The 72,089-nt window shown below is 43.3% G+C and overlaps 1 protein-coding gene across 1 annotated transcript; it reads right to left on the bottom strand.

The window, feature by feature from the left end:
* Window positions 1-1,213: 1,213 nt before the first annotated feature.
* PRRX2 (paired related homeobox 2) lies at window positions 1,214-36,122 on the bottom strand. Its single transcript, XM_040405369.1, has 4 exons — window positions 35,593-36,122; window positions 6,384-6,571; window positions 2,985-3,160; window positions 1,214-1,447 (listed from the first exon to the last, which is right to left on the bottom strand). The coding sequence occupies exons 1-4, from the start codon at window positions 35,825-35,827 to the stop codon at window positions 1,297-1,299; spliced, it is 750 nt and encodes a 249-aa protein (XP_040261303.1). The 5' UTR covers window positions 35,828-36,122; the 3' UTR covers window positions 1,214-1,296.
* Between the last annotated feature and the right edge of the window lie 35,967 nt (window positions 36,123-72,089).

The following is a 72,089-nucleotide window of genomic DNA, read 5'->3' on the forward strand; positions in this document are numbered from 1 at the left end:
CGCAACAATTTTTATAATGGTAGTCTATGGTGTCGCACTGCAACATGCGACATGCTGCGACTGCAACACGACAGTCGCAAAAAAAACCATTGAAGATGGATTTTTTTTCGACTTATTATCGCGCAACACATGTCGTCGTGTAGCCCTAGCCTAATACCAGCATTGTGGGTGCAATGGCAGCTGCTAAATGGCCCCTCAATGCCCTCATATGGGCTCAAGATGGAGCTTGCCTTGAAATGCAAATAAGCATGACCCTGATTAGTAATGTCGGGTGTCTTTCAGATGAGAGGAACATGTAGCTTTGCATACAGCACACAATCCTTTTGGCCCCTTAACCGGGACTTTAGGGGCCCATACACTGGATAATATGGCTCCCACTAAGTTTGTTTTAGTAGGATTTCTAATATAAAGAAATCTGTCTATAAAAGAGGAGCTGGTGTAAAAACAAAAAAGTCAGGGGTTTATATAGAGACGATGCTCCATATTACACCCAAAATGGGGTATTCCTCCTGGCATTGGTTCACACCCTATCCTGCTTGGTTGTACCTCCTGTTTCAACCCTTTTAGAGCCAGGGGTTTTTTATTGTCCCCCCATAGCCATTAGCTACCTCTATAGAGGGTAGATTGCCCTTGGGGAATGAGAGAGGGCAAAATGGGGGCATCCACCATACCATGTATACTCATATTTAATGGATACTGATACAAGATGGTAAATTTGAGCTTCCAGACATGATTAGATTTGAAACATGGTAGAAAAATGAAAGATTTAGCCATCATCTCTATTCAAGGCGTGTACATTGTCTGCCCCAAGGTCACTGAAAATGGTATAAAATGATATATTTACAGAGCACGGTATGTATCTACATATATACAGTGCGTACCGAGACACAGAGAAAGCATAGATAACAGAGGACTAATGAGGAAGGTAGAACAAAATGGGTAAAAATTCTGATTACTGATAAGAAAGTCTAAAGTATAAAATATCTACAGTCACAAGAAAAAAATCTAAAAATTCTCAAGAGTCCCGTCCTCGTGGTCAATGTCTGGACCTTAGACGCGGCCTGGCTTGAATGAATCCTGTCATGAAATATATGACACAAGAGCAGGCAGGTGACCATTTTCTGGACTTCGGTCGTATTGTCACATAGAGCACAGCATCTTCTTGCAGTAACGGAAGCTGGAAAATGGAGCCACATCATTTTTCGTTGGTGGCCATGGGCTCATGTCTGGCGTGTCCAGCACACCCTGTGCCTCGTGGCTGGCTTAGTTATAGTTTTGTGTCTGTCTAACTAGGGTTCAGTTGACGGTGGACACCTGGCTGTGGTGCAGACTGAACTCCTTGGCTTTAAGACGTAGGCTGGCGATGCTGTCGGCCATGTTGACACCTTGGTTAGGCAGTGTTGTAGGAACAGAGTTGGTGTTCGGGTTGTAAGGCGGCAAACTAGTGCTGGTGGAATTAAAGGAAACAAGGTTTTTAGTCACATATGCAAATATTGGAAACTTTTTGAAAACTATTATTGTGAATTCATGAAAAAATTCACTATTCAAAATAAAAAGTTAAAGCTTCATGGCAACTGTCTTAAAATCGAAACTATAGAAATTTCATTGTGGAGATGGGTAAACTATGGTATAGATATAAGGGGTGCAGAGGTATCAGTCACAATCGGACACTGGTGCTAGAGGGGGCCCAAAAGCTCCTAGCACATAAGACACCATTGAGTGCTGCATGGTAGGTGGGGGTACTGATATATATGTTGGATTACATTTCACTCATTTTATGCTAAAAGTCATTTTTTTCTATTGATCTTTATTAACAAAAATTCAGCCGTTCTGTCACAAAGGGTTAACTGTTTAGCCGTGTGAATCATACTTTCACTTTGTGCCCGTCATCTAATAAACCTTCACTCTAAATTACTAAAAGGTCACAAACACTTATTTAAGCCACATTCTTATCAGTGAGATAGGAATTAAGCTATAATGAGTATTTAGGAGGTCAGAGAGCTGCCTGACAGAACATAGTAAGACCAAAGATCCTGCTACTAGAGAATCTCAAAGCTGTACAGAGAAAGGGGCTCAACATGTTTAATAAAGATCAATTGAAAAAAATCCTTTTTTTTTTTTAGCTCAAAATGAGTACAATAATTAAAAAATGCCTCCAAAGGTGTACATAGCTTTTAAAGTGATGGTTCTTTGAGACATGTCAAAAAATATCTTAAGTGGAAGATCCCCACTGATTGCAGAACTCTTCTGCTGGGCTTTTAGGCCTAGTTCACACGATCGTTTTTTTTGCGAGTGTACGGGCCGTTTTTTTTGTTCCGTATACGGTCCGTATACGGAACCATTCATTTCAATGGTTCCGCATTAAAAACAGAATGTGTTCCGTAAGCATTTCGTTTCCGTATTTTTGTTTTTCCGTTTCGTTGAAAGATAGAACATGTCCTATTATTGCCCACAAATTACGTTCCGTGGCTCCATTCAAGTCAATGGGTCCGCAAAAAAAAACGGAACACATCTGGAAATGCATCCGTATGTCTGCCGTATCCGTTCCGTTTTTGCTGAACCATCTATTGAAAATGTTATGCCCAGCCCAATTTTTTCTATGTAATTACTGTATACTGTACATGGCATACGGAAAAACGGAACAGAAAAACGGAAAGGAAACGGAAACACAACGGAACTTAAAAACGGAACAACGGATCCGTGAAAAACCGACCGCAAAAAACTATAAAAGCCATACGTTCGTGTGAACTAGGCCTTAGTTCAGAGATCTTTAATTGAGCAATTGGTGGGCAATCTCCAGTGATGTCCTATTCCAACATGGCAGAAGATGTACAGAAGGCAAGACCTAATTTTAAGTTACTGGCCTTCTAAAAGGGAGTTTTCTTTGCCACAAGTACCTCCCGCCACCCAATTTTGAGGACATGTTTTCATATTGTTACCCAGCAACGTTAATTCTAATTCACAAAATGTAGGGGTTATGTTACCTGTAGCTGTTTGAGTTCCAAGACAGGAAGTCTGGTGCCATGCTGGTTGGTCGGGGGCTGATCTGCTGCTCCACAATGGGGTCTTGACTGTATGATTTTAGGAGAGAGGAAGACCGGCTGGCCAGCATAGCCCGTTCGTTCCTACGAAACTTGGCTCGTCTATTCTGAAACCAGACCTGTGAATACAGATGGAAAACCTTATTGCAATAACCGTTCGGCAATCCACATCAAAGTGGACCTATCACACATCGGGTAGACAATATACTGTATGTTGTACAATGGATTTCGTGGAAGGTCATAGGTAGTGCCTCCATGTCATATTAGACATTGTCTAGGCTAAAACGACCCGGCAGATTTAAAGTACATGAACCCCATTTTCATGAAGCATTTAAAATCATCACTTATCCATATGACGGATGAAAAATATCTGATCAGTAGGATCCAATGGTGATCCAGTGTCCCCTGTTTGAATGGAGCTATGATCAGGTATGCCACTGCTGCTCCATGCAAAGCCAGTAACAGTGCGAAGCGATCCCTATATAACGCTAGCCTAACAGCTAGTACGGTAGAGAGGAGTGGGATGTATATAAATAATATAGTGGCAAGTGGGGACCTATATAGCAGATATATATCACTATGAGCAGTACGCTCAGTATATGTACCACCAGTGGAGAAACCAAGCAACCACTAGGATATGATAATCTCAGAAGGTTGAACCCAAACTAGATGGAAACCTATATGTAGAGGAACGCTGAAATGTATGTGGCCCACCAGTCTGGTAACCAAACAAGCACTAAGGGTCAGTTCACGTGGCTGATTTTCAAAATATCAGTGTGAAAAATCTGTGCAGATTTTTATGCCCCAAAATAACGCATTTTTAACGCTTTTTTTGTAAGTGTTTTTCAGGCAGATTTTGTTACTTAAATTCTATAGTACTTTCCCCATGCGCAAAAAACGTGTGTATGTGCACATCTCCAATGGTGCCATTTTTTCTGCTAATCATTACTTTGAATGGAAAAATCGGCGCTGATGCTGCCCTAAGATAGGACATACTGTTTCTTTTTTATACACTTAATTTTTTTACACGTGGAAGTGCGGCATCCCATTGAAATGAGGGCTGTTTTGAGGATTTTTTTCCCCGCAGATTTAGAACTGATTTTGAGGCAGAAACGCTTCAAAATCACAGTGAAAAAACTCTGTGTGAACTGGCCCTAATGACAATAGTGTCACATAATTAGACCCAAGCCCGACGCGTTTCCTTTTATTAGTTTATGGGGTTCATCAATGGCAACTAAAGTAACAGGGCTGTGTAGATAGAAAAAACATATAGTCGATTAAGGCCTCATGCACATGACCTTTGTTGTGTTCCGTTCCGCAAAACGGGGTTCCGTTGTTCCGTGATCCGTTTCCATTTTTGTTTCCGTGTGTCTTCCTTTATTTTTGGAGGACCACCAGACATGAAGGAAAGTAAAAAAAAAAGTCTAAGTCAAGTTTGCCATGCAAATTATAGGAAAAAAACGGACGCGGAAGACAATCTTTTGTGCCTCCGCGTTTTTTCACGGTCCCATCGACTTGAATGGGTCCGCGAACCGTTTTGTGTGAAAAAAATAGGACATGTTATATTTTTTGGACGGACTGGAACCACGGATCACGGACGCGGATGACAAACGGTGCATTAGCCGAGTTTTCAATGGACCCATTGAAAGTCAATGGGTCCGCAGAAAATCACGGAAAACGGAACAACGGACACGGAATAAAACAACGGTTGTGTGCATGAGGCCTTGCACAGATGTATGTAGACTTTCATCTACCCCCACATGGTCTGTACAACAAGTGCACACTAGTCCTGATGTAGAGGGCAGAATATACTGTGTTACCCACGGTGACAACCATAGTATATGCGGTACATTGTGCAACAACATAGAGCGCAGGATAAATACTCTTATATTGCCAATAAATGCTCTGTAAAATGATACTCATGAGAAAGATACAATCATTCCCAATTAGGCACAGAGTGCAAGTGCACGACCAGACACAAGAAGCAGGATACTGAGCAGATATTACAGTCAGATCTCAGAGTGAAGAATCAGACGTATGCGCTGGTCATAATCACTGTATGCACTGATGAGCGGCAGGGGCTATATTCGAACTCGCGATATTTCACTAATATTTTGTAGAATATTCGTCATGTATTCGCGAATTTCGAGAATTCGAGATTATTTTATTGAATGCGATAAATCGGCAATGTAAAAATCGCATAATGCGAATTCGTAACGCGATATACAGGCGTGGGTCACTTTGGCTACATTTTTTCAAGCTGGTATAAGTTTCCTGAGACTGGAGAAAATGGTCGGCACGGCAGAACATTAGAATAGCTTTATACGCAGATAGAGTCAAGTGCTCCAATATATTCGCGATTGCGCTAATCGGCAGTGATTAGAATATTTTTTCGCACTACGTGCAACTTGACATTTTACAGATTACTGATTGGTGCACTAAGTATTGTTGTGAACTTGACATTGCTTCCTTCTCATTGGAAGCAGAGAGGAATCATGTGTTCAGTTGGAAAAAAAAATGCAGAATATTCGATATAACGAATATAGAGCACTATATTCTAAATATTCGCGAATTCTCGAAGTGGCGATATTCGCGATACAAAATTTGCTATTCGAATATTCGTGCTCAACACTAGTAGCCAGACATGTAGTGATAGTGAACATAGCAGAAATGTGCCAGCAACAATTTGCATGGGTAAGGAAAAATGGAGTGTGGACAATGTCACAGATACTTAGGTAGGTCCGATGCTGGTGATGCCGGTATAGTTGTGGCCGAGAGGGGACTCCCTCCTTCGTGGCAGCTAAGTATCGTGATATCATTGGGATACTCTCCATGGCTTATGCTTTGAGGGACCTATTTTATCATTTAGCAATTTGGATATTCCTCTATGGTGTTCATTGTCTTAAAAAGGTTATATTTTAGGGAGGGTCTCTTTTTATTTTCGGCGAACTTTTATTAATGCTGTAAGTAATATGTCCAGTTTGAGGACTGTCGAACCTCAATGTCTATTTTCTGCAACCAACACCTTAATAACGTGAAGCATGAAGCTGAGGGTCAAATCAATGCAGTAGTCATTCCCTTTTCCTGACTAACAAGAGGTCTCTTAATATTTTTTGGAGACTTTATACTAGGTAATTAATACCCTAATAAACTAAGCTGGTGGGTGCTGTTGTACCCACTGAATAGACCTTCAAATTTTCAGTCGGCAGTGGGCATGCTCAACCGTTCAACCATTCAAATGGGGTCCCAGAAATCGGACCCCCGTCAATAGGACACTTAAACACCTATTCTGTAGATGCAAACCCTTGTAGATAGTCATATCCATTATAAACAAGTACTGACCTGTACCCTGGCTTCACTCAGGTTAACCCGTCTGGCCAAATCTTCTCGGACAAAGGCGTCAGGGTAGTGAGTTCTCTCGAACACTCTCTCCAGGGCTTGCAACTGGCTGCTATTGAAAGTTGTCCTGTTCCTCCTCTGCTTCTTCTTAATCCGAGCACTCTTCGCACATCCCGAGAGGGAGCTTTCACCTGAAATACAAAGTAGTCTATGGTAACATTTTCCAGGAGTGTTTTCCTTTTTTTTTTCTACCAGAAAACGCATTTGTTTTCCATGTCCGTTCTGTTTTTTTTTTTTGCCGCCCGTATGCAGAACCATTCACTTCAATAAATCCGCAAAAAAAAAAACATGGAAATGACTCAGTGTGCATTCTGTTTCCGGATATCCGCATGGCCGTTTTGCAAAAAAGAGGGAACATGTCCTATTCTTGTCCGTTTTGCGGACAAGGATAGGCATTGTTACAATGGATCCGCAAAAAAAAAAAAAAACAGATGCAATACGGATGTCACACGAAAGTCATCCATGTTTTTTGCGGATCCGTGTTTTGTGGACTGCAAAACACATACGGTCGTGTGCATGAGCCCTTAATGAAATGGAAATTATTTGAACAAACAGGGTTTTTTTTTAATCCTTAAAAAAAAAAAAAAAGAAAAGTGTCAGAAATTAAAGGTAAAATAAAAAATAAAACAAATCTATCCGATTTGTTAAAATATACCTTATATACTATAATATAATTCAGTTTATATAATAATTTGCAATTATGATTATTTATTCTGCATTATTTATTTTTATATAATTATTATTATATAATATTATATTGTTACATAGTTACATAGTTAATACGGTTGAAAAAAGACATAAGTTATATATTTTATATATTTTTCATTCCCTTAAATCCAAATAAGCAGCTATAAATTAAAGCTAATCTAAAAAAAATCTATAAACAAATCTATAAAAATCTACAACTGACTTGTTAAACTAAACTATATGATGTATACTATAATATAATTCTATTTATGTAATAATGGTTTAGTAATCATTATTTATTCCATATGATTTTCATATAATTATTATTGTTTGCGTTATTTATTCTTTTATAGTTCTTAAAGAATTTTTTATCCCTTTTTTAGTTTTTTTTTTTGTTGCAAATTATATGCGAAATAATAATAATAAGATAAATATCAGTTTTAACCCGGCCTTACACTTCAATGAATACTACATAAGCCCTATACAACTTCCCGAAATTATTTCATTTCCGCCAGCAGAGGGCAGCAGTTTTGGCTCGGTACATGTCACATTCTTATGTAACGGACATTAATTTTCTTTGTTTCACATACACGAAAAAGAATTAGCATGAAACTTGAGCTGGAGCCCGAGTACATTAATTTCCTGTAATATGGTTTAGCTCGACGTACAAAGCAAAAAATAAAAAATAAAGTGCCCTCGGATGACATTCTTCTTACGCGATTGTTATAATTCCTTTGTTATTTCCATACATTTTTTTTTTTTTCTTCTATAATTAGTTGCGCTGAGCATGTATACAAATCATCAGATGTTCAGTACATCGTGTACCGCATCCCACTACTCAGTAGGCAGTTGACATGCTTCCACAGTATTGGCATAAAAGAGCGATGTACATACAGTACATACACCACCCTGCATATTCTATGACTATGTATGTACCATCAATACACAGATGACTCTTATTCGACAGAGGACATCTTGCAACCATTATATATAAATTACACTGCTAAAAAAACTGATGTCTCAGATTACCGGAGGTCAGACTACCGCTGATCATGTATTAAATAATGGGAATAGCCCTTTAAGAAAGACTTTACAACTTTGAACTTCATACAGAATAGGTCTATGTTCACACTATGTTTGTTTGTAAGCTCGCCGCATGCACATACATATATTTTTTTGGGCTATGAGTCGATAGTCTTAATTTCAGGAGCTAGGGGAGTTCCTGACAACAATTCCGTTGTCTGTTTCCAATCCCAACCCGAAAAAAATGTAAATTCAGCTCTGGGATATAATATAGCCTGTAACTCAGAATCAGATGTATAAAAACAGTTGGTATTTTTCTCAATGTCGATCGGTCCTCAGGCTGGCAAAACCACAGTGTAGGAGGGTTATCAATACTAGTGCAAGGTACAATTCCACCATTCATATATGAGAAACCTTTGCAAAAAATTGAGCAAAAAGTTGCCCCTATAGCGTTAATGCAATCAATACATGAAAACATAAAACTGACGCATTTTGTTAAAAACCTCCCTCCCGGTTACCTCTCTATTACTTATATTACACAAAACCTTGTTACAACGTTCAGCAAATAGAATTGGAATTCGATGCCCACAACATAAACCATGACATAATGTCTCCAGGTTTCCCCCCCCCCCCCTCCTGGGATCATGGTCTACATCCCAAGACTCCCTGAGCATCATGTTATCTCTCAGTTCCTGAAGGTTTGTGCAAAGCAGTGTCAGTTGTCTGAACTTAACATATGATACATATTATTCACAGTCAGGATACGGAGAGAGGAATGACATGTCAACCAGAGCTCCAGCAGAAAAGAGGCTCAATTTGGGGCTACCATTCCCAAAAGCAAAACACATGCTGTTACGGAAGGCATCTACATGGACATCAACTCTTGCAGTTCTATGAGAACATTGTCACATGCAAATACCAAACCATCAAGGTGATCCATCCAGAAGATATTAACATTTGGAAAATCAGGACCATTGGTCACAATAAGGGACATGTTTCATAGTGGCCTCAAGGAGGCACCATTGTTAGATTGAGAACTTTGAACCTGTTTAGTCCATTTCAAACTAAGTACCAAATAGTTATGACTGTGGATGAAAACGTATATACTACATAATCATGTCTGAAAGTAAATTTTTCTAAAAATCTGATTAATAATGCTCTAAGAAATATGTCGGGTTTGAGTACAGTCAAGCCCCACTGTCCGTTTTCTGCCATCAGGTCTTGAACACTTTGATAATATGAAGCAGACCGGGTACTAGGGATGTGGTGCCTAGCATCAGTCAATCTCTTTGCCTTGATGAACTGGCATGAAGCTAAGAATACCAGACACAACCTCTGAGAAGGGTGGTGCTGTTTTCAGAAAACCAGCCCCCACGCACCCCCCAAAATGGACCTTTTGTATTTATTCTTCTACAATTCCTTTAAAGTGGCAAGTAGACTGTTAATAGGACAGTGTAAATCAATCTCTCTGCAAAACCTGTCTTATTAGAAAGCCCACCAACAGAGTTCGGGGGGAGGGGGGGGGGCAGTCTGATGATAGGGATATGTAGGTGTTGGTAAACTTCTCGCTGTGTATGGCTTTATGTAGCCATATTACATCCATCGCATACATTACATTCCATATTAAAAGTTGGAAGGATCCATCCTCTGGGAAACAACGTTGCCTTCACTAAATGCTTCCAGCTTCGAGTCCAACGAGTGTTATATTGAATTCCATAGTCTGCACCGATGGAGTTATAATGTAAGTGTTATGAGCTGCAGAGAAGGTTTTCCTTCCTCGCTGCTTTATGAGGCTGAGCAGGGGTGAGTTAAGACTCCCTGATCTTGGCCAGCATTCATAATGCCCCCTCCTACTGAAAAACTAATAACTCTCTAATGCTCCACTCAGAATGTCTGACATTAGATTTTTATTTTAATACACAATAAGTTCTTTACCCCAAGAATATTAATATAAATAGCTAACCTAATACTCTAGGTATTTTGCAATAAATAGTAAGAACATCTCCCAAAGTTCATTCTTCAGGAGGCCAAGTTCCTCACCCAAAGCTCCTTTTAAGTCTGGTCAAAGCTGCACTAGTAGTTCTGTAGGAACAATGGGGCTCCCTAAAAGCAGATGTAGCTAATATAGACCCCTGCTAGCCCAGATAGCCCGCCACTTTATGGCAGATGTATCTACAATAGTCCTCCACTTGGCAGATGTAGGTAACAAAGAACTAAACTTCATAAAACAGTACTCCACTCTAGTAACATAGTAACATAGTACACTCTGGGGCAGATATAGCTACTATAGTACTCCACTTCATACCAGATCTATCTAAGATAGTGTTCCCTTCAAGTCAGATGTAGCATAGTCCTCCACAAGTCAGATGTAGTTAACAAAGTAGTCAATTTTAATGCAGATCTATTTATGATACTCCTTCACTTTAAGTCAGATGTAGCTAAGATAGTCCTCCACTTCAAGTCAGATATAGCAAGATAGTCCTCCACTTCAAGTCAGATGTAGCTAATATAGTCCTGCACTTGAAGTCAGATATAGCTAAGAAAGTCCTCCACTTCAAGTCAGATATAGCACAGTCCTCAACTTCAAGTCAGATATAGCTAGATAGCCCTCCATTTCAAGTCAGATGTAGCTAAGATAGTCCTGCACTTGAAGTCAGATATAGCTAAGAAAGTTCTCCACTTCAAGTCAGATATAGCTAAGAAAGTTCTCCACTTCAAGTCAGATATAGCTAAGAAAGTTCTCCACTTCAAGTCAGATATAGCTAAGTTAGTCCTTCACTTCAAGTCACATGTAGCTAAGATAGTCCTCCATGTCAAGTAACATGTAGCTAAGATAGTCCTCCATGTCAAGTCACATGTAGCTAAGATAGTCTTCCATGTCAAGTCACATGTAGCTAAGATAGTCCTCCATGTCAAGTCACATGTAGCTAAGATAGTCCTCCATGTCAAGTAACATGTAGCTAAGATAGTCCTCCATGTCAAGTAACATGTAGCTAAGATAGTCCTCCATGTCAAGTCACATGTAGCTAAGATAGTCCTCCATGTCAAGTAACATCTAGCTAAAATAGTCCTTCACTTCGAGGCAGATGTAGCTAATACAATCCTCCACTTAAAGTAATGTGTATCGATGATAGTCCTCTACTTCAAGGCAGATGTACCTAAGATAGTCCCTTATTTCAAGGCAGATGTAACTTATGTGGTCCTCCTCTTTAGGTCAAAGCTATATCTTGTGGACTGAATGAGACCTTAACATCCAGGCATGAATCTCTTATTAATAAGCAGACCAACCAGCAAAGGTGAGGTAGATTTAGTAGGGTCTGATCCATAACGTAGAAGTTTGCTAGTGTTAGGACCACTATAGCTTCAGCACTCTGCAATAGGGCACGACCGCTAGTCCACGGCACATTAATGGAAACCCGTTTTTTTAAAAAAATGTAATCCCCAACGTCTTATTGCATGAAGGCTTGGACTTATCACTGGAACTAGACTGACTGGTTAGGCCATGAGGCACTACCAGAGTGCCTGGCAGCTGAAGAACCCAATGCAGATGATGGATCCCACCGGCAACCACGAGTGGATAAGCAGCAGAAGAAAAGTGAGAATTTCAGGATGCAAACCTGGATTTTAAAAGTGCAGAAGCCACAGTCCAGTATGACATGGTAGCTAAGTAGATCGGGAACCTATCTGCCAAAGATACACCAAGGATGGAAGGTGACAAATGGAAACAAGCAAACCTGCAGTATTGTGGATCAATACTGGAAGAGAAATACATTTCACATCTGCACTTGCAGTATCATATATTGGCCACTGGGTGGCGATACAGAAAATTCAAGCCAATGTATAGCACAGCGCAACTTTACCAACTCTGGCAAATTTAACCAAAATGGAAAATCCAGTGAACACAGAATGAACCCGATTATAAATCCATACATTTGTTCCTAGTATGATGTAACGCCATAATTACAAGAAGTGTGAAATAACCTTAGGCTATTTTAACCATGACAGCTGCTCTTTATGGCCGGATAATTGGACCTTGCACCAAATAAAGTTTTTTTTTGCTTTATGAAACAAACATAATACATATTTTTTTTCTTCCCTTTTTACGTGTGTGGTCTTTACTCGACTTGGTGTTTTTTTTTGTTTTTTTTTAAAGGAACAGCCATGGGGTTAAGGTTGAGGGCGCTGAAAGGATTTCCGTACCTGTACAATACTACGGGGACGTTCTGCGTGAGAGATTTTTGGTGTATAAAACGGTAATGCCTTGAAAGTGTAGCTATTCGACTCGGCTATGTTAACACTTCGACTCTATAAATAATGGCTAATCCTTAGGAATTATCGCTTCAGTACAACACCCCAGTGAGACGGCTTGTGGAATAACTGTGACACCGAACCCCAGAGCAGGGGCTGAGGGCAATACAACATGGCGGAAAAGGGTTACACGTACTATTTATAGCTTTTTAAGGCAAGCTTTTGTTGTCATGAGGGTGCGGGTCCTATGAGAGGAAAAGAAAACTATAAATCTTCCCCCAAATCTAAAAATAAACAGAGGCCGGGCCCGCGCTATGGGAGTGTATTTCACTGTTTATTATTCTCTTGAAGGCGATGAGGGTATAATGCGTCCTTTCGCAGGCATTCCCCCCTTCTTTAACCCGTCACCAGATCCGCCATTTAATTAATTAACAGCTCCAGTGGAAAATAAACTGGAAATCCGATAGCGGACGATGACAGGTGAGGAAAAATAAGCTAATTCTAATGGGTCTCTCCGAGGATTTTACAAATTAACACAGCGTGGCGCTCGCATGAAGCGGCCCGGTGACCACCTCGCGTAGGAGACATGGAGGAGGATGATGTAACGACCTGCATGCTGTAAAAATACGGGCAGCAATAACTAATCATAAACCATGACCAAAATGCAGGATAATGACTGGTAGAGGTCTACTTAGACCTATGGGGTCTGACACATTGGGCCCCATGGAGCAGAACTGAGTGACAGAAGAACAGGCCTTGCTGTAAATGGCAACCAATCAAAGCGCAGTGTCAGAGCGGAAAACTGAACTCTGATTGGTTGATGTGGGTAACAAGGCCTGTTCGTTTGTCAGTTTTTAAGAATGAGGCCTTAGGCCTCCTGCACGCGACCGTTCTTTTCCCCCGTTTACTGGCCGTTTTTTTGCGTTCAGTATACGGTCCGTATATGGAACCATTCATTTCAATGGTTCCGCAAAAAAAACCTGAATGTACTCCGTATGCATTCAGTTTCCGTATTTCCGTTTTTCTGTTCCGTTTAAAGATAGAACATGTCAAATCACGTTCCGTGGCTCCATTCAAGTCAATGGGTCTGCAAAAAAACGGAACACATACGGAAATGCATCCGTATGTCTTCCGTTTCCGTTCCGTTTTTTGTGGAGCCATCTATTGAAAATGTTATGCCCAACCCAATTTTATCTATGTAATTACTGTATACTGTATATGGCATACGGAAAAACGGAATAGAAAAACGGAACAGAAAAACGGAAACAAAAAACGGAACAACGGATCCGTGAAAACTAGACATTTATGAATGAATCGCCAGCAGTCTGCAATAATCTGGGCGCTGCCAGTTGGAGGTGTGCCACTGTCCGTGACACTGGCAACGCTGATTGGATTAGACATCTAGTAGGAATAATGGAGGAATGGCACAACATAGAGTCATAAGAATAGATGCTAAAGAATTGTTATTACATGGGGGATGCAAGTAGTTACTAAGGCTACTTTCACACTAGCGGTTTTTGCGGATCCGTGATGGATCTGCAAAAAAAACTTCCGTTACAATAATACAACCGCATGCATCCGTCATGAACGGATCCGGCTGTATTATGTCTTCTATAGCCAAGACGGATCCGTCATGAACTCCACTGAAAGTCAATAGGGGACGGATCCGTTTTCTATTGTGTCAGAGAAAACGGATCCGTCCCCATTGACTTACATTGTGTGTCAGGACGGATCCGTTTGGTTTCACTTTGTCAGGCGGACAGCAAAACGCTGCAGGCAGCCTCCAGAGCGGAATGGAGACTGATCGGAGGCAAACTGAGGCGTTCTGAGCGGATCCTTTTCCGTTCAGAATGCCTTAAGGGCAAAACTGATCGGTTTTGGACCGCTTGTGAGAGCCCTGAACGGATCTCAGAAACGGAAAGGCAAAACGCCAGTGTGAAAGTAGCCTAAAACAGACATGTCAGGAGAGGCGACAGAAGACATTTGAAGACGTGCAAAAGTGTAGCGACTTATAAAACGTTTCCTATTATTGTAACCCTCAAGACTTTTTAAGTCCTGCACCTCTTTTATGGAAATTTTCCAAAGCCCTTTAGAAATAAGGACTACTCTAGGACAGGCATGCTCAACCTGCGGCCCTCCAGCTGTTGTAAAACTACAACTCCCACAATGCCCTGCTGTAGGCTGATAGCTGTAGGCCAGGGATGGCCAACCTGCGGCTCTCCAGCTGTTGCAAAACTACAACTCCCAGCATGCCCAGTCTGCCTACAGCTATCAGTCTACAGCAGGGCCTGGTGGGAGTTGTAGTTTTACAACAGCTGGAGAGCCACAGGTTGGCCAGCCCTGCTGTAGGCTGTTCGGGCATGCTAGGAGTTGTAGTTTTGCAACAGCTGGAGGGCCGCAGGTTGAGCATGACTGCTCTGGGATATACTACTAGTAATGTCATTGTCCACTATCTCTAGAACGGACACCGCAAAGTGAAGTAGAACGCACCGTGCATGAGCGGCCTCCCTCCATCCATTTCTATGGGAGTGCCGAAAAACAGCCAAGTAGTGTGCTCAGGTATTTTCAGAAGTTCCATTGAAATGAATGGGGAGCACACCGCGCAAGTGCAGCCACGGCGCCAGAGCTTGGCTATTTTCAGTAGTCCCATAGAAATGAAAGAAGGGCGGCTGTGCATGTGCAGCCCGCTCTCCTCCAATTTTTGGACTCCGTTCTAGAGATAGGTGCGGGTCCCAGCATCTATCAGACATTGGGGGCATATTCTAGTGATATGCCCCCAATGTATGAGATGGGCCGAACCCTTTAATAGAGGGGGGTCCTCTGTTCAGGAGCCTCAGAGTAGAGAGCGGTTACTCCTTGCCCTGGAGGACCTGTCCTGCTCTGCATTACACAGACATCCTATTGATGTGAATAAGCACTGTGTAATGCTTAATTTGCCCTGTGGTGGCGCTGCAGGGAAGCAGAACACTTACTGCCAGGTTTCCTAACAGATTAGAGCTGATGACTGGGGATCCATGAAAACGTTACAATCAACTTATTGTCAAAGGACTCTCCCATCAAGCCATCATGGAGGAATTGTCCAAAGTGGACCACCCCTTTAAGGTGTGTGTTATATTATACATAGCCTCCCCCGTTTGCTTTGGTGGCAAAATGACTATAACATTTCCTACTATGGCTGGTATCTGCCCCTGGCAAACCATAGCATATGGGTTAATATGTTCTGTATTTGTAGAGCTAAAGGTTGGGGAGACAGTTGACGCCACTATGTCGCCCCATGGTCCACATATACCTGGGGACCTGAAAACAGCGCCACACCTATCCAAAGGTTGTGCGTGGTATTTTAGCTTAGCTCTGTTGAAGTGACTGCGGCTAAACTGCAGTACCCGACCCCACCTGTGGTCAGGGGTGGTGCTGTTCTTGGAGGAAAATAGCCATGCTATAATTTACAAGAAACAGCTCCTCATCTGTTTACGGCTGGTATTGCAGCTCATCCCCAATCATGTGACACCGCGATGGCAGATCAGATGACTGACCTCACGGCTAAACTGTTAGGTCACATGTCTGACAGTGGGCGGAGCTAAGCCACTGACTACAGTACAGTATATGCAACGGTGAGAGTTTTGGATGTGATTTGCGCTAAAGACATAATATAGCTAAATCAGCACAAAAAGTAGGAAAACTAGAGAATTTACAAAGATTCATAAATGTTTATGTAGATGGGAATGGTGAAGTCTTGCATGTGGAATTACACTTTAATTTTAAAGGGGGCGTCCGACATTTGAAAAATTGTCTTTTTTTTTTTTTTTAGAAAGAGGACCACTTTTGGTCATGCTATTGCAGTGCATCTCCTTCCAAGTCAACGTGGCCGAGCTGCAATACCAGAAACAGACCATGGACACAAGTGTGGCGCTGGAAAACCCCAGACCCGATCCGGTGAAATATAAGATGTGGGGGAGACCCTTTTAAGTCCAGCTATATATCATTTAAGCTGCTCTGCCTGTAAAGTATTTTTATTTGACAGGATGAAGTGCTATCCTCGCATCAGGAGATGGATGACGTCGCTTTTATTTATAATCTTAATCAGAATCATTTGTCATGATGGGTAATATTCCTGACCTTTTCCTACTGCATGGAAATACATTCGTCAAAAGTTTTATGAACCGTCACTACAGAAATGTGATTGTCTCAGGATTACAAAAAACGTGGCAGGCTCCTTCCAAAAACAGCACCACCCCTGCCTGTAGGTTGCATGTGGTATTGCAGCTAAGACCCATTTACTTCAATGGAGATGAGATGCAATATCACACACCACCTTTGGACATGGATGGTGCTGTTTCTGTTTCTGGAAGAAAGCAGCCATGCTTTTATAATCCTGAACAACCCCTTTAACTAGGGCATTACTTTCCCTACCATTGTTCTCCCTACAACAGGATACAGTTGCTGTTTATGGAGCTTATATCTTACCCACGAATGCCTTCAGGACATCATGACTGCCTTCTACTCTTTCCATTGACAGATTGCAGGCGCCGGTTTACTCTGGCGATGGAGCCAAGAAGAACAGCCATGGGCAATATGATTTCTGCTATTCAAATTACTACCACTTGTAAAATAAGAGATTCGCCTGATACCCGTAGGTATATATAAAAGGCAATCTCTGTGAATACAGTTCCCTAACAGACAATAGAGAGGCTTCTGTTAAAGGGGTTGTCCACTTTTTGATAGAAAGGTCCCTCCAAGATAAGAAAGCATTCAATTGTGTGGTTTCTGTTAAAGGGGTTGTCCAGTTTTTGATAGAAAGGTCCCTCCAAGGACCCGCAGCTACACGTATATTCCTCAACTATAAACTTCTAAAAGAGATCTCAGCAGAAAGTGTTTGTTTCCCCTGCAGCGCCACCACAGGGCAAGTGAAGCATTACATGGCTCTCACTGAAATCAATATAAAGCACAGACAGGCTGGGTCCTCCACAGTGAGAGACACACTCTATGGGGGGGAATTCATCATTGCCCCCACGCCAGTTTTCTGGCATAAAAAAGTTGCAAACACAGTATTGGTGACGGTTTTAAATGCCGCTAGTGTTTTTCCTCTGCACTTAGGAGCGTGGCAACAATGGGGAGGGGCGGGGCCAGCCCTCCCCTATATTTATATTCCTTTAAGGCCTCTTTCACACGACCGTATGGCTTTTTCAGTGTTTTGCGGTCCGTTTTTCATGGATCCGTTGTTCCGTTTTGTGTTTCCGTTTCTGTTCCGTTTTTCCGTACGGCATATAAAGTATACAGTAATTACATTGAAAAAATTGGGCTGGGCATAAAATTTTCAATAGATGGTGTCGCAAAAACCGAACAGATACGGATACGGAAGACATACGGATGCATTTCTGTATGTGTTCTGTTCTTTTGCGGACCTATTGACTTGAATGGAGCCACGGAACGTGATTTGCGGGCAATAATAGGACATGTTCTATCTTTCAACGGAACGGAAATACAGAAACGAAATGCATACGGAGTACATTCTGTTTTTTTTGCGGAACCATTAAAATGAATGGTTCCGTATATGGAACTCGAAAAACGGCCCGTAAGCGAAAAAAATAATAAACGGTCGTGTGAAAGAGGCCTAAGCCAGTTTTTTCAGGCCTAAAAGGAGACCTAAATCTAAACCTAACTGGCGTAGATTTCAGTTTAGGTGTACGGACTGCCGGAGGTTACGCCTAATTTATGACGAGGTGTGCAGCCTCTGGCAGCGCATGGGGATATCATTTCCTCTCCTACGTGTTCACTCTCCGCTCTAACAGATGAGCAAATTCTGAATGGGGGACCCCTTTACTAACTCAAAATTCTCAAATTTAGAATTTAGGAAATTTTCCAGAAGGCAAGCAGATATCTTCCGCCTCTTCCTTGTTTGGACACTGGTGCACTGTAACAAACTGCAGCTGTGAGAAAGCAAGACTACGCTAGGATAATGTCTGACTGTAAAGTAGAGATCTTGAAAATGATGAGGAATTAAACCTCGCATTAGTAATTAGGTACCTGCCTGGAATACATAATGGAGATAAGCCCCCCCCCCCATGTGAGCGTTTTATACCGTGGCCCGGTTTCTGGCATGGAAGGGGTTAGCCACGGACTTGCAGACTAGTGAATCAGAAAGGAAGGGGATGTGGGTTAGTGATCATGTTGCACAAAAATGTTCTCATGGATTTTTCACCTCCTTAGCCGTGAGGGGAATGGAGCCGCTGACAGGAATGACTGCCCTCCCCGCTAAAACCTTTGCTGCCACCGCAGCTGCTCTTAGGGAAACACAGCTTTTATTATACCTGGACCACAACTGATGCCTGTAATGCACTTGATGATAATTGCTTTTGCTGGAACTAGTCTCCAATTAGTAAAAGCAACATTTACAGTACAAAAAGTGGGCAGCTATGAATGGCGGCAGCGGTGGCAGCCGCTGGGGCTCTACAACACTAGGCGGCTTATGCATGCACAGTCATGACAGGGGGACGACGACACTATTTTTAACCTGAACCCTTATCGAAAAAAACAAAAGGGGTTTTGGTGGAGTGCATTATACATGCTGAGGGCAGGTCATCAAGACTGACTGCTTTCTACGAAGCCCACCATCCACACGCCACGCCGCCCCCCTTTCGCTGACAGCTATTTCCCACAATTCCATCATAGCTTATGTATGCGTGGTCAAGTGTGCGTGTTTATTCCAACGGGGAGGAGAAGGCCCATAGGGCGCAAAGGGTTTGAAGTCAACATGCACAATCCTTCTTTCCCCTCGGTCAAGGGGCAACATACTCATTAGGTAGTGGGCTGGTCCCACCAAAATTGGTATGTTCTAACCAGGGCTGGTTTTAGACAAAATGTGGCCCTGGGCAAAATCAAAACAGGGGGCCCACATCTTGTAATAATGTGCTAAAATCACAGTCCGACACCCCCGCCGATCAGCTGATTGAAGAGACGGCGCATGCTGTTCACTGCTGCTGCCCCATAGACATACAGCAACAGAGCAGCAAGAGAGAAGGGAAATGGCGCGTGCGCACAGCCGTCTCCTCAAACAGCTGATCGTCGGGAGTGTCGGGTGTCAGACCCCCGCCGATCTAATATTGATGACCCGGTCATCAATATGAAAAAATCTGGAGAACCTCTTGAAGTTACCCCCAATACTGTGCCTGTTGTGCTCCCCCCATGTCCACAAACACTATACTATACACCCAGACTGCCCTCATTAGTAATGGTGCCCCCAATAGTGTTAATACTCCCCAAGATAGCCCTCCATATTGCGTCAAATAATAATAACGCTCCTACAGTACTCTAGTAGTAATAATATAACCATAATGCTCCCAGTGGCTCTAATGTCCCCCCACTAGTTCCAATATATAATGCTTCCCCCTATAGTGCCAATATATATATATGTAATGTTCCACCGTAGTGCCAGTATGTATATAATGCTCCTCCATTCCTTCCCAGTAGTGCCAAGTATATATAATGATCTCCTTCCCCCAATCCCTGGTGCCCCCAGCAGTGTGGACATTTTGTACAACAACCCTCCCGTCCCCCCGCCGCTGTCTGCGATGCAGACCACAGTTTTATCTGTGGCTTGTGTTGCTGCATCCTGATGTATGCAGTCCCAATGACATCACCACTCCTGCTCCGGGTCTCACGTGATGACATCATCATGTGAGACCCAGAGCAGGAGGTTGCGTTGATGTCATTACGGCTTCTTGCTCTGTTCTAATACCTCACAGGCTTGAGGCCTAGCGGCCTGAGGCTTGTGAATTTGGACCTCCATGAGTGCGCGCCCCTTTATGGGTAGCGAAGTGGCACCCTAGGCGGATGACTACCCTCCCCTATCCATCATCCCGGCCCTAATTCAGAGCACATTACTGCAGGAGGTATAACAGGAGAGGACTATAACTCCCAGCATGTCTATTATTTAATATCAGAGCACATTACAGGGGGACGTTTAAGAGGATGGGACTACAACTCCCAGCATGTCCAAGCCGTTATTATGTAATATCAGAGTACATTACAAGAGGAGGTATAAGAGAAGACTACAACTCCCAGCATGTCCAAGTAGTTATTATGTTATATCAGAGTCCATTATAAGAGGAGGTATACAACTCCCAGCATATCTATGGTGTTGTAATGTACCCTGATATTATCTAATAATGGCCTGGTATACTGAGAGTTGTAGTCCTCTCCTCTTATACCTCCTCTTGTAATGTACTCTGATATTACATAACAGGAGGTATAAGAGGAGAGGACTACAACTCCCAGCATTTCCCTGACACTTACATTGAATCCATACTTCTGCACATGCATCACTGGTCTTCTTCATTACTTTACTGCACTGCTGAGCGCTGCCTCCTGTTCTGATCATATGATGGTGAGGTCATCGCAGGTCCTTCATCCACTCTTCTCTGCTGAGCTCCGCCTCCTGCACCTGACATTATGGCAGGTCCTGTCAGCACTGTGGTAATGATTTCTCCTATATGTGAGGGAGGAGACCGTACACTGCATTGTAAAGTGCAGCTGTTCAGCTGTCCGCCAGTTTGCTTCCTCAGACGTTCAGCTGAACAGCAGCACTGAAGCAGGGGGCCCTTTAGACAATGGGGGCCCTGGGCAATTGCCCAGTTTGCCCCCCATAAACACCAGCCCTGGTTCTAGCTATGGTTCCCTAATATAACCAACTTAAATGGGTTGTTTCATCTCAAACATTGGTTGCATATTGCTAGGATATGCCACCAATGCAAGATAGATGCGATCCCACTTCTGGGTCCAGCTCCTTTCTCTAGAACAGGCCCCCTTAGGCCTCTTTCACACAGGCGTGTGCGCCCCGTTGCCGTATTGCGGACCGCATTTGCGGATCCGCAATACACGGGTGCCGTTCCGTGGGCATTCCGCATCACGGATGTGGACCCATTCACTTGAATGGGTCCGCAAATCCGGAGATGCGGAATGGAAGCAAAGAACGGAACCCTACGGAAGCACTACAGAGTGCTTCCGTGGGGTTTCGTCCCGTACTTCCGTTCCGCAAAAAGATAGAACATGTCCTATCTTTTTGCGGAACGTACGGATCGCGGACCCATTCAAGGTAATGGGTCCGCGATCCGATGTGGCTGCCCCACAGACTGTGCTCATGCCTTGCAGCCCGCATTTTGCGGGCCGCATCACGACCACGGGGAAAAGAGGCCTTACAGTGAAGGAGAGCCCACCAAGCAAGTGCGGCCACCCTCCATTCCCCACAATTGAAGTTACGAAAATAGCCCAACACTGACTTGGCTATTCTGGCAGTCCCATGATGTTGCATAGAGAGGTGGGCACGCATGCGCATGCTCATTTACTTTTGGAGCTCCCATAGAAGTGAATTGAGAGCAGTGTGCATGTATGGCCACCTCTCCGTTCACCACTATGGGACTGCCGGAAATAGCCGAGCCGGCGTTCGGCTATTTTTGGAACTCCCATAATGGTGAATCGGCCCATCAGAGGAAAGGATTCTGAGGGCCTACCCTTAAGGGCCCTGTTTTACTAGGGGTCCATTATTGTATAGCTTGGGCCTGCTGGAGGATTCTCTTGTACTCTGGTGGGCCAGTCCGACCCTTCTTCACATTGGGGGTCCCGTTGTGAATATAGGAGGGGACCTGCACCTATCTGACATTGGTGGCATATCCTATCAATGTGTCACCAATGTATGAGATGAGGCAACCCCTTTAATTTAGTAATATTAGGGAACCATAAGCCGAATGCACCAATTTCGGCAGGAGCAACCCACAACATAATGAGTATGTTGTCCTTTGACCATCCTCTAGAGGTGGAGGGCACAAATGGATTGGGCATGTTGACTTCAAACCCTTTGTGCCCATGGGCCTTCTCCCCATTGAAATAAACACGCACGCTTGACCATGCATGCATAGCTATGATGAAATTGTGGGAAATAGCTGCCAACAAGATGAGACAAACCCTTCCTATTACCCAGTAAATGCCCCCCTAAATGCCCCTTTTCAACCAAAGTCAACTTTATTTATGTGAAAAATAAAATTTAAAAATTAACCAGTTCTGTATCTATTGTGCGGGGGGGAGGCAGAGTTTACAGGTTGGAGGCTGAACCCACTGATTTCAGCAGGACCAGCCAACCATCTCATGTAGATGGAGGCCTCCTGTCAACTCACAACGGCAAAAGTTGGAGAAGAGGAGAGCTAGGCAGGTTGGATCTTAACATTGCCGATCCTTTATCCTCGTGGGAAATAAGCTACCACCACAGGTAAAGGTGAACCTAACTGCTCCATCAGGCTGCAGTCTGTAATTTTGCCCAAAGTAGGCAGCGATAATGGTGGGGTAAAGCTGGACATACATTATAGATAGCGGTCGGCCGAGCTACATGCTTCTGACCCCTCCATGCACATGCAGACTTGGCATGTATTCTCAATAGGGAGTGTGGAATAATCCGAGGACAGACTCCTCCAATGATGGCTTTTCTGCCTTGAGAACAAAAGGATTGGGGATGCCCCACTTCAAAATGTCTGATCCTTCTTTGCCGTGACATCTGCCATCGGGGGACCCCATATACATTAGATGGCCACTGCTCTCACATACCTGAACCTTTGTCCTCTGCCATCCACAAAAGTATTAAAGGGTTCAGTCGACATTCATCAAAGGTTATAATCGGTAAAAGGGTCAATTGCCAATTGATCCTGGGTTAAATTTACATCACCGAACATGATATGGCATCATTTAGGAATTGTCTAGCATTTATTAGAGCAGTGCATAGCACTATTATATTGGCACTGTATGGCAGTGGTCTACGTTATTTGACACTATTATGTAGGCACAATGTAGCAGTACCATGTGGGAACTGTATGTTATTATTGGGCACTATACGGTAACACTATTGCGCCAGCCTTTATTATGCCATTATTCATTTCCATTGCCTCCTTTCATCTTGGAGAAAATGATTATATTACTTTCTTTAGAGATAAGTGAGGATTGGATACATCGAAATTCCACATTGCAGAAGGAAAGCAGACCGACTGTTATCTACCCCGATAGATAATGGAGAAGGTAAAAGTGTGGTCACTGCTGCTACGGCGTTAGTGCACTGCTGATCACTGGGGAGGTGTAATACAGTGCCGACCAGATTTACTAATGTGTCTGTCTAAAAAGTGGTGCAGATTGGTGCAATTTCGGAGCACTTTGGCAGAACTAGGTTTTCTCCAATTTTTAGGACTTGCAGTTCTGGTGTAAAATTCGGTCTCAAAGTTTATCATCATTTATTATCAGCATTTATCATCCGGCCTGAGACCCTGTGATAAATCTGGTGCAGGTCTAGACGGCCTGTTTAAGGCCCCATGCACACGACCGTATGTATTTTGCAGTCTGCAGAATACGGAACTGCCAAAGACGTGTCCGTGTGATGTTCAGTGGGCCCCTGGACCGAATAGGACAAGTTCGATCTTTTGCAGAATGGACTTCCACGTGCTTTCGGCATTTATATGTCCATTCCACAAAAGGAGAACATGTCCTATACATGGCAGCAAAATATGGACCACGGATCCTTTGAAGACAATGGGTCCACAAAAACAAAAACGCATCTGCCTTTTCTCTGCTGTAGGCCTCTTGCACACGAACGCGTGCGCACCTTTGGCCGTGCTGCGGCCCGCAAATTGTGGGTCACAATGCACGAACACCAATCGTGGGGCAGCCGCAGCGGATCGCTGACAAATTCACTTTAATGGGTCCGCGATCCGCCCGTTCCGTAAAAAGATAGGACATGTTCTATCTTTTTGCTGAACGGAAATACGGGACGAAACCCCCCCCCCCCCCCAGAAGCACTGCGTAGTGCTTCCGTGGGTTTCTGTTCCGTGCTTCCATTCTGCACCATTCCGCATCTCCAGATTCACGGACCCATTGAAGTGAACGGAACGACGCCCGTGTATTGCGGATCCGCAAATGCAGTCCACAATACGGCCACGGGGCGCACACGTTCGTGTGCAGGAAGCCTAAAGGGGTATTCCAGATTTTCATGGTTCACAGGATAGGGGAAAACTATTAGATTTGTGCAGGTTCTACTGCTGGGACCCCCACCGATCTCAAGAATAGGTACCCTGTACCCCTCCGAGTCCCCCTGAAATAAACGAAGTGGCAGGCCGAGGATGCACAGCGCTGCATCATTCATCTCTATAGGCCTCCTGCACACGGCCGGTTTTTTCCCCCGTTTTTTTGTGTTTCGTATACGGTCCGTATACGGAACCATTAATTTCAATGGTTCCGCAAAAAAACGGAATGTACTCCGTATGCATTCCGTTTCCGTATTTCCGTTTCGTTTTAACATAGAACATGTCCTATTATTGCCCACAAATCACGGTCCGGGGCTCCATTCAAGTCAATGGGTCCGCAAAAAAAATGGAACACATACGGAAATGAATCCGTATGTCTTCCGTTTCCGTTCCGTTTTTTGCTGAACCATCTATTGAAAATGTTATGCCCAGCCCAATTTTATCTATGTAATTACTGTATACTGTATATGCCATACGGAAAAACGGAACGGAAAAACGGAACAGAAACGGAAACACAATGGAAACAAAAAACGGAACAACGGATCCGTGAAAAACGGACCGCAAAACACTGAAAAAGCCATACGGTCGTGTGCAATAGGCCTTATGGAGAGAGCTGAGTACAACACGTTTTAGGACTCCCACACAGTTGAATGGAGCACCAGTGCGCATGCCCGATCTGCCGCTCCGTTAATTTAGTGAGGATCCGAAGGGGTACGTGGTACCCGTTCTTGTGAGTCTGTCCTGTGGATGGGGCATAACTTTTAGGGCCCATTTACACGTCCGCAAATGGCTCCCCATCCGTTCCGCAATATCGGGAACGGGTGCGGACCCATTCATTCTCTATGAGGCCGGAAGAGATGCAGAGAGCACACTATGTGCTCTCCGCATTTCCGGAGTGCGGCCACGAACTTCCGGGCCGCGGCTCCGCAAAAAAAAAATAGAACATGTCCCATTCTTGTCCGCAATTGCGGACAAGAATAGGCAGTTCTATGGGGGGTGCCAGCCGGGTGTATTGCGGATCCGCAATACACTACATACGTGTGAATGAGCAACATGTGTATTCTAGATGTCATCTGCTTACCACATACTGAGGGATACATAGAGAAGAGGGGGGCGCATAACAAACATCCAAATGGAGCTTCCTCCACTACACCTGGGAACACTCCGGCACTCCAGCTGCTGGGAAACTAAAACTCCCAGGATGCACCATTGACTTCTGTGGGAGTTTAACATATGTGCATGCTGGGAGTTGTAGTTTTACAACAGCTGGAGTGCCGGAGGTTGCTGAGCCATGCGCTACACCCTCTGTCTCACCATAGGAGGGCAGAGACTGTCAAGATTCACATGTGGGGCAATCCGAACCTGCCCCCACATGGTCCTGATGGGTTGCCGCTATGGTCCTGAGCACCATTTAGTCAGTCTGGGCCTGTGGCTTTTAGGCGTCGCTGAAGTTTGTGGTAAAACTATTTTTCCCAGCAATGGAAATTATGTTAAGTTATTCTTGAGAACCTTTTTTTTTTTTTTTTAAATCCCCCCCCTACCCCTCCCCAAACCATGCGGTTATCCTTTAATACCACACGCCGGCGAGCTGGACCCTCTCTAAAGCTTTCCTGAGTCTCATTCAGTGATGATCATAACATTCGCTGACCTCGTATCACCGTGTCTCTCATCCCATTACCAAAAACAATCCAATGTGGTTACAATTAATGTCTTGGTGCCGCCTCGAATCCTGTGTTTTTTCTCTCTTGGATCTCGGCCTTTACCTCTTTATCATAGGTCCTGGCTCTTGTCTTCCTGTCAAACATCCGTCTCAGCCATTGAGGGAGACTTAGCAAAAGGGAAAAGGGGAGTGATTGTCCATAGCAGCCAATCAGATTCCAGCTCTCATTTTTAAAAGACTTTTGATAATGAAAGAAGCAATCTGATTGGTTGCTATGGACAACAACTTTACTTCTTCCTTGCACCACTCTTGATAAATGTTCCAGCGAGTCGCCCCTTGCATTCAGATTTCTCCCATAAAAAAATATTCTACATTTTTTAAACCAGCACCTGGATCTGAATACTTTTGCAATTGCATGTAATTAAAAATGTAGCCTATCTACCGAGTTATTCTATAAAATGTATCTGTATAGCGCCACCTGCTGTATGTTTTTTTCTTAATTTTTCTGTCCACTTCACTGTGGTGGTCGCACATGACTGCCATTATTCATAGCTACCTTTAGGCCTCTTTCACACGGGCGCGTGCGCACCGTGGCCGTGCTGCGGGCCGCAATGCACGAGCACAGTCCGTGGGGCAGCTGCAGCGGGTCGCGGACCCATTCACTTGAATGGGTCCGCGATCAGGCCGTTCCGCAAAAAGATAGGACATGTTCTCTCTTTTTGCGGAACGGAAGTACGATACGAAACCTCACGGAAGCACTCCGTAATGCTTCCGTAGGGTTCCGTTCCGTGCTTCCGTTCCGCATCTCCGGATTTGCGGACCCATTGAAGTGAATGGGTCCGCATCCGTGATGCGTAATGCCCACGGAACGGCACCCGTGCATTGCGGATCCGCAAATGCGGTCTGCAATACGGCAACGGGGCGCACGCGCCTGTGTGAAAGAGGCCTTAGACGCTGTGACAGTCACAGGGAGAGAGCTGCAGCAGGAAGAACACTCCCCCTGAGCTGCGATGGGGACATATCTGCAGCAGAAAGGACATGCCCCAGATCTACCAGATTGAAATAAATCTAGCAGAACAGTTGGGGCAATGAATGGGGAGATCTCTGGATCCATCTGAGGTCGAGGGCTGGTTCTAGCTTTGTTAGAAGGAGATTGTCATGTACTATATGATTTCTAATTTACATTAATCATGGAATAACCCCTTTAAAAACGGATTATACTTAGTTTTATCTGTTTCATGGAAAGCTGGGTGACAACTTATATAAGTGTCATTACAGGCAGAGGATGCAGAGGTAGCAGTCTTACCTGGCCTGTAGTACCTAAGAGCAACTGGGGCGTCACCAAGCCACTTAGTGATGGTCAGAGTTTTTGGATACCGGGTAGAGCGGTGTTCTCTGGGTGATGGAAAGATTAGCTATCCCCCTGCGTAAAGGCCATTTTAGATGGCACCGATATTATAAATGGCATATGGTTGCTGGGGTGGGGTGAGGGGTGGTAGCCCAGAATATTAAGTTACACCACCACTCAGCTTTTCTAAGCCCGACATTATTGAGGAAGGAGCGTATACGTTCCTCCCCAGGCTGGATTGCCATTCAGGATTCTAGAAAAGTTTGTCAACAACAAAGTTTTCACCCAACTTTTCCAGAAAAGGATACAGTTAATGGAAGAGGATGGAAAAAAGACGGCTTTTTATTGGAGTTTTTATTAGTTTGGGGATGTTTTTTTAATCTTTTTTCCCACTTTCTGTATTTCTTTCCCCTCCCCCCCCCTTGTTTCCTTTCAGATCCCCTTTTTGACTGCTTGATGCCACTTCCCTGGTTGCGTCTCCCCGCTCTGATTCCTGCCTGCAGGCACACTATATACAGGCCCCTCCTGTCCTGCTCTCCTGCCCATGTGGCTGTACTTTCCTTGCGTGTGAGCGGCACCTCCCAACATCTGGTTTAATGTCAGATGCTGGCGCCTTTACTCAGCCACAGGCTCCATCACAGACAAAGGCTGTAAGAGCTTCTCTCTTCCCAGCCTAGACTGAAAGAGAAATTGCTGTAATATCCCAGAAATGAAGAAAAAATAAAAATAAAAATCCCAGATTTCACAAAAACACACAACAGGATGCGTGGTGGTGATGATGATGATGATGATGATACAATGGTAAAGTATGGCCCCTTGGCTCAGACTTAAACCGCACAGATGCAGCGTTTGCCATCTCACCCTGGGAGGTAGGCATGATACCTGGCAGACTGTGTGTTGGCATTCTGCCCCTCAATTTATTTATGGCTATTAAAATGGTCATTACAATGTCGTTTTCCGTGTTTGGAAGTAGCGCCAGCCAGAACAGTGTGGAAAATTTCAATTTCCACTATTGGCGTCTTGCAAAAAATTGCTGCATTTAATTGTTCCCACTTGGAACCAGATGTATCGGAGTGGGCTCTGGTAGGAGACAGGTTAATGCGCCATGCTGGGTTTTCTTTTCCTCCTTAGCATTTGATCTTTTAAAATTAACACCCAACACCCCCCCCCCCTTCCACCTTCCCCGCCTTATGTCCTCTGGCATCTGTCAAAAAGAAGGTGACTAACTCCAAATCAGACCCTGTTGGCCGGAAGGAGATGTCAAACCGCGCTCAGACAAAGCACAGTGGGGCAGATTATCCATAAAGTCATAGGGGCAAATTTTGGAGCCATGTCTTATGGTAATTGCCCCTAGTAGACTGGCGCAAACTCCGAGCCGACCTGTCCTAAATGGCAGAAACGTTCTTTCCTTAGATATTAACTGGTGTAAAGGAAAATGGGCTTAGGCTACTTTCACACTGGCGTTTTGGCTTTCCGTTTGTGAGATCCGTCATGGGCTCTCACAAGTGGTCAAAAACGGATCAGTTTTGCCCTAATGCATTCTGAAAGGATAAGGATCCGCTCAGAATGCCTCAGTTTGCCTCCGTTCCGTCTCCATTCTGTTGCTTGCAGCGTTTTGGTGTCCGTCTGACAAAACTGAGCCATTGACTTTCAATGGTGTTCAAGACGGATCCGTCTTGGCTATGTTAAAGAAAATACAAACAGATCCGTTCTGAACGGATGCAGACGTTTGTAATATCTGAACGGATTCGTCTGTGCAGATCCATGACAGATCCGCACCAAACGCCAGTGTGAAAGTATCCTTAGTTGCCCATAGCAACCAATCAGATTCCACCTTTCATCTTTTTAGAGCTCTTTTGAGAAAATGTTTTAAGAAATGGCAAATCTCAAATTTTCGTTAAAAAAATTTAACATTCATTGAAAATGTTTTTCTTTTATTTCAGCCAGTGGAACCATTGCCAAATGTCCCACATATTAGCCTTACCTTTTTCGTTGTTTTGATTTTTTAAACATTTTGTTAAATCCAAAAACTATTTGGGTTTGGCCAGTGCTAAACGGCCCAAATATTAGCCTTACCTTTCCAACTGTTAGATTTTTTTATAAAATTGTCTTAAATCCAAAAAGTCTGGCGAACCATAGCCAAACATCCCAAATATTAGCCTTACTTTTTTTGTTGTTTTAATTTTTATAAAAATTTTCTTAAATCCCAAAAGTCTTCGGATTTGACCAATGCCAAAAGTCCCAAATATTAGCCTTACTTTTTAAGCTGTTTTTATTATTTTTATTTTTTATTTTTGAATCCAAAAAGTCTGTGGATCTCCCCACTGCCAAACGATTGCCAAACATCCCAAATATTAGTCTTACTTTTTTTTTGAAAATGTTTTTAAATCCCAAAAGTCTTCATTTTCTGTGAATTAGATTTATTTTCCTGCCATCCAATCCTACCTTCCTGAATTTCCCTTTATTGATTGGTCGTAGACAATCTTGGAGGATGTCTTACATTTTGCAGATATTTAAAATAAAGGTAACAAAAGGATAGAATGTTTAGGATAAAAGCAAATGAAATTAAATAAACAAATAAATAAAAAGCAAAAAATGTAAAACGTAGATTTTATAGTAAATTTCTGGCAGATTTTCAAAGGCCCCTTATATTGGCTTTATGAATGATTCATTACTGTTTTCGCACTACCACTGTACTGGTCCTTTACATATTAGAAGACAGTGATGATGATGTCAGTAAAGCGCTGTGGAATATGTCAGCTCTATATAAGTGAGTAAAATAAAAAATGAATCATTGTGTAGTCTTTATGGATAATTTTATGCTTCCCTTTATCTCTCCATCTCTCGCCCCCCTCTTTGCAGCAGCCATGTGCCTGTATTGGGCAGGGTGGAGATACAAAAACAACACTAGCGGCCGCCAGGAATAATACCGGGTAAAATAGAGAAAGAAAAAAAAAAGGAGGTAATATAAGTCCAAAAGACAGTTACAAAGCGCAGGCTCGGAGCCGTTTGTACTCCATGCTGTCCTGTAGGATGAATAAAACCTATGTATGGAAGGAGGACCATGGGCCAGGAAACAAAGTAGCCTTAATTAGGCCTAAATAACGTGTCATTTTTGCCCCCCCCCTCCCGACACCTCTTTGATGTGCCCGCCTGCAGACCTGTAGGTCACTGGTTCCTTGTAACGTATTATATAAACAGGGAAATAGTGGAAACCTAATCTCTTTTATGATAACATAGCTTGTGATGTGTTTTATAAACAGGGACATCAATTATATCCACTATTTCCCTGTTTATGCGCCGCTCTGCAATTACCCAGCTACCTCGGCTGAGGTCCGCCGTCAAACAAGATGTCAGATCTCTGCATGGGATCAAATGCAAGCTGGCAGGTATTTGCTAGGATGGTCGTGATTACACACCAAAATTTTTGGTATTAAGTTACTTATATTTTTTTGGCGTGGAGTACAAAAAAAAAATGGGCTTTTTCACGACTATTTGGCCACTAGGGGCTGCGTCAACGTTGCTTGCTTATGCCAAATAACATGCTCCTCTTCTATGTTTATTTAGCTGATTAAAATGAGGTGGGTATTGATACTACAGAGGCACTCTGTGTACTACCTGTGTGTGCCGCCATATGGCGCACAATATGATGGAGATAATTCCCCCCCAGCAGTATTCCACATTTAATATATATATGAATAGAAATGGATTAATCTGGAAGAAAATGACCAATGCATGCCCACGTATGAAATTGGAGGCATACAGTATGGCCCCACAGACTTCTACGGGTACCATATTACGGCACATATACAAAGCTTTAATGACTATTGGCATGAGCCCTAATGGGGCGTGCAGCAACATTGGGGTACAGCTATTAGAGATGAGCGAATCGCTCAAAATTAGTTTATGCCCCGATTCGACCAAATCGCCCAAGCAGTATGATTCTGGTCCAAATAAAATCTACCCGAATCAAAAGTGCTCCGATTGCCTGGAAAAATCTTTCTCTGTGTCTGTCTCTCCTCTGCTTGATTTCCCTGAAATGAATCACACAAATTTTAGAAAAAATTTCGAATTGTAGAATTTTTCGATTTGCACCTCTGTAGCCGCCATCTTGAAAATGTTCATGCCAACTCATGACATGCACCAGTTTCTATGAACTAGTCATCACAACTGCGCCAGTTTACAGCTTCATCTACATAGGCTTGGACATGGTAGACATCTCACCCTATAACCCGGAGAATTTCTATCCATTTTTTACTCATTGATTAGGGTGTTGATACTTAAATTTGGCAAAAAAGCAATTGAACGAATAATAATATTAAATGAAAAAAGACAAAAAAAACTGGGCGCAAATTTGGACCCGCATTTCCTCTAATGAACATTTGGTCAAAAATATTGTTATTTTTTTTTTAGGGCCCTTTAATGAAGATGCTGTATTGTGGGAAGCCATGGCAGTAGCTCTGCGGAGGACGGATAGTTTAATTACTTCTCACTACTCATCTTTTTCTGTTGCCACTTTCTAACCATTAATGGTTGGTAATTGGAAAAAGGGACGTCCTGTAATAGGACACATACAAGTCACACGTCTTGTAATGGAATCGGTATGTATACACATATGTGCTTGGATAAACCGATTGCAACTTCAGTTAAGAAAGGGCAAGCTCGACCCAGTCCGGGGGATTTGGGGGATTTTTTTTTTCAAATTCATGGGAAAATACAGAAATAGATTAGAAGTCGTGCGGAGAAGATCTGTCATTGATTGGATGCAGATTTGTGATGTCAAGAGTGGAAGGAGATCTGGAGACTGCATTCACTGCTTTCTTTTTTAAAAAAAAAGATGAAATAATGTAAAACGCGCTCTCTGAGGACCGGGAATTAGACACAGAGTGCTCCGATCAATTATGTTGTAGGTTTACCTGCACGCCTTGGGAAAACCACAGATAATATGCTGAGAAATCACAGGGAGCGTGCCAACTGACAGACCTATAAGATTAGCCTCTTTGGCTCTGCTACATCTTACAAATCTGTTTTCATTCTTTCTTTCGTTATTTTTCTTTCATTCATCTCATGTCTATCATATATCTGTTTCTCATATCTATGTATCTTTTTTGTTACTCATTTCCATACATCATTTATTTGTTGATCTCTTTCTAACTACAATGTCTGTCTATATCTATCTATCTATCTATCTATCTATCTATCTATCTATCTATCTATCTATCTATCTATCTATCTATCTATCTATTATCTATCTCATATCTATCTATCATCTATCTCATATCTATCTATCTATTATCTATCTATTATCTATCTATCTATCTATCTATCTATCTATCTATCTATCTATCTATCTATTATCTATCTCATATCTATCTATCATCTATCTCATATCTATCTATCTATTATCTATCTATTATCTATCTATCTATCTATCTCATATCTATCTATCTACCTATCTATCTATCTATCTATCTATCTATCTATCTATCTATCTCATATCTATCTATCTGTCTATCTATCTATCTATCTCATTTCTTTCTTTCTTAATTTATTTTTGTCTCTATCAATCAATATCAATTAGCTATGTGGCTACATATTATCTATTTAATCTATCTTATATCTATTATCTATCTATCTTTCTATCTATCTATCTATCTATCTATCTATCTATCTATCTATCTATCTATCTATCTCATATCTCTCTATCTAATATCTATCTATCTATCTATCTATCTATCTATCTATCTATCTATCTATCTATCTATCTATCTATCTATCTATCCATCTATCCATCTATCTATCTGTCTAGATTCTAATCTATCCATTCTTAAGGACCATACTAATATGCTTTACTAAAAATAAGTGAAAGAACATATTCTTAAATTTTCTTGAATGTTGGAACGTTTCCTCGGTCAATCTTTTGCTCTTCTCCATTACATATATTACTTATACAGATCACAGGGTCCACATTTCTATGTGGTGCTTCATTCTGGTAATAAGTCTCTTTCATAAAGCTGCAGTACAGCTTGTCATTGACTGACCTGATTTTGATATCTTCAACGTGTTATCTTACCTCACTGGGTAAACAATGCAGCCTCAAACAGTTGACTGACAAAGTCAGCTCTGCTACATCTGTAGGTTCATAAGCAGCTTTGTTATCTCTCACTAGGAGGGAGCATGTAGTATAAACAAATGCAGTTTATGGGGTACTTAGCAAAAATCAACACACTTAAGGGGAAATTAGACTTAGAAAAGGGATTACGCTGGTAAATGGAAGCCTTGTGCAAAAAAAGAAAGATTGCAAATTCTGAAAATGTTCGAAAATGTTCGTAATAACAGATGCAATCAGATTCATTATAATACTTAATATTACCATCTGTAACTCAATAAATCAAATTTCAAATTTGAAATTACACTGTTATATGACCTTCTCATTGGAGGGGCAATGGACATGAATATATCGGAATAAAAAATATATATATTTTATATATATATATATATATAAAAAAACAAAAACAAATATTACACTATTCTTACCCAGCAAATCCATCACCCACAAAGCCATTAGGCCTCAACGTCTTGAAGCCCGTCACTAATTTATTTGTACAAAAATCACGGGTTGGGAGCAATGGAAATGAGGAAATACGCTATGAAAACACAAAACATTTCCATGTACGCGGAGGATCCATTTATATAATTGAAAATTGCCCCCCAGGGTCTACGAGCATAAGGATCGGGGGGTGGTGGTATGGAGATTGAATTTTAACGATTAGGTTTTTCCCAAATTCGCAGGGAAATAAAAATGTGAAATTTCACTTTTGATTGTAGATTATATTTTTATTTATTTATTTACAAATTATTGTAAGATTTTTGTTTTTCTTATTATATTTTATTTTATTAACATTATTTTAAGTGTCAATTTTAAAATGTTTTATAACTGTCTAAATCTTTGAAAATCTAAGCTTTTCTTTATTTATTTTTTTGATTCAGCGCTATTGTAGAGCCTTGGATAGGTTGTCATCCCAGCCAATGGTGGCCTTGGGGACTAGAAGGAATTTCTAGAATGTCACAGTTTTTGAAAGCCAATGTGTGGCCTTTCCCATGTCAAATGTGAAAATTCTAAAAAAAAAAAGGAATTTTTTTTTCTTACTTTTTTTTTTTTGTAAATTTTTTGTGGAGCAAATGTCCTGCCAAGAGACAGATTATTTTTTTTTTTTCTGAACGTGTAACTTACTGTAGGGGAACAGGATACAACAATTTAACAGCAGATTAAAGCCCTGGGCTAACCTGCGGACCGGCCTGTTCGCCTTCTAGGCCAAATTCCCTAGAAACTGCCCTACCTGCGTTAAAGATGATTTCTACTACTATAGTCAGTACATTGACTATATACAGGACAAATATACAGCTCTGCTATGTCATGTGATACCCCACCATAAATGTATGCTACCTTAGCTGTCCTGATGTGAATTTGGCCCTTTTGTGTCAGGAGATTAAGGGCCCATGTGGTGCAGGAGCCAATGTAGGAATATTTTCTGGGCAGTGCTGCTGAATATATTGGCACTATGAAAATTTGACTCAATAGCTCAACATTTAGTCTTTGCCCAAGGAAGGGTTTTACAGGATGTATGTGCCAACGACTATATGGTATTGGAACATGAACATACAGATGTAGCAGAGCTGAAGCAGTCATATGTTTTGTGAACCTTGACAATACTCTAGGATTAGCTATATAAAGCCACAGCGAAAACTGTGCGAATCACAAACTCTTCCCTGTGGCACTGACAAACTCAGCACTGCTACACCTATACCTATTCTACAGTGCTGTACATGGATGCTGCCATTAGAGTCAGTGCTGTCAGTGGCCTCTGTCTCATTGTCGCACGCAGACCACTTGACCTCATCTGATGCCTCCTGATAAAGAGTGCCACACGACCAAGTCAGCTCTGCTGCCTTCGACAGCTTTTCCGCCTTATCTCCAACGCAACGAGGCAGAAAATATTTTTTAATTTGAACAATTATCCGGACATCAGATTCACACACCCCCTCAAGAACGTCTGACCCCTCCCCACAACTAGGAAGCATCTCATGGGTGCAGCCCAGATGTCCCATCATTTTGCCGGTACGGTGAAGACTTACCTTCCTGTACCGTCACTTCGCTATCGCTGCTGCCCCCTGTCATGGGGTCCTTGTCCTCCTCCTCGTTTGGTGGCCGCAGATCTCGGGAGCCTTGCATCCCTGCGGCCGCCGCTTCCTCCAGGTCCAAGAGGTGGCTGACACTAAAGTTCTTCCTGCTGTGAGGAAGCTCCGGAGTTTCCAAAATCCGCATTGTGTTGGGGGGTCCTGACTTATCCAGGCCAAGGTCCCTGTCCATACCACTTACACTGCTCCCTTCACCTCCCTTTGCCCCTTTCCCGATCCTAAAAAAATTAAAACTTTTTGAACAAAAATTTCTTCAAAAACTTCTTAACTATTGTCTTCTCCTTCCCCCTGGATCTTTACTCTGGTCTCTCCAATTCTGCTGTTTATCTCTGGCCTCCTCTGACTTGACTTCCCCCCACTCTCTGACTTCTTCTGCTGTCTCCTAATCTTGCTTCCTTCCCTCTCTTCTCCCCTTCGCTCTCCCTGTCTTCTCTCCCCCTCTAGGGCAGGGACCAACTCTCACTCACATGCACTTTCAGCCAAGTGACCAAAAAACGCCTTTTGCTGACGTCTAGAAGAAAACAGAACTTTTTTTTTTCTTTTCTCTCTCTCTCTCTAGTTCTTGGATAAATCTTTCCACACGCCCCCTCCTCCTCTGTCAGCGTTGACCCTTGACCCCCCTTCCCTTTTTTCCCCCTTGTAAAAAAAAAAAAGGAAAATTAGATGGTCAGAGTATTTTTCTTTCAGCTCTTCAAGATGTGTCCTAGTGCTTCAAAACGTGAGGTTAAGTGCTTCTATCAACAAGTGGCCATAGGAAGAGGGGATTTTCTCAGAGCTTATGGGGCGACTGCCGGAGGTTGGGGCGAATCCGTAAAAAATTCCCATAATGAAATCAATGACCTTCTAAAAGGATCATGGCACCCGAAGGAACGCTCAAACAAGGGTTAAATACATGCTATTTCTATTAGGCGTGCTCGGATACATAAATAATCTTCTTTTATGAGTTTGGCTCCATTCCTTAAGTATCAACATGTCATATTTAAAGGAACCCCCCCGCCCCCCCCGTGCATTGCATGATCTAAACATGTATGTGATCTGAAGATTGTCCCAAAAGTATATCCTAAAAAAAGCACTCTGCAGGGTCGCCAAGGCTGTGGCTCTCCAGTTATTGCGAAACTACAACTCCCGTCGTGCGTGGCGGTCAAGGCATGCTGTGATTTGTAGTTGCACAACAGCTGGAGAGCCACAGCCTGGAGACGACCACGTGCAGCATATGATGACATGATGTTATCCGGGCTGATGTCCTCTTGTGTTGTTGCCAGAGGCGAACCTATGCTTGAATATTGGGAATATCGCCTGTTACAATTCCATAGTGGGATATTAGGAAATTGGCAGATATGCGATTGTAATCAGACAGGAGGATGCCTATGTAGCCTATATTACAATTCCATAAGAATATATTATAAAATGGCAGAAATGTGATTGCAATCAGATAGGAGGACACCTGGAATAATGGGCAATAGCCTATATAACGATTCCATAACATGATATTATTACATGAGATGGGAGACCTCTGACAAAATGGACTCCACGTTTAAAAGAGACGGGGCGGGCAGTTGGTGAAGCGATTGTCTTTAGCAAGCAAGTTGGCGGGTTGGTATGGAAAACCATTCCCTTCCCTTCCTCCTAGTGTGACCAAAGATGGCAGCATCGTGAAAGTAAGGAAAGAAAATGGGGGTTGCAACTTGATTTCTTGCAACGGTCGGGTTGCGGTCACAGCGCGACCCTATTCATTTTCATTGTGTTGCGATGCTGCAGCGCCGTCTTTGGCCATACAACATGCATCATGGCCGCAGCCGCTGTGTAGCCCCAGCCTTAGGGTCCTTTCACAGGTCCGCATGTGTTTTGCGGATCCGGCAATGTGCGTTCCGCATTTTGCGACACACTCTCATAGAAAATGCCTTTTTTTTGTCCGCAATTGCGGACAAGAATAGGACATGTTCTATTTTTTTCCGGAACGGAAGTGCGGATCTGCAAATGCGGACAGCACATTCCGACCCCATTGTAAATGAATACGTCCGCACCTGTTCCGCAAAATCGCAGGAACGGATGCGGACCCATTTTGCGGACGTGTGAATGGAGCCTTATAGTCCTGAGTCTTAGCATCCTCCTGGCTATATCATCACTTCTTGCCCTCACCAGATTGGCAAAGGACACATTCACTGAAGGCGCGAGGGACATCAGGGTTGTCACCCGTCTTCTGATGTGCCAGTTTCTAGGCAACAACTTTTTTTATTTTTTATTGTAAGTTCACCATAGACACAAAGATAATTGATGTCATTCCTGACCACAATATCAGATTAACTTTATATGCATGCTTACGGAATTGTCATTTATTTATAAAAAAAATAATAATTATTATTTCAAAAAAGTTCATTAAAAGAAGTAGTTCTATGAAACTGCCTAAAACACTCCATAGCAACCAATCACAGCACAGCTTTCATTTCATATTCTGCTCTTGAAAAATGAGAGCTGCGCTGTGATTGGTTGCTATGGACAACAAAGATAGTTTTAGGCAGTTTTCATAAATTTTCCCCGAACGGTGTGTGTAGTCATCTTGACCCTGAGAGGAAATCTTAAAGGGGTTGTGTCATGATTAAAAGGTATCCCCGTATCCACAGGATGGTGGATGTGCCATGAGGGCTGTGCCTCTATTCATTCTCTATGGGACTGATGGGGGTCACACAAAGAAATGATTGGAGCGGCAGGGTGCATGCTCGACCAGTCGCCCCATCAGGGAGGGGGAACAGGACCCTCATTGTCAGGATCAGTGGGTGATCCAGCGGTCAAAACCCCACCGCTGAGTGCATGCTCGACCAGTAGCTCATCAGGGTGGTGGTATGAGACCCCCGTTGTCAGAATCGGTGGGTGTTCCAGTGGTTGGCCCCCCCGATGAATATAGGGGATAACTTTTTATCATGGCACAGGCCCTTTAACCTCTCCACTTTAGGACCCCTCTCTACGTAGAAGAACCTGTACAGTTTTTACAGGGAAATGGATAAGGATTTCCAGGATTGGTGGGTGTTCCAGCGGTAAGACCCCCACCTTAGGGTGCATGTTGGACCAGTTGCTCCATTATGATGAGGAAATGGATCAGGATTGTCAGGATCGGCGGGTGTTCCAGCGCTCAGATCCACACTGCTGGGTGCATGCTCGACCAGTTACTCCAACAGGACCCCCATTCTCCGGATTGATGGGTGTTCCAGTAGTCAGACCTGACCGTTGGGTGCATGCTTGACCAGTTACTCCATCAGAGTGGGGGGACCGGATTGTTAGGATCAGTGGGTGTTCCAGCGATCATCGCCCCCCACTGCTGAGCACATCACCGACCAGTTGCTCATCAGGGTGGTGGTATAAGACCCCCGTTGTCAGAATCGGTGGGTGTTCCAGTGGTTGGCCCCCCCACCGATCTTCACCCGATGAATATAGGGGATAACTTTTTATCATGGCACAGGCCCTTTAACCTCTCCACTTTAGGACCCCTCTCTACGTAGAAGGACCTGTACATATTATTTTTTTTTTTCAATGGCCTTTATTTATAAAGAAATGAACAACCCCCTTTAATTCACTGACAACATGAATGTCTTTGATGTATCTGTAATGGAAAACAGGGCCGGCCGCGTCGTTGGATTACATCATGCGAAAAAGCTTACTGCATGAACTTCACTGATTGCTATAATATTCGTCTTTACATGTATGAGCATATCTGAGGAGGCCGGTTGGGAAGGGGAAGGGGGGGTACAAAAAAAATCATGAGGTGAGGGGTCTGCAGCTCTGGCACAAGCCTTGTGCAACAGACAGGGGCTTCAGAGGCACAATCAGATCCTAGCCGCCTAAGTGACTCCTCCACTGAGCTCCAGGTCAGGACCCTTGGGAAAACAGATCTCCTCTTAATGAGGTAATTAGGCCCCTCTCTGCAGTTACAAACGCCACGGTATGCATCCAGTGTGGAGACTTCTTAATGAAAACCAGCCCTGCACATGGGCAAGGAAACAGGAGCCTTCAATCTCTTGTCAGACTCTGGAGGTGAAGGGACACATGAGTTTGGTTTAGGGATCAGCTTGAATAAGTCAGATTATGATGATTTTGATAGTCTAACGGTACACATGTAATTAGACGAGCGGTTCCTAATTTTACTTTACCGCTGGTTAATTTCGGTAGACAGAACCTTACGCAAGATGTTGAGTTTTTCTTGTTTTTGTTTTAAAAAAATTCTGATCATAGGAGGATAGGTAGACAAAAACAAGACATAAAAATAAATTAAAAAAAAAGGATATTTTCCAAAGGAGGAAAATAGAGGTTTGGTTACACGGGTCCGATCGGTCTGCCCAGCGAGAGTTGCGATATAACGCATGGCAATATTTTAGGTTTTATTTATATATTTTGAATTATTATTTTCTGGGAACTTAAAGGGGTTATCCCATGAATAATGGGAAAAAAATGAAAACCATACATAATCTAGCACACGGCAACCTCTTTCTAACAAAGCTGGAACCAGTCCCGTACCTGACATGGATCCGGAGATCTCCCCATTCGTTGCGCCAATGTTTCAGCTAAATTTATTTCAAGCTGGCAGCTCAGGGGGCCGTGTCCTTTCAGCTGCAGCCGGTGATAGACGGAGGATGGAACTGAGCGCGTGCTTCCATCTCCGTGAGGTGGACAGAGAAATTAGCAAAAGAACTAACAGCAGGTGGCGCTATACAGATTACATTTTATTGAATAGCTCAGTGGCTATGCTATTTTTTAATGTTTTTAATGACATGCAATTACAAAAATATTCAGATCCAGGTGCTGGTGCGGCAAATGTAGAATATTTTTCGTGGGACAACCCCTTTAATATGTAATTCCATAGTAAGATAAGGGGAGGTTCTAGATGTTCTATACTTATAAAGGGACATTTTTATCACATTTTAACAGCCTATATGTAAATATATTTTGCAATTTATTGTTTGTTTTTTAAAAGTTTTTTTTATATATAATATTTTGAAGTCACTCCATGTATTCTACTTCCTGCCCTGTCTGGAAGTAGAATACACTACTGATCTACTATTATATTAGCAGATAACATATTTCCCTCACAGCAGCAGTAAACTAAACTGTGGGTTTCCTTATCTACATAGGAGTTTCATCTCTCTGTGCTCTACAGAAGGACTTTTTTTGTATTTAATTTTTAAATGTCATAGTACTGACGAAATGGAAATAAAAACAAGCCAAGAATTCTTTATTTTTTAATGTTGCGTTTGAAAAACAAACAAAAAACTTTTCTGACAAAAGTGTCCCCTTAAAGGGAACCTGTCACCTCTTAAATGCATGTAAACCCACCAGCAGTACCTCAGGGTAGCCCGCAGTGTGATACTAATCATACTTTTCATGCTGCATAAGGTCAGATAACGATCTTTTATCCACCGTCCGTGCTAATTTGCATGTCAGCTTGAAGTCAAGGGGGCAGCGGCCTCCTTGCTTCAAGTCAAGGTAACCACGCCCCCTCTTGCCTTTGAGTGACATCCCGCAATTTGGCTTCGCTTTCCGAAATTTCGCGCATGCGCGGTGCCCTCTATTTTACTGCTCGATCCCATCCCGGTAAGGTACTGCTGGCGGGTTTACATGCATTTAGGAGGTGACAGGTTCCCTTTTAAGCCAGACTGCTTATGTTTCAAATAAGACTTAGGCCTAGTTCACACGAACGTATGGCTTTTTCAGTGTTTTGCGGTCCGTTTTTCACGGATCCGTTGTTCTGTTTTTTGTTTTCGTTGTGTTTCCGTTTCTGTTCCGTTTTTCCGTTCCGTTTTTCCGTATGGCATATACAGTATACAGTAATTACATAGAAAAAATTGGGCTAGGCATAAAATTTTCAATAGATGGTTCAGCAAAAACTGAACGGATACGGAAGACATACGGATGCATTTCCGTATGTGTTCCGTTTTTTTGGCGGACCCATTGACTTGAATAGAGCCACGGAACGTGATTTGCGGGCAATAATAGGACATGTTCTGTCTTTCAACGGAACGGAAAAACGGAAATACGGAAACGGAATGCATACAGAGTACATTCCATTTTTTTTGCGGAACCATTGAAATGAATGGTTCCGTATACGGACACAAAAAAACGGCCCGTACACTCGCAAAAAAAACGTTCGTGTAAACTAGGCCTTGAAGGGGTTGTCCGGGATTGAGGACTTTGTTCCATTAGTACAAGACAGACATACATATAACACACATCCATGTCCTACCTTTTCCACATGTTTCTGAAGCCCCGTTTTCTTATAGGAAATTCTTCGCATGAAGTGAAGTTTTCTTAGACTCGGTGACGTACCGGGTCCATTGCAGGAGCGCTGAAGGCTCTTCTTCCGGCTGCTCAGGAAGCCCGTTGACGTCACCGGCACTGATGGGCGGGCAATAGTGCTGCTCTAGCCAGTAAAACGGATCATATATAAACAGATACACGCCAATTTTTGTGGTATATCTGTCGCAAATTTGGTCACAAAGGGGATTTGCGGACTTATCGGCAACTTCTTTCCAATCCACGCCATGTATGCCGATCCTAAAAAAGGGTGTGTGGCGTGGCCGGCCCGTCTCATTTATAATTTTCTACGCCAGGCGTAGAAAATGATCTAAATCTACTCCAGCAAGGGAGCTGGCATAGATTTAGCGCCAGTGCAGGGGTATCAAGACCGGTGTCTAAAATGACGGTCTTAATAAATGCCCCCATGACTCTCTATGACGCACATAGGGGAAGATTTATCAGAACTGGTGCAAAGAAAAACTGGCATTTGGAAAATGAAAGGTGGAATCTGATCGATTGCTAGGAGAAACTAAGGCAGTTTTCCTTTCCACCAGTTTTGATAAATCTCCCCTATAATTCATGACTATAGAGCAGGCAGTAAATGCCATTACTTCTATTAAAAAGTGGCACATGGAACTTTATGCAAGGTGCCCATTGACTCATCCCTTGTCCTTGCCCTATACCCATGCACTTGCCACCCCCTTAATGACTGTAGATCACCATAGGGTTTTGCAGACAACTCTAGGAGACTCCTCACCTCTCCAAATTTGCCTTGAAGGATAGAGTTTGAGTGGAGACCATCTACCAACACCAGTGTAATGTGTATAGGTAGCTTCAAAGTGGGTTACTATTGGCGCTTTACCTCATTGAGGCATCTTTACAGGAGGACACTTGAATGCAGTGGTGCAGGCGGCGTAACTATAGGGGTCGCAGCGGTTGTGGTTGCCAGTGGTGCTGTACTTTTCCCTTTATAAGATGCAGTGCATCTTATAAAGGGAAAACTAGCGAGCGCTTCCATAATGGAAGCGCTCACTAGTCTGCAGGAGGAGGGGGAGAGATGCGCAGTGAGCGCTGTCCAGTACTTACCCCCCCGCTCCTGCTCGCTTTTCTCAGGGTCCGCGCTGCTGTTTGCTGGCTGCAGCGTCAGGACATACAGAGCGCACTCTGACCTGATGCTGCAGGAGGTCAGGTGACTGCAGCGCGGGCCCTGAGAAGAGAAGACAGCCAGGACAAGGAGAGTGGCGGCAGGAGAGGTAAGTGACTTTATTATTTTATAGTCTGATCTGAGGTCTGATATGGAGGTCTAATGGGGGGTCTGGAGAGGTCTCACTGGGGGTCTGGAGAGGTCTATGGGGGATCTGGAAGCCTGACTGGGGTGGTCTGGGAGGTCTGACTGGGGGTCTGAAGTGGTCTAATGGGGGGGTCTGGAGGTCTGACTGGGGGGTCTGGAGGTCTGACTGAGGGGTCTGGAGAGGTCTGACTAGGGGTCTGGAGAGGTCTGACTGGGGGTCTAGAGGTCTAATGGGGGTCTGATTGGGGGTCTGAATGTCTGATTGAGGGTCTGGAGGTCTAATGGGGGTCAGATATGGGGGTCTGGAGGTCTAGAGGGGGTCTGGAGGTCTGATATGGGGGTCTAGAGGTCTAATGGGGGTCTGGAGGTCTAATGGGGGTCTTATATGGGGGTCTTGAGGTCTAATAGGGGTCTTATCTGAGGTCTGATATTGGGTCGGGGTTTTACATGGAGGTCTAATGGGGGTCTGATCTGAGGTCTAAAAACTGGGGTCTGACATAGAGGTCTAAAGGGGGTTTGGTCTGAGATGGGGGGATCTCATTTACGGTTTTATATGGGGGTCTGATCTGAAAGGAAGGGGAGATTTTTTTGTACTAACGCACAATATAAAGGGGTGTTTTTGCACTGAAGCACTATCTGTGTGGTACTGTCACGGGTGTATGTGAGCAACAATAGTAATACACAGTACAGAGCTACTGACTGGACCCAGAACTAGGGAGGATAAAGGGTGACCCCTGTCCGACCCTCAACGCTCTCCCTATTCTGCTAAAGCACATGCCCGGATCCAAATGGCGGAACGAGGCATGCCCACGTGCCTAAGACTAATGACCCCTGTAACCCCTACAATAGTGGAAGGGGCACGGCCACCAGTGCCCTACTCAGTATATGGAGGGAACCGTGGCCACCTCAGATCCAGTCAGAAAATAAACAGGAACACAACAATGTCTGCACACTTAGCTGAAGATGTTGCAGCCGCAGAGAAGACGGATCCAAGGACAGGCTGGCAATATCCGGAGTGCTAGCTGCAGTAGAACACAGGTCCAGTGAACTGATAGCTACAAGTGAAGACACTAAAGCCAGAGCTACAACTGAAGTGAGAACTATAATCCACATCCTATCATAGGAGGAGGGGTGATATAAAGAGAGGGAAATCAAACACATGAAGGACAGCTGTGGTGAAAGAAACCAAAAGTAAACAGAGTAGTGAGAACTCCTCCCAGCTCTAGTAGTGACATCATCACAGGGGTGGAGAAACAGAGCTGTGAGAACGTCCCAAAGCTCTGGTAGTGACAGTACCCCCCCTCTACGGGTGGTCTCCGGACACCCAGGACCCACCTTCTCAGGATGAGCCCTATGAAATGCCCTGATGATGCGAGTGGCTTTAATTTCCGACACCGGAACCCACCTCCTCTCCTCAGGACCATAACCCTTCCAATGAACGAGGTACTGAAGAGAACCGCGGACCATGCGAGAGTCCACAATTCTGGAAACCTCAAACTCCAGATTGCCATCAACCAAAATCGGAGGAGGAGGCAAAGAGGAGGGCACCGTGGGCTGGACATATGGTTTTAAGAGAGATCTGTGAAATACATTATGTATCTTCCAAACCCGTGGAAGATCAAGACGGAAGGCAACAGGATTGATGACTGACAAGATTTTATAAGGCCCAATAAACTTGGGACCCAATTTCCAGGAGGGAACCTTCACTTAATGTTTCTAGTAGACAACCACACCAGATCACCCACATTCAGGTCCGGACCAGGCACACGTCTCTTATCAGCCACACGCTTATACCTCTCACTCATCTTTTTAAGATTACTCTGAATCTTTTGCCAAATGGTAGACAAAGACGAGGAAAATCTCTCCTCCTCAGGTAAACCAGAAAGAGCCCCTCCCGAGAATGTCCCAAACTGCGGATGGAACCCATATGCACCAAAGAATGGTGACTTATCAGAAGATTCCTGACGACGGTTGTTCAGAGCAAACTCAGCAAGAGGGAGAAATGAACACCAATCCTCCTGGTTCTCTGCCACAAAACAGCGCAAATATGTCTCCAGATTCTGATTGAGGCGCTCAGTCTGACCATTCGACTGCGGATGAAAAGCAGAAGAGAAGGACAGCCGAACCCCCAGGCGAGAACAGAAAGCCTTCCAGAACCTGGACACAAACTGCGTGCCTCTATCGGAAACAATATCAGAGGGAATGCCGTGCAATTTAACAATATGGTCGACAAAAGCTTGCGCCAACGTTTTAGCATTGGGTAAACCAGGGAAAGGTACGAAATGAGCCATCTTGCTAAAACGGTCCACCACCACCAGGATCACCGACTTCCCCGAGGAACGAGGAAGATCCGTGATAAAGTCCATGGACAGGTGTGTCCAAGGACGGGAAGGAATGGGTAACGGGAGAAGGGAACCTGAAGGCCGTGAACGAGGGACCTTAGCGCGAGCGCACGTCTCACAAGCAGCCACAAAACCCTCCACCGACTTACGAAGAGCCGGCCACCAAAATCTCCGAGCAATGAGATCCACCGTGGCTCTACTCCCGGGGTGACCAGCAAGAACCGTATCATGATGCTCCTTAAAGAGTTTGTGACGTAGCTCAGGAGGCACGAACAACTTCCCAGAAGGACAACGGGCAGGTGTCTCAGTCTGGGCAGCCTGGACCTCGGCCTCCAAATATATAGAGCAGAAACAACTACCCCCCTCCGCCAAAATGGGACCCGGGTCCTCGGAGTTTCCTCCTCCCGGAAAACAGCGAGAGAGAGCATCAGCCTTCACATTTTTTATCCCAGGTCGGAATGTAACAACAAAATTGAATCTGGAGAAGAACAGAGACCATCTGGCCTGTCTCGGATTCATACGCCTGGCCGACTCCAAGTATGCCAGATTCTTATGGTCGGTAAAAACGGTGATAGGGTGCCTGGCCCCCTCCAACCAATGGCGCCATTCCTCGAAAGCCAACTTGATGGCCAACAACTCCCTATCTCCCACATCATAGTTTCTCTCTGCCGGGGAGAGTTTTTTAGAGAAAAAGGCACAGGGTCGCCACTTGGCAGGGGAGGGCCCTGGGACAAAACCGCACCCACACCCACCTCGGAAGCATCCACCTCAACAATAAAAGGTAAGGAAACATCGGGATGCACCAAGACGGGAGCAGACGCAAAATTCTCTTTAATCTTAGAAAAGGCTGCAGGCGCCTCCTCCGACCAAGAGGAAAAATCCGCCCCCTTTTTTGTCATGTCAGTGAGGGGTTTGACAACAGAGGAATAATTCAAAATGAACTTTCTGTAATAGTTCGCAAAACCCAGAAAGCGCATCAATGCCTTCTGATTCTCAGGAAGCTCCCACTCAAGTACAGCACGGACCTTCTCGGGATCCATGCGAAAACCAGAAGCAGAGAGGAGAAAACCCAGAAATTGAATCTCCGATACCATAAAAAGACATTTCTCCAGCTTGGCGTACAATTTATTTTCCCGCAGAATCTGCAGAACCTGAAAAAGATGATCCTGATGGGTCTGAACATCAGGGGAAAAAATCAAAATATCATCAAGATACACCAATACAAATTTCCCCATTAAATGATAGAAAATACTATTAACAAAATGCTGAAAGACGGCCGGAGCCTTCATCAGGCCGAAAGGCATAACGAGATTCTCGAAATGCCCGTCAGGGGTATTAAAGGCCGTTTTCCATTCATCCCCCTCTCTGACCCTGACCAGGTTGTACGCGCCTCTCAAATCCAATTTGGAAAACACCTTGGCCCCAACAATTTGATTGAAGAGGTCCGGGATCAGAGGAAGGGGATAGGGATCGCGAATCGTGATACGGTTCAGCTCCCTAAAATCTAGGCAAGGTCTCAGAGAGCCATCTTTCTTTTTAACAAAAAAAAACCCCGCGGCCACAGGTGACTTTGAGGGACGAATATGCCCCTTTTCGAGACTCTCGGAGATGTAAGTTCGCATAGCGATTCTTTCCGGTTGTGAGAGATTGTAGAGGCGTGCTTTTGGCAGCTTGGCGCCGGGAATGAGGTTAATGGGACAGTCAAACTCCCGGTGAGGAGGTAGCTCCTGAACACCGCTCTCGGAAAACACGTCCGAGAAATCAGAGAGAAATGATGTCACCGTTTTAGTATACACCTCTGCAAAAGTCGCTGTGAGACAATTCTCTCTACAAAAATCACTCCACTCATTTATTTGCCTTCCTTGCCAATCAATAGTGGGGTTATGTCTAGTGAGCCAGGGTAACCCCAAAACTAGAGGAGACGGCAATCCGTTAAGGACAAAACAAGATATATCCTCCACATGAGTGTCACCTACAGCTAGCCGGATATTGTGAACAATGCCCTTCAGAGATCTCTGTGAGAGTGGAGCAGAGTCAATAGCAAAAACAGGTATATCTTTATCTAATGTGCAAACCTGAAAACCATGCATGGCTACAAATTGAGTGTCAATAAGATTGACGGCCGCTCCACTATCGACAAAAATCTCACAAGAAATGACTTTGCTCTCTAGCGCCACCCTGGCAGACAGGAGAAAACGGGAACTGCAGGTCAGAGGAAAAGCATCAAATCCTACATCAACTTTGCCCAAAGTAGCAGATGAAGCAGAACTTGATGATTTACCTTTTGAGATTTTTCTCTTATTATCGCTCTTAGTACGGTTCAAGAATCTCCTAGACGGACAAACATTTGCCAAATGACCTATGCCCCCACAACAAAAACAGACCATACTCTGAGGACTAAATCCTCTTTTATCAGGGGCAAGTCGAGCTAGCTGCATGGGCTCCTCCTCAGAGGGGAGCGAGACAGGATGAGGCCCCTGCACACTGAATGAGTCCGCACCACTGCCCCTAGACTGACAATGGCTGGACAGAGAGGTCTCGTTTCTTTCTCTTAGACGCCTGTCAAGGCGTACCGCCAATGACATGGCAGACTCTAAGGACGTTGGTCTCTCATGGAAAGCAAACGCATCTTTTAATCTCTCCGAGAGACCATGACAGAACTGACTCCGGAGTGCAGCATCATTCCAACCCGAATAAGCTGCCCATCTTCAAAATTCAGAACAATAAAGCTCCGCAGACCGTTTGTTCTGGCATAAAACACGTAGGTTAGATTCGGCCAGAGCAACACGATCCGGGTCATCATAAATCTGCCCCAGGGCCACAAAAAATCCCTCCACGGATCGAAGGGAGGGATCCCCTGATGACAGCGAAAAAGCCCAAGTCTGAGCATTACCCCTGAGCAGGTAGATGACAATCCTCACCCTCTGCTCTTGATTACCAGAAGAGTGAGGACACAAGCAAAAATGGAGTTTGCATGCCTCTCTGAAACGAACAAAATTCTCACTGCCCCCGGAGAACGTCTCCGGAAGTGAGACCTTGGGCTCGCAACAGACTCCATGAGCCGGAGCAGGGCCCAATGCTTGAAGCTGGGTCATAGATTGACGGAGATCCGCCACTTCCAAAGAAAGACCCTGCATGCGGTCAACCAGGTCAGAAAGCGGATCCATGTCAAAAAAGGACGGTTTTGGTGGATTATAATGTCACGGGTGTATGTGAGCAACAATAGTAATACACAGTACAGAGCTACTGACTGGACCCAGAACTAGGGAGGATAAAGGGTGACCCCTGTCCGACCCTCAACGCTCTCCCTATTCTGCTAAAGCACATGCCCGGATCCAAATGGCGGAACGAGGCATGCCCACGTGCCTAAGACTAATGACCCCTGTAACCCCTACAATAGTGGAAGGGGCACGGCCACCAGTGCCCTACTCAGTATATGGAGGGAACCGTGGCCACCTCAGATCCAGTCAGAAAATAAACAGGAACACAACAATGTCTGCACACTTAGCTGAAGATGTTGCAGCCGCAGAGAAGACGGATCCAAGGACAGGCTGGCAATATCCGGAGTGCTAGCTGCAGTAGAACACAGGTCCAGTGAACTGATAGCTACAAGTGAAGACACTAAAGCCAGAGCTACAACTGAAGTGAGAACTATAATCCACATCCTATCATAGGAGGAGGGGTGATATAAAGAGAGGGAAATCAAACACATGAAGGACAGCTGTGGTGAAAGAAACCAAAAGTAAACAGAGTAGTGAGAACTCCTCCCAGCTCTAGTAGTGACATCATCACAGGGGTGGAGAAACAGAGCTGTGAGAACGTCCCAAAGCTCTGGTAGTGACAGGTACCAGTATTTTAAGGGGGACTGTTCTGCAGGAAAGTATTGGGGAGCACAGTGGGCACAGTATTGGGGGTGGCAGGATGGGGTGTTGAGAAGGTGGGAGGATGATGGAAAAGTACAGGGTGGGCCATTTATATGGATACACCTCAATAAAATGGGAATGGTTGGTGATATTAACTTCCTGTTTGTGGCACATTAGTATATGTGAGGGGGGAAACTTTTCAAGATGGGTGGTGACCATGGAGGCCATTTTGAAGTCTGCCATTTTGAATCCAACTTTTGTTTTTTCAATAGGAAAAGGGTCATGTGACACATCAAACTTATTGGGAATTTCACAAGAAAAACAATGGTGTGCTTGGTTTTAACGTAACTTTATTCTTTCATGAGTTATTTACAAGTTTCTGACCTTATATAAAATGTGTTCAATGTGCTGCCCATTGTGTTGGATTGTCAATGCAACCCTCTTCTCCCACTCTTCACACACTGATAGCAACACCGCAGGAGAAATGCTAGCACAGGCTTCCAGTATCCGTAGTTTCAGGTGCTGCACATCTCGTATCTTCACAGCATAGACAATTGCCTTCAGATGACCCCAAAGATAAAAGTCTAAGGGGGTCAGATCGGGAGACCTTGGGGGCCATTCAACTGGCCCACGACGACCAATCCACTTTCCAGGAAACTGTTCATCTAGGAATGCTCGGACCTGACACCCATAATGTGGTGGTGCACCATCTTGCTGGAAAAACTCAGGGAACGTGCCAGCTTCAGTGCATAAAGAGGGAAACACATCATCATGTAGCAATTTCGCATATCCAGTGGCCTTGAGGTTTCCATTGATGAAGAATGGCCCCACTATCTTTGTACCCCATATACCACACCATACAGTCTTGGAGGGATCTATCCAATGTGGGTTAGTGTCAGACCAATAGCGGTGGTTTTGTTTGTTAACTTCACCATTCACATAAAAGTTTGCCTCATCACTGAACAAAATCTTCTGCGTAAACTGAGGGTCCTGTTCCAATTTTAGTTTTGCCCATTCTGCAAATTCAGTGCGCCGATCTGGGTCATCCTCGTTGAGATGCTGCAGTAGCTGGAGTTTGTAAGGGTGCCATTTGTGAGTAGCTAATATCCGCCGAAGGGATGTTCGACTAATGCCACTCTCCAGTGACATGCGGCGAGTGCTACGCTGTGGGCTTTTGCTGAATGAAGCTAGGACAGCCACTGATGTTTCTTCATTAGAGACAGATTTCATGCGTCCACATTTTTTTTTTTTTTGTATGAGCGCTGCCTATTCTGCTGTGTTTACCTGCTCATCACTGCAAATGCTACGGCAAGCAGGTGAACAGAGCAGAGAAAGCAGCTCTCATATCAGCGCTGCCCTCTCTTCAAACAGCTGATCGTCGGGGGTGCCGGAGGACCCCGGCTGATCTGATATTGATGACCTAGGGGATAGGTCATCAGTAGTAAAAAGAGGACAACCCCTTTAACAGTAGGACTTAGGGGCATTTCAATATTTGCCTTGGGCAGCAGAAAAGCTAGGTGCACCAGCGCTGAGTGAAGGGGGGGGGGGGGGGGCAAGCTGGTGCACCTAGCTTTTCTGCTGCCCAAGCTCAAATCTGAGCCCTATATCTGGAGAAGGAGATATAGGTAAGACAACAGTGGCATCAACAAAGGGCAGTGGTGACTGGGACCTGCTCCTATCTTACGAACGGGCCAGAGCAATCCATCCATACATCCTAATTCACCACCTAGTACTGGCTTGGCCATTTTCAGAAGTCCCAATTGTGAATGGAGGATTGGTCAGCCGTGTGCAGCTTGCTCCCATTCACCGCTATGGGACTCTCAAAAATAGGCTAGCTTGCATGCTCAGCTCTTTTCAGAAATCCCATATCAGTGAATGGTGAGGAAATTTGGCATGTTCTGTTCACAGCAGGACCTCATTTTTTAGATAGGAGTAGGTTGACAGAATAAGGAGCTTGGGTAGGGTGGCAGACAGAGATGAGGATGTAGGGGTTGTAGGAAGGTGCAGCACTGTGGAGAGCTGGTGAGTCTGGCAAGTGTAAATTGTTTTCTGTAGTGGATGGGCAACCAGTGAGTGGTGGTGGTGGAGGGCTGGCACTGGTGTAGCCATTGGACAGAAAGATGACTGCTTCTTTCAGAAGTAGAATTAGAGGGCAGAGTGTTGTGACAAAAAGTGGCATCATATATAGGATGTTGGCACTGGACATCAAACATAATAATGTAGGTAATGGGGCATGTATAGCTTTTGTACCACAATACTGCAAACACTGCCAACCTTGCGTTAATGTTTTTCCTTTTTTCATGAACTGAATAGTGCAGCATATTTAACCATTTTTTGGTTTTCTCATATTTAGCTACTTTTTTTTCTAGATTCCATTGAAATATAAATGGAGAGTCCTCAGTTCTTGATACCTTTAAGGCAAGGATTAGCAACCTCCGGCACTCCAGCTGTTCTGAAACTACAACTCCCAGAATCTTCCTTACAAGAACAGCCAAGAAAGTTTGCATGATGGGAGTGGTTGTTTCACAGCAGCTGGAGTGCCGAAGGTTGCTGATCCCTGCTTTAAGGGGTTGTCTCATTTCAGCAAATGGCATTTATCATGTAGAGAAAGTGAATACAAGGCACTTACGAATGTATTGTGATTCTCCATATTGCCTCCTTTGCTGGCTGGATTCATTTTTCCATCACATTTTCCATTGCTTGTATTCAGGGATTACGGCCTGACTGAAACAGAAGATTAACCAGCACATCATGGATCGATTACAGCTTTGTAGCTTTATTCTGGACATACAACTTCTTACTCCATAAAAATATGACTTGCTTGTTTTGATTTATATGATCTTCATAACAGCATGCAATAATGAAGATAGCATAGATCGAAACGCGTAAGCTGTATTTCATGTCAGTCAGTTATGTGTTTTTTTTTTATTTGATGTTTTACAAAACTGCAAAAGAACAAGAAAAATTATAAAAGTATATGTATATATAATAAATCATAAACATATATTCTATACATATACTCTATTTTTTTTTATTATTATACTCACTTATGCGCTGACATATTCCAAAGTGCTTTACAGATATTAGCATCACTCTGTCCCCAATGGGGCTCACAATCTAGGACCCAGGACCCCAGTGCTAACCACTAAGCCACCATGCTGCCCATATGTAATAAACCTATATATAATAAATCATAAACATATATTTATATTCTAAATATAATCACTCATAAACATATATGTATAGTCTAAATATATTATAAAAAAAATGATATATATATAAAAAAAATCATAGGTAACATTTGTTCCCCCCCCAAAAAAAAAAAAAAAAAAAAAGTTGAAACATGCATTTTGGCCATCAGTTCTGACCAATTCTTATAACAAAAAATTGCACTGTTAAAAATTTGAACCTGGACCAATTTGTCCATCTGTATTATTTATTCTTTCATATAACAGAAGAGTCATGCACTGTATGCCGCCATGCATGTGGAAAAAATCTGAGGTTCCGTCTCACAGACGAAAAAAGACAGGACGTATTTGGTATCAAAGAACATAATGTATTTTGTGGGTAATGGGAAGTTACACAGAGTAAATGAGAGAGAAATATTTGTTTTCTGTGTGAGAACCAATTGTTCTTTGCCATAAGAAACTTTTTGGAACGTTCTCTAGAGGTCTCGGTAAGTTTCGGCCAAGAGAAGACTCACCCATTCAGGAATGCCAGGGGTCCCTGTGGATTTACTTGGGTTAGCGACCATCTTTTCATGCACGTCAAGAGAGGTGGGAGTGTCGGCTCAGTAACACATACATGACTCATACGTGTCTCACACATAATTGGCAGGGATTGCACATGAGTAGTCATCATCTCACTGTGTAGATTAAAGGAGCACTAACCCTTATAAAAGTACAAATAATTGCCTTCATAATTCCCACATAGGTTTGTGTCTTCGAAGGTTCTCATAACAGGATAGATGGTGTAGTGATCAAGGAGGACAGAAACTTTCATTTCGGTAATCCTAGATGAAATGGTTGACAACAAAGAGCAATAGACTATACTAACCTGAAAAGTAAATATAGATATTCGAGACTCGAGGTTTCATGCCCCACCCTTTAAGGGTATGAACATTTTCTGACATTGAGACACATTAGATGTTGGTTGGGGTCCAAAACCCAGAGTTATAGATAGACTTTACTGCATCCTTCAGTAGGTGCTGGAAAAGGAGATGCAAAGTGTGAAAGTACTATAGGAGGAGCTGTAAAGTCTCAAGGTGCTAGAGGAGGAGATGTAAAGTATGAAGGTGCTAGAGGAGGAGATGTAAAGTGTTAAGGTGCTAGAGGAGGAGCTGTAAGGTATGAAGGTACTAGAGGAGGAGATGTAAGGTGTGAAGGTGCTACTAGAGGAGGAGATTTAAAGTTTGAAGGTACTAGAGTAGGAGATGTAAGATGTGAAGGTGCTAGAGGCGGAGATGTACAGCGTAAAGGTGTTAGAGGAGGAGATGTAAGGTATGAAAGTGCCAGAGGAGATGTAAGGTATGAAGGTGCCAGAGGAGATGTAAGGTGTGAAGGTGCTACTAGAGGAGGAGATGTACAGCATGAAGGTGCAAGAGGAGGATATGTAAAGTGTGGAGGTGCAAGAGGAGGATATATATGGTGTGAAGGTGCTAGAGGAAGAGACGTAAAGTATGAAGGTGCTAGAGGAAGAGATTTAAAGTGTGAAGGTGCCAGAGGAGGAGATGTACATTGTAGAGGTGATAGAGACACTTGAGACACATTAGATGTTCCAAAACCCAGAGTTATAGATAGACTTTACTGCATCCTTCCGTAGGTGCTGGAGAAGGAGATGCAAAGTGTGAAAGTACTAGAGGAGGAGCTGTAAAGTCTCAAAGTGTTAGAGGAGGAGATGTAAAGTATGAAGGTGCTAGAGGAGGAGATGTAAAGTGTTAAGGTGCTAAAGGAGCAGCTGTAAGGTATGAAGGTACTAGAGGAGGAGATGTAAGGTGTGAAGGTGGTAGAGGAGGAGATGTAAAGTTGCTAGAGGAGGAGCTGTAAGGTATGAAGGTACTAGAGGAGGAGATGTAAGGTGTGAAGGTGCTACTAGAGGAGGAGATTTAAAGTTTGAAGGTACTAGAGGAGGAGATGTAAGATGTGAAGGTGCTAGAGGAGGAGATGTACAGCGTGAAGGTGCTAGAGGAGGAGATGTAAGGTATGAAAGAGCCAGAGGAGATGTAAGGTATGAAGGTGCCAGAAGAGATGTAAGGTGTGAAGATGTTACTAGAAGAGGAGATGTAAAGCACGAATGTGCAAGTGGAGGACATGTAAAGTGTGGAGGTGCAAGAGGAGGGGATGTAAGGTATGAGGGTGCTAGAGGAATATATATATGGTGTGAAGGTGCTAGAGGAAGAGACGTAAAGTATGAAGGTGCTAGAGGAAGAGATTTAAAGTGTGAAGGTGCCAGAGGAGGATATGTATATTGTAGAGGTGATAGAGGAGGAGATGTAAAGTGTGAAGGTGCTAAAGGAGGAGATGTGAAGGTGCTAGAGGAGGAGATGTGAAGGTGCTAGAGGAGGAGATGAAAGGCGTGAAGGTGCTAGAGGAGGATATGTAAGGCATGAGGGTGCTAGAGGAGGAGATGTAAGGTGTAAAGGTGCTAGAAGTTGAGATGTAAGCATAAATTTGCTTCAGGAGGAGATGTAAGGTGTGATCGAGCTACTAGAGGAGGAGATTTAAAGTGTGAAGGTGTTAGAGGAGGAGATCTAAGGTGTAAAGGTGCTAGAGGCGGAGATGTAAAGGTGCTAGAGGAGGAGATGTAAGGTATGAAGGTGCTAGAGGATATGTAAAGCATGAAAGGGCAAGAGGAGGAGATGTAAAGTGTGGAGGTGTTAGAGGGGGAGATGTAAGGTGTGAAGGTGCTAGAGGAGAAGATGTAAAGTGTGAAGATGCTAGAGGAGATGTAAGGTGTGAAGGTGCTACTAGAGGAGGAGATGTAAAGCATGAAGGTACTAGAGGAGGAGATGTAAAGTGTGGAGGTGTTAGACGAGGAGATGTAAAGTGTGAAGGTGTGGCTAACTGATAAAAAGGGATGCCCTTCCTACCTTCATAATTGCTTCATCCTTGTTATAAGGCAGCAGGCATGGAGGCAGGGGTGTAACTACCATAGCGACAGACCTTGCAACTGCTATGGGGCCCAGGGCAAGAGGGGGCCCAGTCTTAGTTGGTTTTATCTAATCTTCTACTGGAGGTGAAAATTAAGTATTGGAAAAGGGTCAATGAAAAGTGTTTAGGTAGAAACCCTTCTGTCCTGTGTGTGGGGCCTGGTTTGATCCTTGCTATGGGGCCCTTACTTCTCTGTGTATGCCACTGCATGGAGGAGACCTTGAGGGTACTGGCAGATGGTGCTATGGGGCCTATTTTTATGGGCAGATTATCAGGACAATTGTCAGGAATGTGCCATTAATCATTGGACAAACAAGCAAAAGGTGGGTGATCCATCGTTTATTGGCAGCAAATTGCCCTGTGTAAATAGGGATGACAAATAATAAATCTATATGGAGATGAATGATCACAGTAGTGATTATTCATCCCCATACAGGAAGGACGATTACTGCAATGAATGGGGGGAAAAAACGGTCTGTTCTCGATCATTGCCCTGAGTATTGGCCCAAGTCAATGGCCCTAAAGCCTGACCTACATGCAGGTCTTAGGAAAAGCCTTAGCTTTAGCAGGTTTTAAAGGGGATTCCGTGATTTTGTTGTTCATTGCCTATTCTCAGGATAGGCTATTAATATCAGATTCCCCGATTAGATGGCATCAGAACTCAATGGGAGCAGTGCTGCAGTTACCTGCTCTGTCTACTACACAATAGTTGGAACTATGTATCTCCTGAAGAATAGCTGATCAGTGGGGCTGTGGAGTCTCAGACCCCAGTGATCTGACATTGATTTCCATCCTGGAGATAGGCCATCCATATCAAAATCCTGGACAAACCCTTTAAGGAGACTCTGCACAATATATCCGGCATAGAGTCATCTACCTCTGAATTCTGCAAAAAAGTTAGAACATGTCCTATACTTGGCTACAAAATGCTGTCAATGGGTCTGCAAAAAATACGGATGCAACACGGACGGTATGTGTTGCAGTTTGCAGTCTGAAAAATAGATATGGCCATGTGCATGAGGGATTAAAGATCCAAAGGTGCAAATATCCTATAAACATTCAATTCTGTTCCAAGGAAACCTGGGCTCAACCAATATGGCTCTCCCATCACCGTTTTCACTGTGCTGTCATAGACTCCCTAGTGGCAGCTGTAATAACAACCATGATGGCTGTCACCAAACTGTTCCAGAAAGAGATAAAACTAGGACTAGAGGGATTTTTTGCTGTTTTTTTTTAAAGGGAAATGTTCTGTAATAAACTCTATTTTTAAGGAAAGAGCACTGCCTCCCGCTTAGATGGACTCCATCATGACGGCAGTGGGTTCACCCTATAAAAGCATGGGGGCAGTATTATTACAAGGCTGAGACTACTGGCTGCAGTCATGGGTTGGTATGTAGTGTGTACATAGAGCTTCACAAAACAGACATTGCACAGTGGGGAGTCGTAACAGGAAAGCACACTATGGCAAAAGGAATTCCTACCCAGAAGTGCTTATAAAATACCTTCAAAGTTGCTTTTAAGAGCGCAGATCCCATGTAGAGAGTGCTCAGCCTGTCCAGGTGACAAATGGACAGAGCATTACATGGCTGCTTTTTTCTGAAATTTGATCCCTTCTTGAAGGATTGTTCCTCTCCTCCGGCCCAGCATATAAAATGAATTTACCAGTAAGCCGATGCTTGACAGAATCCCCAGCACCATAACAAGTTCGAGGCCCGGGTCACGCAACTTTGCAAATAGCGCTAAGAACAGCAGTCTATGAAAACCGCAGTGTAATAGAAAGGAATGGCAACACCGCCCTATAGTTTAGAACCATTATTATATTGAGTTTTATAGGAGTGGACACGGTGAGAAAAAATGTGAAAACCATTAGAGCCGGTGGAGCCTCAAAAAAAAAGTACGGTATATATAAAGTGGATGCCATTTATAAATGTAATACTTTGAATGGGTTAGATAAAATATGTAGAATAACAATAAGGGAGTGGATCCGTGAACAGCAACTAGGATTTAAAGGGGTTTTCTGGAATTAGCATATTAGCATTAAATACCCAGATGAAGAGAACGCATCAGCCTGGTCAAATCCTGTCCCCAAAATTTCAAGGTATTGTAATATTCCCACTTGACTACTTTGGCCGTCTGATGAAGTCCAGTGAGAATGTGACCTCACCATTATGGCTGACGGGTACATGCTGGTTGTATTAACAGGCCATATAAACCCTAGCATCCGTGTAATATTTCTCCATTTCTTTCTTGTGGCTTTGTGGCAGGTGCAGCACTATGAAGTGCCTTTTGGGCTGTGGCATTAGAAGAATTTTGGTACCTCTGACTCTTAGTCTAACCAGACTGTCAATTACTCTGTAATTCCTCTAGCGCCATTCTATGGAAACAGTAGGTTTAAAGAGCACAACAAATGCTTGAAATAACTTCTTTATTAACTTCAACTTTTCTTCATATAACACTGCCATCTCCGCAGCAGATAGTCCATGTACATAACACGTGTTGAAAAGATATCACAAAATGGCGGTATAATTAAGATGGTGGTTCAACTGTTCAATCTTGTCATTCAACATAAAATGGTGGATATATTTCTCTCTTGAGTATCTGTACTCTCACTTTAAGTTATTTAGGCACTTTATGATATCTCTGAGAGGTATATCTGAGGTCTAACTAATAGTTCTGCTTGCTCAACTTGGTTTGCAGTATGCAATTGCTTATGATCTGGTATGAGCAGTTCGCAGTTTGTATGCAATTTGTATGGAATCTGGTTTGTATGCTTGCAATTTGTATTTGCAATTATATTTTCTATTGAACTTGCAATTGGTGGAACTGTAAGTAAACACATATATATCTAGTTCAGTATACAGTTCTAAACACAATACTAACAATATGAACATTATATAACGGATTTAAATACCTATTTTGGCCTCTTGTTCCCATAAAACTGGACTCTGACTGGAACTGTGTGTCTGTTCAGCTCCTCTCTCTGGTGAGTAATGATTCTAGCAGCAGGAGCTGGGGGAATTCCCAGACAGACTATGTGTGAGGCTGACTGTGATTGGTGAAAACTCTTGCTGTGTGAGAAGCTGGCTGTGATTGGTCTAGACTTCCGCCCAGCAACAACAGATTAACACTATGCTTTCTGTTGTTTCTGCTGTGTCACTGAGCTTACCTTACATTACAAAATGAATCTTAAAGGCATATTATCTTTTTCTGCTTCTATGAACACAAAATATAACAGTTATATGACATCCAAAACATGATGTCACAGTAAATAACTCTGCTTTTGTCTTTAACACATAAACATAGAAAGGTCTAGCTGTATACACATATAAGCTATACTAGCAACCTAGGACAGGTCTTAGCTGGCCAGCTATACTCCCACCAAAATTACCTATAATTCTATGTTCTTAGTGGTAGGACTTGAACATGAATTTGAGGAATTTTCCATCAGGTTCTCAACTTCCAAGTGTCTTTTATCACTCTCAAGCAGAACAACTTACTTCTGTATAGGACGTTCCAACTTGAGTTGAGTAGTGAGACATTTTCCTTTTTTGTCAAGTTTTGAGTTTCCTATTTGTAACAACACTCTTCTTTCAAGTTTGTCTTCATCCTCTTGAACTTCTAGAACTTTGGCCAATTTCCATTGACTTCTAGGTAAATCTTCTTCTTTCACTAACACTATGTCACCAACTTAGACATTTCTTCTGGGTGTTTGCCATTTACTTCTTAGCATAAGATTGGCTAAGTACTCTTTCCTCCATCTATTCCAAAACTGTTCTGATAGATATTGAACTCTTCGCCATCTCCTTTTAGCATATAAATCCTCTTTGGTGAACTTGCCAGGCGGTGGCTGTATGTAATCCGACTTAAGGTGAAGTAGATGGTTGGGAGTTAAAGGGTCCAAACTTGTTGGATCGTTGATTTTATCAACTGTAAGTGGACGACTGTTAACAATAGACATTACTTCATAGAATAGGGTCCTAAGTGAAGCATCATCTATTCTTCCGGCGTTCTTTTTCAAAACTGAACTTAACACATTTCTCACAGTTCTGATTTGTCTTTCCAAAACTCCTCCTGTATGGCTTGCATGTGGAGCATTCATATGAAAATCACACTGTTTCTCTAACAAATACTCAGTTACTTTTTCTTTATCGATCTCTTTTAGAGTTTTCTTCAATGTATTCTTTGCTCCGACAAAATTAGATCCTTGGTCAGATCTAAGCTCTCTGACGGTACCTCTAATAGCTATTAAAAACATCTCAAGGCGTTGATGAATGCGTCAGTAGACATATCTTCTAACATTTCCAGGTGAATCGCTCTGGAGCTCAGACATGTAAATATTAGTCCAAATCTCTTGTACTCCTTGCGGTTTTGCTTGGTGATGAATGGGCCAAAACAATCCATTCCGCTATAAAGAAATGGTGGTGATGGGTTTACACGATCTGCCGGTAAATCTGCCATTCTTTGCTCTTCTGTAGGTCTACGTGCCTTTCTGCAGACTACACATTTACTTATATACTTTGCTATAACTTTGCTTCCTTTAACAATCCAGTAACCACCTTCTCTCAAACAGCTTTGGGTAAAGCTTCTTCCTTGATGCAAGGATTTGTTGTGGTAGTGATCAATAATCAATCTCGTGAAGGTAGAGTTTTTGGGTAGAATTGCTGGATGCTTCACTCTGCTAGGTAGAAATGCATTTCCCAGTCTCCCTCCCACCTTCAGTATACCATCCTGCAGAACAAGATTAAGCTTGTACAATGGGTGGTTGTTTGGAAGCCTTTTAGGTTCTTGACTAAGTCTCTTCAACTCTTCACTGTAGAATCTTTGTTGAATGAGTCTTATGACTGTTTCTTCAGCTTTCATTCTTTCTTCTACATTCAACAATTCCTTCTTTCTGATTCCCTTTGCCAAACGTTGAATTCTAGCTACTACGTTTATGATATGTATTCCATTTTAAACATCTGGCTAGTCTTTCAAGTATGTCATCTTGACACTTGGCAGCAGTGCTCAATGTTTGTACAACGTTTACTTCTGGATCACCCATAGACAATTCTGTGTAACCTTTACTGGGTGTGATTTTCTTTTCCCAAAGGAACTCTGGATCGGTGAACCAGTTTGAATTTTTCAATTCTGTTACATTCAGGCCTCTTGAAGCATGATCTGCTGGGTTATGCTTTGTGTCAATGTGATGCCAATGTTCCGGATTTGTTATTTCCCGAATTTTCTCAACTCTGTTGGCGACAAAGATATGGACTCTTCGAGCTTCGTTGTTTATGTATCCTAGGACAACTTGTGAGCCTGTCCAAAAATATTCTTCATCTATTTTGAATTCCAATTCTTCTCTCAGAAACTTGCTTACTGATGCTAAAACTACGGCTGCTGTTAGTTCAAGTCTTGGTATTGTCTAAATACTGGTAGGTGCAACTCTGGCCTTCCCCATAACCAGGGCACAGTGTATCTTTTCTTTTCCTATTACCGAATCCGAACTTCTCTCAAGTTTTGAAAGTCTCTCATCCAACTCTCCCACCTTGGCCTCAAATTTTCAGGTATGGGCTCATCCCATTCCAACTTCTGTCTGCATAATTCTTGCAGTATTTCTTTTGCTCTGAGGATTACTGGGGCCAAGAATCCCAATGGATCAAATATAGAAGCCACTGCGGAAAGAATGTAGTAGGAATCTAGTTGCAACTTTCTCTTCAATAGATACTTCAAAGAATAACTTGTCGTTCTCTACATTCCATCCCAATCCAAGTACGTTCTGAACTGGAAGATGATCATAATTGAGATCCACATTCTTCATTGTTGCTGCATGTTCAGAGTCACTGATGGCTTCCAGTACCTCTCTGTTGTTTGAGATGAATTTGTGAAGGCGCAGGTTTCCTCTTGTGCATAACTCTTGACTCTAGACTTATGAGATCATCCTCTACATAAAAGTTTTTCTTCAGAAAATTTTCTGCTGATGGGCAATCCTTTTCATTCTGATTAGCCAGGTACTTCATACAATAATTGGCGCAACCTGGAGATGATGCTGCTCCAAACAAGTGTACTTTCATTCTGTATTCTGCTGGCTCTGTATCTGTATCTCCATCCTCCCACCATAGAAACCTCACAAAGTCTCTATCTTCATTCTTCACATGAAACCAGTGGAACATCTTTTCAACGTCACACATGACCGCTACGTGATACTTTCTGAATCTACAGAGTACTCCAGGCAGTACTCCAGGCAGAGTGTTTGTAAGACCTGGTCCTTTAAGTAGATCATTCAATGCAACACCATTGTACTTTGCTGAGCAATCAAATACTACTCTAATCTTATCTGGTTTCTTTGAGTGGTAAACACCTTGATGTGGGATGTACCACACTTCTCCTTCTTTATGCCGATTATTAACTTTCTCTGCATATCCTTCTTCAAGGATGCCTTCCATGAATTTCAAATAATTCTGCTTGAATTTGGGATCTCTTCCCATCTTTTTCTTCAAACATTTCAATCTTCCTAGGGCAAGATTTCTGTTATTTGGCAGACAAGGTCGTTCTCTTAAGGGTAAGGGCATTTCAAGATGACCTTGTTGATTCTGTTGAATACTTTCTTCTAGAGTGTGTATGAACGTTATGTCTTCTTGAGATACACTCTTTTCTTTAGAACTTATGTCTGCAAAGTCAGATTCAAGGATCTTGATTACTTTTTCTGCACTTACAGTTGGTAACTCCTGGACAGATATTCGATGACACAATCCTGTCACCTGTCTTGAGTTTGCAATCTGCTGTTTTCCTCCAACAACACCCCATCCTAGATCAGTTTGAACAGCGTATGGTTCACCCTTTCTTCCTGTGATTACCTTTCGTGGTACCAAGGCTTCGGGACAATCGTAGCCTATTAACAGTCCAACACCAAACTCCTTCAGCGGGGACATTTCATAAGATATGACAGATAGGTGCTCCCATTCATTGGCTGTTTCACAGGTAGGTATGCGATCTCGATCTAGAGGTACATCGTCTTTTGTATAAGCTGGAGGTAGATCCAATGTGCAGTTTGAATGAAGTCCTCTAACTCTCACTCCTTTGACCCTTTGACTGTTCACTAATGTGTCTCTCCCCGTCATTGTGGTGAGTTTGAGCGTCACTGGTTCTGTAGCCACTTGTTATTTCTTGCAGATTTCTTGATCAATGAAGGTGACATCACTCTGGGCATCCAGTAGCGCATAGGCGTATACCTTCTTGTTCCTCCTTTTAGGATTTAATATGCACACTGGTAGAACCATTGGGTGTGCCATTGCTTTCTCCTTCCCTCACTCTGCAAGAGAATACCGATACTTTCTTTCCTTCTTCAGTATCTTTAGGTATTGAGGATTTATCTTTCTTTGGACATTCTTCATGTAGTGGTGTAGGATGGCGTCCTTTGCAAACGCTGCATGTGGCCTTTTTCTTACACTCCTTAGTAACATGGCCTTTTCTTAGGCATCCGAAACACAGTTGGTTATCCAGCACAAATTTTTTCTTTTCTTCTGGGGACTTCACCTTCAATTGTTGGCACTTATGTATGGAGTGGTTCTCTCAACAGAACATACACTTGAAGGTAGTCTGAAGATTTGTCGGTTCTGTCTCTCTACTGATCCCAGTAGTGACTTTGAACTTGCTCTCGTAGGTATCTGAACCTTTAGCTGCTGTGTTGGTTGCAAAACTAGTTGCTCTTGCACGTCTTATCTCTCTTGCAGGCCTTTATTCTAAGCATTTTAAGACGTAAGATGATGTTACTGGATTGCATGCTATCCGTGCTTCCTTATTGACAAACTCAGAGAACTTTTTAAAACTTGGGAAGTTCTTACCTAGATCTAACTGTTTAGTCACATAGCGATTCCATCTAGAAGCCACTTCTTCAGGTAGCTTAGTTAGCATCGTGTGGTTTTCTAGATAGTCGTTCAGTACTTCCAGTCCTTGAACATGTGGGATGGCATTGCTGCATGCTTGAAGGTAGTCACCATACTTTTGAAGTCTGAAGTGTTCTTTAGGACCTATTTTAGGCCAGTTATTCAGTTTCTCTCTAAAGGCTCTTTGTACTAAGAAAGGATGACCATATCTTGCATTCAATCGTCTTTTCTATAGAAGTTACCTTCAAGAACTTCCTTGGCTTCTCCACCAACATATCTCTGAAGGTAGAATAACTTGTCTACTGGACTGAAGCAATGATGCTCAATGATCATTTCAAAACTTGCACTTGAACTTCAGCACATCTCCTGAAAATACAGTGGGTTCCAGAACAGGAAGTCTAGCTAGGACTGTTCTCTGTGGTCTTGCTGAGACAATGGTTGTAACAGTCTCCTGAGCATTGCCATGGCATCTAGGAATAGAATCATCCGGTTCTATTTTCTCACTTACTTCTGAATTAGGTGAGTCCTTTTCTTCATCTTTTCCGGTAGAGATAGAGGGTAAATTCACACACCTTTTTCCTAACACTGGACTTGGCCTCTCTTTGTTTTAATGAGCAGGGATGGAAGGATAATAACGTATTTCTTCACTACATGCTGGAGATTCCCTTCCATTCTCCTGGGAGTATGTAGGAAAGTAGGAGTCTGCTTTTTCACTTAGTACAGATTCGAACCTATGACTACTCTGACTCATATCCTCCTCATGTACTCTGAGTCTGACTTCTATGATCTTAACTTCTTTCTGCCTTTCCAGACTTTTCATCTGTTGGCACTTTGCCTCGATTTCAGCTTCTATCTGATGGCATTGTGCATCCTTTTCAGCTTCCTTTTCAGCCATCAGTTGGTGCTGCGCCTCAATGGCAGCTTCCATTTCAATTTCTGCTCTCTTGACAGCAAGTTGTTCAGCTAATTCCTTTCTTTTGGCTGAAGTATTTGAGGACTCTGATATATGGGTGGCACTTCTGCTAGCAAAGGAAGTCACACTTAAGATTGTGGTACCACCTAAGGACCTAGCATAGTCTCTCATAAAAAGCTCATTCATTCTACTTCTTGCTTTAACTTCATCATAGTTTTCTGCAGATGATAGTTCTCTCATGAGCTTTACCAAATCTTTAGTGACCGCAGTACATGTGTCCATGTTCCTTACAATATCCTGGGAAGGTGTCGTAAATGACTGCAGGTTGACATATGCTGCCATAAGCTCTGATTAAGATTCTTCTACCGTCTCTACCATATCACTCAAGTTCCCTTTTATACTTTCTTGCTTTAGCTTTTTACAAATGTCTTTAATGTATAATTTCCATTTATCATACATTCTGGTGAACTTTTTTCCTTTCAGTGCTGCTTCTTGCTCCAAATTTTCCAGCATCTTTGGGGTTGGTTTTCTGGCACGTGATGAACGTCTTAGTTCATCTGTTTGGGCTATATTTGTTTGAGGCAAGACTAATGCTGCATCAGACTCTTCTACCTCAAACAGGTTCCCTTGCTCTTCCCCCTCTACTTTATCTATCTTTGTGTCCTCTAACAGTGGCATGATAATACTAGGTTCAGACATTTTACTTTAAATGCAATACTGACAATCAATACGAATATTAATAATTCTTTCACTTTAAATGCAATACTGACAAATGCAGAAATAAATGACTGTCACTTTAAATACAACAGCGATAAATGTAGGCAATACATGACTTTCACTTTAAATGCTTTAGAGTCCGTGTACTACAAACTGTCCTTTGTTTTTATTTAAAGTCTCTTATTTCTGAACACAAAAAATGTCTCCTGATGCCAAAGCCTATATACAATGATAAGTAATAAAAGGAAAGCTCTGACCTTATTCTGAAGAGCAGGATACTGCAATCTGAAGGTTGCTGGAACAAATGTCTTAAAGGAGACTTGTCTTTTCTTGATGTGATGCGATGCTCTGCGCTGACTTGCGATGCTCTGTGATGACTTGCAATGATCTGAGATGACTTGCGATGCGCTGGCTTGGATACGCTGCTGCAGGCTTTGGGCCTAGTGGCAGGAAACTAGCTGACTGCAGTCTGTAAACTCTCCGGGGATAGCGGTGCAGGCACTCTAGTTCTGGACTTTGGCCTCCCACCATGCGTCTCTTTCTCTCTCTAGGGATCGCAGGAGGGTTGGCACTCTGACTATCTTGCCTTTGTCGTTCTGCCACTTTAAGAGTCGGCTGCAGTTTGACTAATGTGCACGTTCTATGGCCTCTATGGTAGCTCCGCTGAGATGTCTTTGTTTGCTAACTCAGGTAACAGCTGCTGCGCGGCGGTACATGCTGGCGCTCCGCTGCTCTAATGCGCTCTTTACTGTGCAAGTTGAGGAACACTATCACTTTGCCCTCTGAGGGCAATAGTTCCACTGTGGCAGGCACAGCAATATGAAGTGCCTTTTGCGCTGTGGCATTAGAAGAATTTTGGTATCTCTGACTTTTAGTCTAACCAGACTGTCTATTACTCTGTAATTCCTCTAGCGCCGATCTATGTTCTATAAACAGTAGGTTTAAAGAGCACACCAAATACTTGAAATAACTTCTTTATTAACTTCAACTTTTCTTCATATAACACTGCCGCCTCCACAGCAAATAGTCCATGTACATAACACGTGTTGAAAAGATATCACAAAATGGCGGTATGATTAAGATGGTGGTTCAACTGTTCAATCTTGTCATTCAACATAAAATGGTGGATATATTTCTCTCTTGTGTATCTGTACTCTCACTTTAAGTTATTTAATCACTTTATGATCTCTCTGAGAGGTATTTCTGAGGTCTAACTAATAGTTCTGCTTGCTAAACTTGGTTTTCAGTTTTCAGTATGCAATTGCTTATGATCTGGTATGAGCAGTTCGCAGTTTGTATGCAATTTGTATGGATTCTGGTTTGTATGCTTGCAATTTGTATTTGTAATTATATTTGCTATTAAACTTGCAATTGGTGGAACTGTAAGTAAACACATATATATCTAGTTCAGTATACAGTTCTAAACACAATACTAACAATATGAACATTATATAACTGATTTAAATACCTATTTTGGCCTCTTGTTCCCATAAAACTGGACTCTGACTGGAACTATGTGTCTGTTTAGCTCCTCTCTCTGGTGAGTAATGATTCTAGCAACAGGAGCTGGGGGAATTCCCAGACAGGCTGTGTGTGAGGTTGACTGTGCTTGGTGAAAACTCTTGCTGTGTGAGAAGCTGGCTGTGATTGGTCTAGACTTCCGCCCAGCAACAACAGATTAACACTATGCATTCTGTTGTTTCTGCTGTGTCACTGAGCTTACCTTACATTACAAAATGAATCTTAAAGGCATATTATCTTTTTCTGCTTCTATGAACACAAAATATAACAGTTATATGACATCCAAAACATGATGTCACAGTAAATAACTCTGCTTTTATCTTTAACACATAAACATAGGAACTGTATTAGGGTTATTAGCAGGTCTAGCTGTATACACATATAAGGCTATACTAGCAACCTAGGACAGGTCTTAGCTGGCCAGCTACAGGCTTTCACCTAACTTTAAGGGATCATTCACATGACCGTGTTGGTTTTGCGGTCCGCAAATTACGGATCCGTGTGTTCCGTATGACTTCAGTTATCTTTCCGTTTCCGTTCCGTAAGTCCGTATAATACGGACGTGGTGCTTCCGTGTGTCATCCGTTTTTCACGGTCCGCAAAAAACTGAAATGGGACTGAAATGGGGTTTCCTAGAATGTTTTCAGTCCAGGGGTCTGCAAAAAACTGATGACATACGGATGCATTTCCGTGTGCTATCCGTTTTTTACGGACCCAATGACTTTCTATGGGGCCACGGACCGCAATTTGCGGCCAAGTATAGGACATGTTCTAAAATAAAAGGAACGGACACACGGAACGGACAGCACACGGATGACAATGAAAGGCATTCCGCAATTTTTGCGGACCCATAGAAATGAATGGGTCCGTGCATTGTCTGCAAAAATTGCAGAACGGACACGGAAGAAAAACACGGTCGTGTGAATGCTCCCTAGTTAATTTGTTTTACTGCGAACGAGAGAAAAAACTCTCCTACTGCTACGAGGAAACTATCAGCAAGCAGCTGTTGATAGATCTGTCATTCTTATTATATGTCTCTGCTGAGTACTTTGAATATATTATGCCGTAAATGCGCTTTGGGTCTTCATACCCCCCTCCAGGCCTACTCAATGAAAACCCAGCTCTCTCCTGAGTATTCATACAAGTCATAATTCAAATTATAGTAAGCTTATAAGAAGATCAATCAACAGCAACTAGCCTGGCTGTTAATGATTTCCAGGTAGTGACAGATTTTTTCCCCCAGTATAAATGAATTGAAAAAATAAGAGAATGCAGCAAAAAACTAAAAAAATTGAAAACTAACTATATACATAAAATTAATCAAAGGCGCAGCTAAGTACGCACATAGGGATTTCACTTCCTATGTAATGCTGCCCTTAAAATTTATTGCACGCCAATATCCGTAATTGGGAACTAAGGCAGTTGCACAACGGTGACACAAGGCTATTTTCACACTCACGTTTTTTTCTGATCCGTGATGGATCTGCAAAAACGCTTCCCTTACAATAATACAACCGCATGCATCCGTCATGAACGGATCCGGTTGTATTATGTCTTCTATAGCCATGACGGATCCGTCTTAAACAACATTGAAAGTCAATAGGGGACGGATCCATTTTCTATTGTGCCAGATTGTGTCAGAGAAAACGGATCCGTCCCCATTGACTTACATTGTGTGCCAGGACGGATCCATTTGGCTCCACTTCGTCAGGCGGACAGCAAAACGCTGCAACCAGCCTCCAGAGCGGAATGGCGATTGAACGGAGGCAAACTGAGGCGTTCTGACCGGATCCTTTTCCATTCAGAAAGCATTAGGGCAAAACGGATCCGTTTTGTAACGCTTGTGAGAGCCCTGAACGGATCTCACAAACGGAAAACCAAAACGCGAGTGTTAAAGTAGCCTAAAAGTGCTAGTTGAGTCACACAATGGTGGCATCATGAAATTCGAGGCTGAAGTCGTAGTTTTACCATCTTAAAAGCAATGTCCATTAAAACAAAAATCTAAATAAGCCCAACATTCTGTGCTGATTAATTTCTTACTGTATCTTTATAGAGGTCGGAACTCTGTTTTTCTTATATAGAGCGCCAGAACCCCTGCCATACCCAAAGATAAAATGCAGAATGCCTCCAGCTACCACTAGAGGGAGCTTACTGAACTTATTGAGTTCAATGTATGAACAGTCTATGGCAGGGATGGCCAACCTGCGGCTCTCCAGCTGTTACAAAACTACAACTCACAGCATACCTAGACTGCCTACAGCTAGCAGCCTACAGCAGGGCATGGTGGGAATCGTAGTTTTACAACAGCTGAAGAGCCGCAGGTTGGCCATCCCTGGTCTATGGTAAGCTCCTAAGCTCCCTCTAGTGGCGGCTGCAGGCAGACAGAAGTTTATGATTTAACTCAATGGGACACATTTACCAAAGACTGGCTTTTCATACGCCTGTTTTAGTCAAAGGTCTATTGGAGTAAAATTGCACAAGCAATTTGTTGCATTTTAAGCTGTCTGTATACAACAAACTGAATTCTACACTTGCAATCAGCTGGCATAGATGTCAACTATAATTTATTCTAGATTCCTGGCGTCATTTATTATTATTATTTTTTTTATTATTTTACAAACTTATATAGCGCTGACATATTCACAGCGCTTTACAGACATTATCATCACATTATAGAGGAGAGCAGTCTCCACCCTTTCCGTGGAGCTCCACCCATTTTTTTTTAAATGCCACAACTGGTGGAAATCCCAAATAATGTCACTAGCGAAAAAATGTAAGAATTTCTTAGGACTTTTTTCTGATGTATAGTTTTGATAAATTCCTCCCAATATCTATGTAGGGGATTTGCAGCTCTGTATCAGGAAAATGATGCCCCAGCTGCAATAAAAATGTATTAAAGGGGTTGTCCAGCATTTTATTAATGATGACCTATCCTCAAAATAGACCAGTAATATCTGATCGATAGGGGTCCGCCACCCCTAACCCCCGCCGATCAGCTGTTTTGGGGTGGCTCGGGAACTAGACAGCTCTGTCAACTGTGTAGTTGAAGGGGCTGGTCACTGCAACATTGCTACCATTTACTTCAATGGTAGCAGTGCTGCAGCAACCACCTCTGTCCGTAGTTTCGACACCGACTCCGGTAGCTGGCAACAGGTTCAAGGAGGTCTGGTTCAGTATGTTAGAAATATACCTGTGTCTTACATATGAATGCTGTGGTTTGCCCTAAAAATCTATTTTACATTTAGGCCTCATGCACATGGCCGCTGCTGGCCGTGGCCCGTATTGCGGCCCGCAAACAGTGGGTCCGCAATTTATTTGAATGGGTCCGTAATCCAGAGCTGTGGTGTGGAACGGAGGCACGGAACCCCACGGAAGCACTACGGAGAGCTTGTTCTATTTTTTTACAGTGCGGACGGATCAAGTTGAATGGGTCTAGATCCGTCGCGGCTGCCGCACGGATGGGGCCAGAAATTGCGGCCCCAAATGCACGGATCGGCCGTTTGCAAGAGACCTTACACTAATTACGTGTGAAAAGAGCCCAAGGGGCTGTTCTAGTGGAACCCAGCTGCGCCCATTCTGGCTAAGCCCACATCTCCCCCTTTTTCTGAAGTCCCCTGCACTGTAATCTCACATGCACAGCAGGTTAAATGAAGCTGAAGCTGGCAGAGGAACCGTGCGGGCGCTCAAGCGGCATCTTGTTGCGCCTGCGCAGTAGGTTAAATGAAGCTGAAGCTGGCAGAGGGATCGCAGACCGTGTGGGCGCTCAAGCGGCATCTTGTTGCGCCTGCGCAGTAGGTTAAATGAAGCTGAAGCTGGCAGAGGGATCGCAGACCGTGTGGGCGCTCAAGTGGCATCTTGTTGCGCCTGCGCAGTAGGTTAAATGAAGCTGAAGCTGGCAGAGGGATCGCAGACCGTGTGGGCGCTCAAGCGGCATCTTGTTACGCCTGCGTAGTAGGTTAAATGAAGCTGAAGCTGGCAGAGGGATCGCAGACCGTGTGGGTGCTCAAGTGACATCTTGTTGTGCCTGCGCAGTAGGTTAAATGAAGCTGAAGCTGGCAGAGGGATCACAGACCGTGTGGACGCTCAAGTGGCATCTTGTTGCGCCTGCGCAGTAGGTTAAATGAAGCTGAAGCTGGCAGAGGGATCGCAGACCGTGTGGGTTCTCAAGTGGCATCTTGTTGCGCCTGCACAGTAGGTTAAATGAAGCTGAAGTTGGCAGAGGGATCGCAGAACGTGTGGGCGCTCAAGTGACATCTTGTTGCGCCTGCGTGAGATTACAGCGCAGCTGTTGGAAGTTTAAAATGAAAAATCCTGCGGACAGAATCCCTTTATCAGCTAATCGGCAGGGGTGGGCCTCCATGGATCAGATATTGATGGCATCTACTGAGGATAGCCCCTCAATAGTAAATCCTCGATAAAGAAATAAATCAGCACAAAATGTTGCATCTAGTTAGATCATTAAAACGTTGGACATTCATATGAACATATACTTCTAAACAAAGGTATAAAAAAGTAGATAAAAGTATATGCATGACATCGATGAGAGCAAGCTGTAGAAAAATATGTTCAGCACAAGCCCCTTTAATGATGCCCCTTACTCTTAAAACTCGCACTATTCTCTGGCACTTCAGCTAAACCTCTGAAATCCCAGAGGGTCATGAAATGCATTTCAAAGCAATGCGGGTCGAGCGAGATGAAAAGGCCACATATGTATCAGCTAAAAAAGCAGCATTATAAATGAGTCTATGTGTATAATACATTACCTCTTCAACACCTTGCCAGCCCAGTAAGTGCTCATGTTTCCTATACTGTATGTACAGAGCTGTACGTGTGATATATTACCCTTTATAAGGTTTTATTATTTTCTTTAATAACCTACTTGGGGACATGGGATTCTTAACTGTCTTGTGTCACTGACACGGTGGCTTAGAATAAATAGATTCTAATCGGATAATGTAAGCCCCTACTTTAAATCATTGGGCTATATAAATCACACAGTAGTTAGAAAACCTAACCTAACCTGAGGCTCTGTTGCCGGGTCTTAGCGTGTACTCTGTCTCCAACTTGAGTTCTTCAGGGGTTATTCGAAAAACTATTACTCCCAGAAAGAATATGGTAGAACAGGTAGTTTGCCAAAATTAATACTATGATGACAATGTATCAGGCCACCATTACGTGGTTGTCACGCCTAAGGTTACCATTGGTGGAAGTAAAAAGCCACATCTTGCAGTTCCTTCTCGGCACCTTCAATCAAGAAGATTGGCAAATGACCATTCAGGCCCCAGTTTGGTAAGGGCATACGTACCCTAGAAGTTGACCATGTGGCTACAATGGGTCCCTTGGAGAGATGAGGTCCAGTCCAAATAGGTTCCCATCCACTTAGTGAAGAGGGAACTGTCTGAAGGGTTAGGGAAAATAGGCAAGCGACCATTAGGCCTTTTTGTCCCAGGTGGCAAAATCCAGCACCACAATATTTATTTTATGCACTTATATA

This window comes from Bufo bufo, chromosome 8 (assembly GCF_905171765.1).
Source record: "Bufo bufo chromosome 8, aBufBuf1.1, whole genome shotgun sequence".
Taxonomy (NCBI): domain Eukaryota; kingdom Metazoa; phylum Chordata; class Amphibia; order Anura; family Bufonidae; genus Bufo; species Bufo bufo.

What these genes read in the sequence shown, in the direction of transcription:
- PRRX2 (XM_040405369.1), bottom strand. Translation starts at nt 35,827, where the DNA reads ATGGACAGGGACCTTGGCCTGGATAAGTCAGGACCCCCCAACACAATG. An exon ending in CGAAGTGACGGTACAGGAAG is followed by an intron (nt 6,572 to 35,592) that starts GTAAGTCTTCAC and finishes TTTGTATTTCAG; the next exon opens with GTGAAAGCTCCCTCTCGGGA. An exon ending in TGGAACTCAAACAGCTACAG is followed by an intron (nt 1,448 to 2,984) that starts GTAACATAACCC and finishes TAATTCCACCAG; the next exon opens with CACTAGTTTGCCGCCTTACA.